The sequence below is a fragment of the Dama dama genome, chromosome 27 (genome assembly GCF_033118175.1).
Source record: "Dama dama isolate Ldn47 chromosome 27, ASM3311817v1, whole genome shotgun sequence".
In the NCBI taxonomy this organism is placed as follows: domain Eukaryota; kingdom Metazoa; phylum Chordata; class Mammalia; order Artiodactyla; family Cervidae; genus Dama; species Dama dama.
This window is the reverse complement of record NC_083707.1, coordinates 50,090,415-50,162,124: the sequence shown is the minus strand read 5'-3', so window position 1 is coordinate 50,162,124 and position 71,710 is coordinate 50,090,415. Positions and strand designations below refer to the sequence as shown.

The window sequence follows — 71,710 nt, the reverse complement described above, 5'->3', positions numbered from 1 at the left end:
AAAACAGGGGCTGACCTGAAACTGACTTGCAATAAGCCAGCTATGACTGCCAGTCCTACTAACTCCAGAAAGAAAAACTGTGGAACCAGATGAAATTAGGAAAGGTTTAGCACTTCCTTCAAAATTAAGTATGCTTATATGGCTTCTTGGTGGATGCTTCTAGATGATCAAATATCTATGTTGCAAGAAATTTTCTTTGATCTAACTACTAATGATCTCAAGGTGGTATAAAACATCAGTTCTTGGGGGAAATAGAGATTTAAGAGAAATTCAAAATCAGATGGATATTAACAAGATAATAATATTTTAGCTTTTTTAAATTAACATTTTAAAGGATTTATAAATCCCTACGACTCAGCTGAGACCTCTCCAATGACTATAAACTCACATTATCATTGATAGTATTATAATAAGGAAAGCAATAATAAGTTTAAGTAGCTTAAAATGCTTTAAATAAATAACCTGAACTTAGGAGTTCAAGCCCCACTCCCCCTGAATTTACATTAAGTATTAGATTTCTACCAAATTCAGTAAGTTATAAAAGCAAATTTTCTTTAATTACACCTTTATGTTTTTGATAGTAAACATTTTAAGAAAATATTATGATTTTAATTGTGTGCCTAAACCTATTATCCATGGCTTTTCATTCATTTTTTTTTTTTATGGCTTTTCATTCTATTTCTCAAAGTTCTGTAAAACTTGGTAAATAATATCATCAAACCATGCAAACATAAATTGAAAAACCTTATCTAGGTTTATGAAGAAGAAAATTATAAAAATTATAATGCTTCCTTTTACTCTTGCCGCTTTCACAACCAAGTTTTCTCAAACTATTAAAAAAAAAAAAACTCTTGTATCACTTATCCCACTGTATTTGAGCGAATCTCAAATTTAACTTAAGAAATGGAAGAATCACTTTATAGAAGTTTCAAAACTAGAAAGATTCAGCTACATAGCTTACAGACTTTTTTGAGAAACTACAATGCTACTCATAAAAATTTGGAAGCACCCCAAATGCCAAACCAAAAGGAACTAATTCTATAAATACATCATATGAAAGAGTATACAGTTACTTCATTGATGCTGTAGGATAGTATTTAATGACACTGGAAAATGTTTATGATCTATTCAATCAAAAGGACCAATAATACTGCACAAGACTTTTATACACCTAACATACAGCTGGAAAGAAAAAAATCTGGAAGAATGTATCCCCACTCTTAACAGTGGTTGTCTTTGGGGAGTGGGTGTATTTCTAATGACTTTTCTTATTTTATGAATTGCTTTGTTAAAGCACCACATTGGAACAATTAAACCATTTCTGAAGTGCATTCCTTAGCTATGGATCATACCTGGACTCTTAGTTAGTAGAGTTTGTGAATAATTTATGATTTATCTTTTTAAAAAGAGCAGATTCTGATTCATCCCCCACAGGGACTTTACTGCTCCCTTGTGGTCTATACACTCTCTAAAACAGGAGAGAAAACGGTGGGTAGAGGATGTAGTTGGTGGCTGGGTCTAACCCTGGATCCTTCCTGGGCGTATGTCCTCCAAGAAGGATGGGCAAGATCCTTCTGCTTGGATCCCCGCTCCTCCTAATCACCCTCGGGCCTTGGCCTGGATATCACTCTTCCCAGAACCCTTCCTTGATCCCTGCACATCTATGTTAGGTGTTTCTGTATGTCACTACAATATCCTGTACACAGACATCAAAGCATTCATGGCACAAATATTTTCCACTTACTTAGCTGTAATCCCTTCTAGAATAGAAGCTTCCAAAACTCGTATCTTTTTTTTTTTTCATTTATCCATGATCCCCAGGCTCTAACACACCTGAGTCAAAGCATATGTTCAGTAACCATTTGTCAAGTGGAGAAACACATCTATCTTGTCTATCAGACTGGAAAAAAAGATGGAGGAGTACTGTGTTAAAGTTTCTCCCAAGAGCTTCTACAGAAGCCATGCTGGGTGAAAGGGGCGTTAAGGAGGCATATCTCAGGAGGCTAAGGGTTCAGATCACACGCAGCCAGAACAGGCTGAAAATCAGATTGGGTTTAGGAATAGATTCAGGGTGAACCAAAGGGTAGATAGAAAAGATGACTGAGAGATGGCCAAACTAGGAGACCCAATCAGATAACAAAGAGAAATCAGTAGCTAAGAAAACTGGGTACAGACTTCCCTGGAGAGCCAGTGGTCAAGAATATACCTTCCAATGCAGGGAACATGGGTTTGATCCCTGGTCGTGGAACTAAGATCCCACATACTGAAGGGCAACTAAGCTGAGGTGCGGCAACCAGAGAAAGCCCTTGCACAGCAACGAAGACCCAGAACAACCAAAATCTTAAAAAATAATTTTAAAAGCTAAGAGTTTTTTTTTTTTTTTTCTTTTTAAAGAAAACTGGGAGTCCCTTTCCATCCTCATAAATAATCCACATAATCCTTTATGGCAGAGGAAACATTTCACCATCTAAGATTACAGCCACCTAGAAGAGGTCCACATAACATGAGATTTAACTTTTTATAAAATTAAACACTATACTCCACCGAAGTTCTTGGGGTTCAACATCTTAATGTTGCAAACAAGTATTTTAACAACACAAAGATTGTTTTTATCATTGTGTCTCTGACCCAGAGGTACAGACAAGCAGAAAATCATATCTGACACATGAATTTCCAACCTGTGATCAGAGTACTGCCGCTTATTCATCTCAAAAAGGTGCTCTGGGCTGGACAACCCACGAAATATGGGGGTTCACGCGGTAGGCTGTCTCTTCGGACTCAGAACAGGTCAAGTAGGCAGAAAGAACAAATGCCCTTCTCACTCTTCCCCCAAGCCAGCAGTCAGCTCACACTCACAAATGGCAACAGTGTTTGTGAATAAACATCTCTGAATCCAACCCCACCTCCGAGGAGAACCTCGGAATAGAAGAGAACCACCCACCTCCATGCCCTGCCGCACGCTACAGCAAAGCTTGGGTGTTCCAGTTTAGGCAAACAAATGATTGTTTGATATATCATGGTCTCCAACCTGGAAAGGATAACCAGGAGTGAATCATTATTTCTAGCTTATTAATACCAAGAGCTGCTTCTGATAACACAAAGAACTAGAAAAGGAAAGAGAGAGCTTCTTCTCAATGATTTGAGTTGATAATAAAAGTATAAACAGAACACTTCTCTCAATATTCTTCCAAGCTGTAGAAACAGGCCAGGATTAAGTCTAGAAATTTAAATATGTCCTGCTGGAAGAAATTCCTTAATCCAAAATACATGTGTCAAAAACAGAAAATGGTGGCTTTACTCGTTACTCTCAGTAGAAAAATATTAATGGACCCTTCAGAGCACACAGCAGGCCCATGACATTTTTTAATCGAGGGAATTTAGGGGTAACGTCTATATCCTAACGGTTACCTTGCTGTTCTCATCAAAACAACAAAGAGATCGCTTCCTAGGTTCTAGATCCGGTGATGGAGGAATAAAATGAACTCACTCTCCCATAGATAACAACAGTCAACACTATTTAAGTTATTTAAAGAAAAACAACTGTTTGAAGGCTCTGGAAAATGAATAAACACAGGCAGAACTGGAAGGAATATGCCCCTTGAATTAAGGGAACTGCGCTAGGTAATTCCCACATTTAGAGAGGTATTCCCCAGCTGTGTGGACGTAAACTAAAATTCAAAAGAAAGCTTCTACCTTACCTTGGTTCAAGGTATCTGAGGAAGGACCTCGGGAATGCCAGAGTGACTGGAGATAGGATGGAATCCCGGAAACGAAGGAGTCACAGAGATCTACTCAAACGTTCCACTCAGACGTTTGCGCTGCGCTGTGCGGAGGGGAGGAGGGGCCTGGAGGAGCACGTGGGCGACAACGGCTGAAAGGTCGAGGAAAGATATCAGCTGCTGCTCATCAAGAGAAGACAGAGTTGGATATCGAATCCTCCTAGGTGAGAGGAATTTGTTAAACATTACTGGCTTTCCATTGAAACGGCAGCAGCGCCTTACAAGCAAGCAACCTATGTCCCAGGACTAATGAGTGAACAACACGATGGGGACCATGTACATTGTGGGAATACCAGAAGGGGAAGAAAGAAAGGAGAAGAAATACTTGAAGTAATAATTCGTGAGGATTTTTCAAAATTAACAACAGAAGAATCTCAGAAACCATCAAGCAGGGATAAATACCCGAATCTACACACACAGGCATATTACATTCAAATGGCAGAAAACCAAAGAAAAAGAAAATCTTGAAAGGAGTCAGGAAAAAATACCTCACTTAAAAGAGGGACAAGGATAAGAAGTATACTGGACTTCTCATAAGAAACCAAGCAAACAAGAAGAGAATGGAGTGAAATATTTAGGGTGATGGGTTTAAAAAAAAAGTCAAAATTATCCTTCAAGAATGCAAGAAAAATAGACTCTTTCAGAGACTTCCCTGATGGCCCCGTGGTTAAGAATCTTCCTTCCAGTGCAGGGGACTTGGGCTCGATCCCTGATCGGGGAACTAAGATCCCGTATCCCATAACAAAGACTCAACACAGCCAAATAAATGAATAAACATTAAAAATAAAAAGACAACAATAAATATTGAAAAAGAAAAGACTCTTTCAAACAAACAGAAGTTGAGGGAATAGAAGGCCAGCAGACCTGCCTTTTGGAGAAGAAAACGGCACCCACTCCAGTGTTCTTGCCTGGAAAATCCCACGGACGGAGGAGCCTGGTGGGCTGCAGGCCATGGGGTCGCCAAGAGTCGGACACGACTGAGCGACTTCACTTTCACTTTTCACTTTCATGCATTGGAGAAGGACATGGCAGCCCACTCCAGTGTTCTTGCCTGGAGAATCCCAGGAATGGGGTCGCACAGAGTCGGACAGGACTGAAGTGACTTAGCAGTAGCAGTAGACCTGCCTTGAGAAGAATGTTAAAAGTTCTTTAGAGACAAAGAGAATTATGCAGGTCAGAAACTCAGATCTACATAAAGTTAGGAAGAACCTTTAGAGAAGAAATACAGGTAAAATCTTCTATGTTTCTTATTTTTTACTGATGTGATAGATAATTGTTGGTTCAAAATAAAAATAGGAACTATTACAGCTTATGGATAAGTGAAATGAATAACACTGAGTTACAAGGGATGGAAGGGAGTAACTGGGAACATTCTTTCATAAAGAACCTGCACTAGCTGTGAATCACTATAGTGTTATTTGCAAGTGGACTTCATTTAGTTGTAAATGTATGTTAACAAGTGTTAGGCCAACCACTGAAAAAAATTTTTAATAAGTATAATTACAAGCTAAGAGAAAAGAGAAAATTGATTCATATAAACACTCAAAACCAGACAAGGCAGGAAAGAAGGTTTTTTAAAAGAATTAAAGGCAAATGTAGCAAGTAGAAAACAGTAAAAAGTATGGCAGATGTTAATCCAAATATATCAATAATCACTTTTTAAATATGAATTGTCTAAATATACCAATTAAAAGACAGGGGCTGACAAAGTGGATTAAAAAAAATCAAGATTCAACTATATGTTTTGTATCTATAGGAAACTAACTTTATCATGAAGACAGATAAAAGTAAGGGAATAGAGAGTGGTATGTCTTGTTAATAATAAAACAAAGGTGGAGTAGCTATCTTAATTTCAGACAAAGCCAACTTCAGAATAAGGAAAATTACTAGAGATAAAGATGGGCATTAATAATTGATTGGATTAATTCTCCAAGAAGATATAACAATCCTAAATAGATGGGGGGAAAATGGAAACAGTGGCAGATTTTATTTTCTTGGGCTCTAAAATCACTGCTGCTGGAGACTACAGCCATGAAATTAAAAGACGCTTGCTCCAATAAATGCTGGAGAGGGTGTGGAGAAAAGGGAACCCTCTTACACTGTTGGTGGGAATGCAAACTAGTACAGCCACTATGGAGAACAATGTGGAGATTCCTTAAAAAACTGGAAATAGAACTGCCATATGACCCAGCAATCCCACTCCTGGGCATACACACCGAGGAAACTAGATCTGAAAGAGACACGTGTACCCCAATGTTCATCACAGCACTGTTTATAATAGCCAGGACATGGAAGCAACCTAGATGCCCATCAGCAGAAGAATGGATAAGGAAGCTATGGTACATATACACTATGGAATATTACTCAGCCATTAAAAAGAATTCATTTGAATCAGTTCTAATGAGATGGATTAAACTGGAGCCCATTATACAGGGTGAAGTAAGCCAGAAAGATAAAGGCCAATACAGTATACTAACGCATATATATGGAATTTAAAAAGATGGTGACGATAACCCTATATGCAAAATAGAAAAAGAGACACAGATGTACAGAACAGACTTTTGGACTCTGTGGGAGAAGGCGAGGGTGGGATGTTCTGAGAGAATAGCATTGAAACAAGTATACTATCAAGGGTGAAACAGATCACCAGCCCAGGTTGGATGCATGAGACAAGTGCTCAGGGCTGGTGCACTGGGAAGACCCAGAGGGATGGGATGGAGAGGGAGGTGGGAGGGGGGATCAGGATGGGGAACACATGTAAATCCATGGCTGATTCATGTCAATGTATGGCAAAAACCACTACAATATTGAAAAGTAATTAGCCTCCAACTAATAAAAATAAATGGAAAAAAAAAAAAAAGACGCTTGCTCCTGAAGAAAAGCTATGACAAGCCTAGATAGTGTACTAAAAAGCAGAGACATCACTTTGCCCACAAAGGTCTGTCTAGCCAAAGCTATTATTTTTCCAGTAGTCATGTACTGATGTGACAGTTGGACCATAAAGAAAGCTGAGCACCGAAGAATTGATGCTTTTGAACTGTGGTGCTGGAGAAGACTTGAGAGTCCCTTGGACAGCAAGATCCAACCAGTCAATCCTAAAGAAAATCAGTCCTGAATATTCGTTGGAAGAACTGATGCTAAAGCTGAAGCTCCAGTACTTGGGCTAACTGATGCAAAGAGCCGATTCACTGGAAAAGAACCTGATGCTAGGAAAGACAGAGCAGGAGGAGAAGGAGGCAACAGAAGACGAGATGGAATCACTGATTCAATGGACATGAGTTTGAGCAAACTCTGGGAGATAGTGGAGGACAGGGAAGCCTGGCCTGCTGCAGACCATGGGGTTGAAAGAGTCAGACACAACTTAGGGACTGAACAACAGCAATGTGTATAGACCCGACAATACAGCAGCAAAATACATGAGGTAAAAAGACAGAACTGCAAGGAGCAATAGACAAAGCCGCTCTCACAGTTGGGAGACTTCAGCACCCCTGTCAGTTATCAACAGAAGCAGCAGGCAGAAAATCAGTAAGGACAGAGTTGAGGTGAACAGCACCATCAATCAACTGGATTTAACTGACATTTATAAAATACTTCATCCAATAGCAGCAGACTACACATTCTTCTCAAGCTCACAAGGACTAGTCACCAGGAGAGACCACATCCCTGGTCATAACACATTTGTAAACTAGAAATAATACGAAGTATGTCCTCAGACTAATACAGAATTAAACTAAAACTCAGTAACAGAAAGATAGTTGGAGAATGGCAAAATATTTGGAGATTAAACAACATACTTCCAAATAACACCTAGGTAAACAAGGAGTCTCAAGAGAAATTTTGATGAATTTTGAAATATTTTGAAGGAAGAAAAATGAAAATACAACTTTCCAATATTTGTGGGATGTAGTGAAAGCAGGACTCAGAGGGAAATTTCATACAGTACAGCCACTTGGGAAACAATTTGTCGGTTAAAAAAAAAAATAAAAAACTAAGCATACAGCTACCACAGGATCTAGCAATTGAACTCCTGGGAGTTGTACTTCCAGATAAATGAAGTTATTTCTCCACAAAAACCTGCGCTCGAATGTTTATAGCAGCTGAATTCATGAGAGCTACAAACTAGAAACAACTCAGCTGTACTTCAACGGGTAGAATGATGAAGCTAACTATGGTACATCCACACACCAGGGAACACTACTCAGTAAGAAAAAGGGACAAACTCTTGCTATGTGCAACCACCTGGATGAATCTCCAGAGAGTTATGCTGAGTGAAAACAGCCAGTCTCAAACGGTTTTATACTGTATCATTCCATTTATATGGCATTCTTGAAATGACAAGAATTTCAAGAATTTGAAAGAATTTCAAGAATCTTGGGCTTCCCTGGTGGCTCAGAGGGTAAAGCGTCTGCCCGCAATGCAGGAGACCCGGGTTTGATCCCTGCGTCAGGAAGATCCCCTGGAGAAGGACATGGCAACCCCACTCCAGTATTCCTGTCTGGAGAATCCCATGGATGGAGGAGCCTGGTGGGCTATATAGGTATAGTCCATGGGGGTCACAGAGAGTCGGACACGACTGAGTGACTTCACTTGAAATGACAAAATTATGGAAATGGAGAACAGATGAGTAGTTGTTGGGGGCTAAGGGGGAGGCGATGGTGGGAGGGGAGTGGGTGTGGCTAGAAAGGGGCTTTATGAGGGATGGGAATGATCTGTCTCCACTGTATCAGTGTCAATATCCAGGTTCTGATAATTGTACAAAAATTGTGGAGGATGGTGCTATTGAGGTGAAAAGTACAGGGTTAAGGGTCTCTGTATTATTTTTTACAAGTGCATATAATTATCTTAAAATAAGTTTAAGAAAAAAAAATGATAGGGATATAAGTTACATGGATAGATGCACTGGTCAATACTCATTGATTTGTATCCTTAAGAACTGTGCATTTCACTGTAGGTAAATTTAATTTACCTACAAGTTTAAATTTCAAGTTTAAAGAAATGATGTAGCCTCCTAGCTACATTTACTACTTTTCAATAACCTGCCTGCCAATGTAAGGGACATAGATCTTTCCAGACCATGCCATGCAGTGACTAAGTCTGCGCGCCACAACTACTGAGACTGTGCTTTAGAGCCTGAAAGCCACAACTGCTGAGCCTGTGTGCTGCAACTTCTGAAGTCCACACGTCCTAGAGCCCATGCTCTGCAACAAGAGAAGTCACTACAGTGAGAAGCCCTCACACTGCAGCTAGAGAGTAGCCCCCACTTGCCACAACTAGAGAAAAGCCTGAGAGCAACAACAAAGACCCAGAACAGACAATAAATAATAAAAAATTTAAAATATATATTCTTAAAAAGGAACAGGGCAAAAGAGTGCTCACAATGAAGAATTTGAGGTGCAACTTACTAATTACCATTTCTGATAAACACTTTTCTTGCATGTTCCTTAGACTTATCTTCTGTCAACCTAACTTGAACAAAGTTCAATTGACATTGTGTTGAATTATATCTACTTTCTAATCATGCATATACTCTTGGCACCAGCTTGAGTAACACTATTGGAAATATATCCAGGAAGAGTCCTCAATATCTTGAGTAACCGTTCCTTTATGCCACTTGTATTAGTAGATATATTTATGGAACAATGACAATGGTTATTAGGAGGTGGAATGTTTCATAAAAGAAATCATTTAATATCATGAAACAGAACTGCATTCTATAACACATAGGTTTATTCAATGCACCACAGCAGTTTCATTTATGATTAAGCGTAACATTTATAAGTTATGAAATCCTAAAACTATTTCTAATAAGCAAGATTAGAAAACTAAATATGCTGGCTGAAAAAAGAAAAAACACTTTTTGTAAGTGTCCTTAGTCAACAGTGAACAGTGTTAGTCTCAGTCGTGTTTGACTCTTTGAGACCCCATAAAAAAAGTGATGTGCTGTTTTGTTTTTGTAAGTACCCATTCCTTGGTCAATGGAGGAGACCCAGGTTCAGTCCCTGGGTTGGGAAGATCCCCTGGAGAAGGGAATGGCTATCCACTCCAGTATTCTTGCCTAGAGAATTCCATGGACAGAGAAGCCTGGCAGGCTATACAGTCTATGGGGTTGCAAAGAGTCAGACACGACTGAGTGACTAACACTTTAGTCAATGAAAGCTTATTTTTATTATTTAACTAGTAATTAGAATTTCAGTATTTCCTGAAGCGTAATACTTTACAGATTCTTTGGTTAAAAGGTGATGTTGTGGAATCCAGAGTCGCAAAACACACCTCGGAAGACACTCATGACAGTGGAGTACAGTTTATTATGCCAGCGGGTGCAAGGGGAATCAGTTCCCAACGAGGACCCTGATGTTTCTGAGAGGCCCAGTTTTATACCCCCCACTATGACAGGTTACAAGTTAGGAACCTCTTTGTTGTATATGTTTGAGTTTTACAAGTAGGTGCTAGAACAAACAGTTAAGGTTAAAGGTGAGGAACAATGATTATATGTCAAGGGGGGATATCTCCACGTTAATCTAACAGGGGCAGCCTAACCTCAACTACAGTCTCCGTTTGTCATGTCAGGAGGGAAGTCTCCAGGAGACCTGGTTTTCACCAGCAAGAGTTTCCTCACTCTGGGGGAAGGGTTCAGGCCCAGTTCACATCAAATCTTTAAGATGGATAACAGGCTTCAAGATGGAGTCTCTCCTGCTTTCCTCACACTGGCCCCAACAGTGAGAGTTCCATGTAATTATAGTAAAATGTGCATGTGCTTAGATGTTCAGTCGTGTCAGACTCTTTGCTACCCCCATGGACTGTGGCCTGCCAGGCTCCTCTGTTCACAGGGATTCTCCAGGCAAGAATACTGGAGTAGGTTGCCATATAGTAAAATAGATTTTTTAAAGACAATTTTTATAATAATGCAGAGAGAATATCCTTTAATCTCAACATTAGTATATTTCCCAGAAGTAACTGGGAATATTAAAATCATAGAATATTAAAACTAGAAGGTCCAGAGAGAAAGTTTTAACCATCTCAATATATACAGGAAATCAAGACCTGGAGAGATGAAGTCACTTGCCCACAGCCACAAACTGTCAGTTAATGTTATGTTCAGTAAATGTTTGTTTAGCGCCCTCTGCTGGAAAGCCCTGTTAAAGTGGGGACACCGCAGAGAAATAAGGGAAGTCGCTCAGTCGTGTCCGACTCTTTGCAACCCTATGGACTGTAGCCCGCCAGGCTCCTGCGTCCATGGGATTTTCCAGGTAAGAATACTGGAGTGGGTTGCCGTTTTCTTCTCCAGAGGATCTTCCCGACCCAGGGATCGAACTCAGGTCTCCCATATTGCAGGCTGACTTTTTACCCTCTGAGCCAGGAATGAGAGGGACAAAAAAAAAACCCTCCTGACCTTAGTAGTTTATATTCTAGTGGGAAGAGGGACAAATAAACAGGTAAAGTATATAAACCATGAGACAGATATATGTGCTCAGAAGGAAAATAAAGCAGCAAAGGAACGTGTGAGAGAGGGAGCTGTAAATATAAAGGTGGACTGAGAAGGCCTGAAGGACCAAATGACACTTGAGCAGATATGAAGCGGTGGGAGGGTCGTGGGTGAAGGATGAGGAAGCTTCCTGGCAGAGGCACCAGCCAGTGCAGCGCTCTGGGGAGACTCCCGCTGGGCCGGCGGCCATAGTGGCTGGAGTAGGAGACGGTACCGCGGAGCTGAGGAGGGACCACGGAGGGCCTCGCAGGCCTTAATGCGGATTCAGCCTTCGCTCTGTAAGAAACGGGGAGCGACTGGAGGGTTCTGAGCAGCGGAGGGAACGAATCACTTTCGTTCATGTGGAGAATAGGCAATAGTAGGGCAAGAATTAACACGGAATCCAGTCAGGAAGCTTTGAGTTAATCCGAGGGAGACGTCTGGAACCAGGGTGGTAGCTTGTGAGAAAGGATCAAATTTTTGAAGGTAGAACCAAGGAAGAGTAAATGGTAGAGGTAGGACTAGAACCATGTTTCTGAAGCTTAAGTTTTCTTTCCTTTTTTTCTTTTAAAGTATTTTTATTTTTGGCTATGCTGGGTCTTCACTGCTGTGCAGAGGCTTCTCCTTGCAGTGGATTCTCTTGTTGCAGCTACCGGGCTCTAAAGCATGCAGGCTTCAGTAGTTGTGGTCTTAGCTGCCCCGTGGCATGTAGGATCTTTCCGGACCAGGGATCGAACCTGTGTCTTGGCAGGTGGATTCTTATCGACTGGACCATAAGGGACATCCCAGAAATGCCTTAGGTTTTCTTTCTGATGCACCCTGTTACTGGATTATTTTTTTAAGTTGAAGAGAATATCCCCAAGAAATAATTTCATTTCTGAGTCACAATTAGGATTAGAGTTGTAATTTTTAGTATGCAATTGAGGCATAGCTGACAATCACTCTACCAAGAAACCTTTTGTCATTAGAATTGCCCACTTTGTCATGTTCACCCATTAGGACAAAGGGAATTTTAATTACTTGAGCTTTGGGAGTTGGTGCATTGATCTTAGATTTAAAATATTAATTTGAAATTGCACTACAGTTGTAAAAAAGGTAGGCAAGTGGGCTCATCATTAAGTTGAACATACCTTTGAAATGAACATCTGTCCACATTCATCACTTGTGGAGTAGATGACCTACATAAGATTATGTGAAAACATGGTTCATTAAAAGTGACATGTTTTCCAGATACCAAGCTTTATACACTGTGCATCATTTCTCCATGCAGAAGTTATTAACAGATGCCCAACACATTGCTTCATGTGTAAACATAATGATGTTTACATTCAGCGTAACTCAAGAAATTTCATCTAATCCATCAAATTCAAACACCCAGTCTAGGCTCAGTGAGCAGTGCTAGGAAGCACGGATACAGGAACCTGAATTTCACAAGGATCACTAACAAGCCTTCCTTCCCAGCTTCAAGTCACCGGCCCACAAGTTCTGTGTTTTCATGAAATGTAAATATCTAATCAGTGTTTGTTTCACAAGTATTCTAAATTTTATTAGGAAAAAAAGGTTGACACATAAAATTAGAAAGAATATTATAGTGGAATGCTATTCTATCAGATTGAACAATTATTAACACTTGGCCGTGTATGCTCTATGTATTGATGTACCCAATTATATTGATTGGCCATTTAAAAACATATTGTATTATCCCAAAATATCTCAGACACACCTGCAGAAAATAGGGATATTCTCCTACATAACCACAAGACTATTCTCATACCTAAGAAAATGGATACTAGTTCTTTCACAGCATCCAATATACAACTTAAGTTTCCATACTGTCCCTATATCTTTTTCTTCAAAAGGAATCAAGGTTCATGGTTTATGTTGACTATAATCTTAGGCTCTTTTAATCTAGAACTGGATCCCTTTTTTTTTTCTATTATTGACTTGTTTTTATGAGACCAGGTTACTTATATCTGGATTTGTCTGATTATTTCTTCATGATGACTTTTAACTTGTTTCTCTATCCCTTGTGCTTCCTATAAAAATGACAGAACTAAAGTCGTCCATGAGATTCGAGTTGAATGTTTTTGACAGTATTTCATAGGCAGTGCTGTCTATTTCATATTGTGTCACATTAGGAGGCAGATAGTGTCAGGATGTCCCATTATTGGTGACGCAAGGTTTAAGGCTGTTTTCATTATCTCTCATTGTATGATAAATTATGCAAAAATGTAGTGTATTTAAACTACTATAATCATTTATTTTTCATGATTTCTGCAGGTCCTGAATTCAGAGCACAACAGGGACAAGCTGTCTCTATTCCTGGATGTCTGGGACTTCAGCAAGAACACTTTAAGGCTGGGGGCTGGAATAATTTGCTCACGTGACTGGTAGTCAGTGGCAGTTAATGTGATCTCTCCATGTAGTCTGGGTTTTCTTGCAACATGGTGACAGGGTTCTCCAAAGGCAAGCATCCCAAGGAAGAGACCAGATGGAATTCATACTCTCTTTAATAGCTACCTTGGAAATCAGGCAGTGGCATTCCTCTCAAATTTTATTGGCTGAAGCAGTTACAAATATATCTCCAGATTCAGAGAGAGGGAACAAAGCTCCTGCCTCCTGCTGGAAGAATGTTGACATCACACTGAAAGAGGGCATGGAATGGAGTATGGAATTCTCCCATCATCCATCCATTCTGGAAAATACAACCTGCCACAAGGAGTGACAGTCAGATCTCTTCATTTAAAGTTACATTTCCCCTTTGTAACTAGAACACAGGACAGACACAAGATCCACATCCAGACATTCAAACTGGATGAGGCCAATTTGAGGGGACACCGACACAGTTAAGAAATGTAAAAGGGGATAAAGTATTCTCAGGAGAGGTGAAAAGGGACAGGGGGTCCTTAGGAGAGGTAAAACAAGACCGAAGTGGTGATCTAGCATGACCACTTTTAGCTAGCCCGTGTTACCTGGGAAAAATGTTTCAATTTACAAATAACCTACTTTTCCAGCACACAGAACCTATGAAGGAACAGATTAAAGATTTCATCACATAAAAATTTGTAAATCACAAAATTTACAAACAGCTCATGACCCTTAATAGCCTCAAAACAACCCAATCAACAAATGGGCAGAAGACCTAAATAGACATTTTTCCAAAGAAGACATACAGATGGCCAAGAGGCACATGAAAAGATGCTCAACATTGCTAATCATTAGAGAAATGCAAATCAAAATAACAAGATTATCACCTTAGACCAACCAGAATGGCCATTATCAAAAATCCACAAACAATAAATACTGCAGAGGGTGTGGAGAGAAGGGAACCCTCTTACAGTGTTGGTGGGAATGTAAATTGGTACAACCACTATGGAGAATAGTACGTGCGTGCATGCTAAGTTGCTCAGTCATGTCCAATTCTTCAGACCCCATGGACTGTAGCCAGCCAGGCTCCTCCGTCCATGGGATTCTCCAGGCAAGAATATTGGAGTGGGTTGCAATTCCCTTCTCCAGGGGATCTTCCTGACCCAGGGATTGAACCTGTGTCTGTAATGTCTCCTGCATTGGCAAGCGGGTTCTTTACCACTAGTACCCCCTGGGAAGCCTGGAGAATAGTATGGAGGTTCCTTTAAAAAACTAAAAATAGAGCTACCATATGACCCTGCAACCCCACTCCTGGACATATATCCAGAGAAAAACATGATGTGAAAGGATTCATGCACCTCAATGTTCATTACTGCACTGCTTACAATGGTGAAGACATGCAAGCAACCTAAATGTCCATGGATGGATGAATGGTAAAGAAGATGTGCTACAAATGCACAATGGAATATTAGCCATTAAAAAAGAATGAAATGCTTTTTTCAGCAACATGAATGGACCTAGAGTTTGTCATACTGAGTGAAGTCAGACACAGAAGGAGAAATATCATACGGCATCCTTTATATGTGGAATTTAAAAAGAAATGATATAAATGAACTTATATAACAGAAAGAGACCCACAAACTTAGAGAATGAACTTATCGTTGCTGGGGGGAAGAATGGAGGGGATAGTTAGGGAGTTTTGGATGGACATGTACACACTGCTATATTTAAAATGGATAGCCAATAAGGACCTACTATATAGCACATGGAACTCTGCTCAATGTTGTGTGGCCTGGATGGGAGGGGAGTTTGGGGGAGAATGGATACCTGTATATGTATGGCTGAGTCCCTTTGCTGCTCACATGAAACTATCACAATACTGTTTGGTAATTGGCTATGTATGTATGTATGAGTCGCTCAGTCATATCTGACTCTTTGTGACCCCCATGGACTGTAGCCTGCCAGGATCCTCTGTCCATGGGATTCTCCAGGCAAGAATACAGGAGTGGGTAGCCATTCCCTTCTCCAGAGGATCTTCCCTACCCAGGGATCAAACCTGGGTCTCCCGCATTGCAGATGGATTCTTTACCATCTGAGCCACCAAGGAAGCCTGTTAATTGGCTATATCCCAAAACAAAATAAAATGTTTTTAAAAATGCATATCTCAACAAAGACAGAGGTCTTGGGCCACTATTGTGAGCCCTTCTCCTACCTAGGACTCACCAGGCTGGTAGAACTAGGAGGTGGTAAACTGGGCATCAGGCTTGTGGAATTCAGCTGGAGACAGTCAGCTGGAATTTGTTCCCCTCCAGGCTGTGGGACCTGCAGCAGAAAGCTATGACATGAGGTTCAGGGCATAAAGTTCTAAGAGGGCCATGCTACAGGGGCACTGGACAGCACGGGTGCTTCTGGACTGTGAGCTACTGATGCTACTGCAGAAGACGGGGGGCAAAGAAAGGGCAAGGAACGGGTCTGAGGGCAAAGAGGCCAGAACCACAAAGTCCTTTCAAAACCGGATTTTAACAAAATGTTATTTTCAAAAGTAAGTAAGTAGAACAAGCCTGTCATTTTGCTTGAAAATGATGTTCTAATCACTCAGTTGTATCCGACTCTTTGTGACCCCATGGACTGCAGCACGCCAGCCTTCCCTGTCCATCACCACCTCCTGGAGCTTGCTCAAACTCCTGTCCATCGAGTCGGTGATGCCATCCAACCATCTCATCCTTTGTCATCCCCTTCTCCTCCTGCCTTTCCCAGCATCAGGGTCTTTTCCAATGAGTCACTTCTTCGCATCAGGTGGCCATATTGGAGCTTCAGCTTCAGTATCAGCCCTTCCAGTGAATATTCAGGACTGATTTCCTTTAGGATGGACTGGTTGGATCTCCTTGCAGTTCAAAGGACTCTCAGGTCTTTTCCAACACCACAGTTCAAAAGCATCAATTTTTCGGCACTCAGCTTTCTTTATAGTCCAACTCTCACATACATACATGACTACTGGAAAAACCATAGCTTTGACTAGATAAGTTTTATGACCAACCTAGACAGAGACATTACTTTCCCAACAAAGGTCCGTCTAGTCAAAATTAAACATACCTGCATTTAAATCAGGGAGAAAAAAAGAATAACAATAAATAAGCAGCGTCCATAACGTATTCTGGGGTCATCACAGTGAGTGTTAACCAGGCCACTTTTTTCTCGGCTGCAAGGATCAGCCTGCCAAGCAGATGGCACAGACATAGGCTGTGAGGATTAACTGGCCACAGGGCACCCATATTAAACATCATTTCTAGGTGTGTCTATAAGCGTGTTTCAAGATGAGATGAGCACTGGATCAGTGGACTCAATGAAACAGACTGCCCTCCCCGTGGGGGTGGGCATCTGCCCATCCATCCAGGAAGGATCTGAGTAGAACAAAAGGTGGAGGAAGGAGGGAAGAATGTGTTCTTTTATTTTCCTGCCTCACTGCTGAGCTGCAATTTCTCATTTCATCTGCTCTGGCCTGGCTTCCCTGATTTTCAGGCTGTCACACTCAGACTGAATCACATCACTGGCTTTCTGGGCCTCCAGCTAGCAGACAGCAGATCTGGGGGCCCCCCAGCCTCCATGATCACATGAGCCAATTCCTCATGATAAATCTCCACTAGAGATAGATGGATAGAGAGATAGATACAGACACAGATAGCTCAGTTGGTAAAGAATCTGCCTGCAATGCAGGCAGGAGACCCCGGTTTGATTCCACGGTTGGGAAGATCCACTGGAGAAGGGATAAGCTACCCACTCCAGTATTAAGGGCTTCCCTGATAGCTCAGTTGGTAAAGAACCCACCTGCAATGCAGGAGACCCTGATTCAGTTCCTGGGTCAGAAAGATCTGCTGGAGAAGGGATAGGCTACCCACACCAGTATTCTTGGGCTTCCCTTGTGGCTCAGCTGGTAAAGAATCCGGCTGCAATGTGGGAGACCTGGGTTCGATTCCTGGGCTGGGAAGATCCCCTGGGGAAGGGAAAGGCTACCCATTCCAGTATTCTGGCCTGGAGAATTCCATGAACTGTATAGTCCATGGGGTCACAAAGAGTCGGAAATGACTGAGCGACTTTCACTTCACTTCACATAGACAGACAGATATCCTGTTGATTCGGTTTCTCTAGAGAACCTTAAGACACAGATTAGACTAACAGTCTCCCCAAGTGTGGAAGTAAAACTCCATTAATTCTTACAATCCAACCACCCATTTTCCGTGACCACTATCAATCTGCTCACACATCTTATCATCTTTTTCATCTCAATATACTTTTTTTTTTTTTTTTTTCTCAATATACTTTTATTACACTTTCATTACAGGTTGATGTTTACAGACTGATTTACACTGAATGCATTTCAAGTAAGCTGTTCCTTAACCACATGTGGGAAGGCAGAAAACCACATGGATGAAAGCAAACAAAGTGAAAGCTGCTCAGCTGTGTCCGACTCGTCGCGACCCCATGGACTATACAGTCCATGGAATTCTCCAGGCCAGAATACTGGAGTGGGTAGCCTTTCCTTTCTCCAGGGGATCTTCCCAACCCAGGGATCAATGGGCTGCCCTCAAATCCAACTTCTGACTATAGTCTGAAATATCATCAATCTATAGGGTGGAATTTAGACACTAATGACCTTTAATTCCAAACAGCCTGCTATCCTTGATCTTCTCTTCTTGAACTTTGGCTTTTATCTGCATCTCTGTTACTGGGACTGGCAGCACTATCACTGAACACGAAAACTAATTACGAACATTTCTTAATTCCATTGGATGCCCAGAACAGAGGCTCACGTGGTAGGTGATTAAGTACTTACTGTAAGGTAGCGGATTTTAAAATATACATGTTTTATTTTTAGAAGAAACAAAAAAAGAAAATGAAAAAGCTAAAAAAATTATATATTAAAAAATTACATGTAAGGAAACTATAGGAACAGCCTCTAAACCCTGTTAGCTGGTTCGAAAGCTCACAAGGACTTTACGTTATAACATATCGGGTAAGCCCTTTCCCTCGGACCTCTGATAGCCTCCGGCAGTGTCGTAAAATATTCAGTATCACATGAAACCTCTTGTCGACTTTCAAAGCTGTGAACTCCTTTATGTCAGCTTCCACTACAAAATAATGACCTGAAAGTAAAGATATTAGTGCTAATTTTTATTAGGACAACTTTCAAGATGAGTCTTTAATACATTACATTATGACTATGAATGGCATTAATGATTTTGACTACCATCATTCAACCAAAATGAGAACTGGTATTCTTGCTAAAATAATCATTATTCTTTCAATGTTTACTGTAGCATTTCAGCAGTGTAGCCTTGCTTATTTTATCACTGGCTATCTGCTGGTATCTTTTGAACAATTCACTTTTCAAGAAGCAATATGGTAGTGGTTAAGAGAATGTAACCCAGAAACCCACAGCTTTATCACTTGATCACTTAACTGATTGACCTGGGGCAAGTAACTGAAGTCCTCCTAGTCCGTAAAACAGGAGTAATAATAGCAGTCGTCCTTATGGGTGAGTGATGCTGTGAGGACTAAAGCCCTTAGCGCACACTCCTCCGCATGGTAAGTGTTATCTAAGCATCACCAGCTCTTATTACTAGTCTAATGCTGAAAACACTGGATATCATTCCATAAGAGACTCCAACGGAGTATTTCTGAGGCTCGGCACTACAGAAATCTTAGACTAGATAATTCTTTTTCTGTCGGAGCTGCCTTGCGCACTATAGGGGGCTTCAGCAGCACCCTTGGTCTCTACTCTCCAGGTACCAGGAGCACACCCCCCAACCCCAGGTGTAACCATCAAAACTGTCTCCAGAGATGGCAGAATATTCTCTGCTGGGAAAACTGCCCCTGGTTGAGAACTACCTCTCTAGAGTTAGAATTTTCTGGAATTAGTTTTGTTTCTCATGATTTAGTTACACTCTAAACAGCTGACACGTACACACACACATATATATACTCTCATTTTACCTTTGGTTTCCTTCGTTTCTTCATCAATAAATCTGTGATAGAGATTTCTGGTCACAGAACTCATAGACTTTTTTGGCTGATGTAGGATCTTATATTTACTAACAACTGCCTTGTTGATTTCTCTAATAACATCATTAATGTGACAATAGGTTAGGCGGGATTTCATGTACCTGTAAAAAAAGAAAATGACTAATTTTTTAAAAGAATCATCATACAAAATTGTTTTCTTTGAAGAAAAATATTTACATATGGTGACTTTATACAGTCAAGCTACTTTATACAAGCTACCAGCACTCTTTGGAAAAAAATTTTATAGCAACTTTCAAATAAACCAGATGTGTCTCAACCACTGAAAAATTTCTGGATGCAGAAATCTCTATCCCTGCTCCTTACAGAATTACTATAACAATTTAACAATTTAAATTAACAATTTAATCCCAAACTCTGATTCCAATGGATTAATTCCAATATACCAGTTTATTTAAATATTTTAAAATGCTTGTAAGCAAGGGGAAGAAAAATTTTAGTATTAATAAATTATTTAACTCATACCACTTCAGTTTTCTGCAGAAACAGATCTGCTCAGAGAAATAAAGGGGAAAAAGAAAAGGGAGGAAGAAGGGAAAATGACAAAGAAGACAACAGAGATGAAGAGCCAACAAAGAAGAATTGATGGTGGAGGGGCTGCAAAGGGATCAGAGGGCCCGGAAGTTAAGCTGCACAGCTGCCTGGCAGAGAAGGATGGACAGCCTCACTCGTTTCATGCTCAAATGGCCTTAAGTACTGTCTGAAAGTGAATGTGAAAGTCACTCAGTCACTTTGTGACCCCACGGACTATAGCCCACCAGGATACTCTGTCCATAGAATTCTCCAGGCAAGAATATTGGAGTGGATAGCCATTCCATTCTCCAGGGCATCCCCCTAACCCAGGGACTGAACCCAGGTCTCCTGCATTGCAGGTGGATTTTTGACCATCTGAGCCACCAGGGAAGCCCGTAAGAATACTGGGGTCCTGCTTCAAAGGATCTTCCCGTCCCAGGGGTTGAACTTGCATCTCCTGTGTCTCCGGCATTGGCAGGTAGCTTAAGCGTTGTCTCTTTGACTCTAAAGCCCATTCTTCCAATTCAGTCTCCCTCCCGCCTGTCCTCCCAGTCACCAGTCTTCTTGTTGTTGTTCAGTCACTGAGTCCTGTCTGACTCTTACGACCCCATGGACTGTGGCATGCCAGTCTCTTGGAGTTTGTTTCATTAACTCTTGGCCTTCATTATCTCTTGGAGTTTGCTCAAACTCAAGTCCATTGAGTCAGTGATGCCAATCACAGTCTTAAAATATAAGAATAGGAGACCTTCGATTTTGAGTGGTCTGTATACACACAAAACAAAGTTTTCATGATCTGCTTCCCTTTTCCCTTCAACAAATCGTGGATTCACTACACTAAACTCTGACCTTCCCCTCTGCTCCAAGGGGCAGTGTTCTAATTGAAAGTTTCTTAATATAAAATAATGTATAAATGTTTAAAGAAAAATATTCATATTGACCAAAACCATTCATTTTCATTATTCTCTTTTCTAAATTCATTTTCTCCACTCATTTTTTTAACCACAATTTCCACAAACAGTTGATGCCACAGCTCAACACAATGAAATTCCTTTAAACTAGCAGTCCCCAATCTTTTTGCCACCAGGGAGCAGTTTCATGAAAGACAATTTTTCCACAGACCGGGTTGGACAGGGTGGGGGGGATGATTTGGGGGTGATTCAAGTGCAATACATTCATTGTGCACTTTATTTCTATTATTATTACGTCAGCTCCACCTCAGATCATCAGGCATTAGATCCCGGAGATTGGGACCCCTGCTTTAAACCATGTGAACTATCCTCTAACTTCCTCAAGACAAGTGCCAGTGTTTTCCACTTTAAATTGCACCTCAGTATCAACTTTTTAAAGATAAATGAATCAAAGTCCCATGCTTGGAACACCTTCTTCTTATCCTAACCTTCCAACTTCTCTCATTCGTTAAATAATCTCTTAGTTTAAAAACGAATACTCTACCGTGACTATTCCAATATCCTCCCTACAAGGAAGCATTTTCTTTTATCTGTGTATTTACTTGGCTGCACCAGCTCTTAGCTGCAGCAGGCGGACCTTCATTGCATCATGTGGGATCTTTTGCTGTGGTACGCAGACTTTGTAGCTGCGGCACGTGGGTTCAGTAGTCGTGGCACACAGGCTTGGTTGCTCTGAGGTGTGTCGGACCGCAGTTCCCCGAGCAGGGGTTGAACCCGCATCCCCTGCACGACAAGGTGGACTCTTAACCACCGAACCACCCGGGAAGTCCCCAAGAAAGCATAAGACCTTTCTGCTGCACTGTTCCTCACGGCCATTTGTTCTTGGCAACAACAGCAATTTAGGAAACCAAATAGCATCAAACAATTTTAATCACATAAAGCTGTCAACAAAGGAAATGACTGAGTGGCCAAAACAAAAAAACTAAAATGTCAGTCTCATTCTGAGTCTCAGATTTGTGAAACTGCCATATATTTTTCAAGGGGCAACTATGTATATGAAAAGATGCTCAACATCATATGTCATCAGGAAACTGAAAATTAAAACAATGAGGTACATTATACTGACGAGAACAGCTAAAATAGAAAACAGTGGACAAAACTAAATGCAGGCAAGGATATGCAGCAACAGAACTCTTGTTCTGCTGGAAATGCAAAATGGTACTGCCACTTAGGGAAGACAGCTTCAGAGTTTCTTACAAAGCTAAACAGTTTTACCATATGGTCCAGCCACCACACTCCTAGGTATTTATTTACCCAAGTGAGCTGAAGACGTGTCCACACAAAAACCTGCACGGGAACATTTACAGCAGCTTTAGTGATAACTGCCCCACACTGGATATAACCAAAATGTTGCTCCACAGATGAATGGATAAACAAAATACTACATCTACACAATGGAATATTAGTCAGCAATAAAAAGAAATGAGCTATCAAGTCACAAAAAGACACTAGGGAAATCTTAAATGTGTATTACTAAGTGAAAGAAGCCAGTCCAAAAAGGCAACAGTGTATGATTCCAACTGTATGACATTCTGGAAAAGGGAAAACTATAGAGACAATAAAAAGATGAGTGGCTGCCAGGGTCTCAGCGGGAGAGATGAAAGCAGGGAGCACAGGGTATTTTTAGGGCAGTGAAACTATTCTGTATGGTATCATAACGGTGGAGACATGACATTACACATCTGACAAAATCCACAGACTACACAACACGAAGAGTGAACCCTACTGCAAACTACAGACTTTAGTTAATCTCTAGTTAATAGTATCTAGACTGGTTTATCAATAGTAACTAATTTACCACACTAATGCAAGATGTCAGTAATAGGGGAAACTGTTCTCAGTTATGAAAACACTGTCCAATCTGCTCAATTTTTCTGTAAACCTAAAAAAATAAAAATCTGGATGGACAATTCTCAGGCAAGTAAGATAACCATGCTCTTTGCCCCGGGGAATCTCCTCCTAGGACTCTATCTCAAGGAAATAATAATAATAAAGGAATTAGAAAATAGACCTGTGTAAAAGAAATTTCACTGTACCATTCTTCATAACAATACAGTCAACCCAAACATCTGATAAAGTCATGCTTAAATAGCTTATAGAGTAGCCACACTATAAAATATTATACAACTATTAACATCTAAGTTTTCGATGATAGTTAATGATGGAAAAATGCGCATGACAAAAAAAAAGTAAATTACATTCATAGCATAACTATACTGCTGTGATAACAATCAGAAACAACTTGTTATGTAGGTGAAATTAAAATACAGAAGGAAATTCTCTATCTTGTCTGAGTGGTGGAATTATAGATGAGTTATCAGTCTCACAACAAACATTATTTGTATAAGAAAATAAAAAGAAATGCAACAATATAAAGCCAAGATGTGAAATTAAGCCCTGGAATTATGAGTTTAAAAACATGGATTTCCATAATTGGTTCCCAATTAACATCTTCTATGAAGAGCAATGGAGTCCTTATTGGGGGGAGGCATCCTGTCCCATTCACCCCTGTATTCTTCTCCTCAGTGACCCAGAGCCCAGAATACAGCAGACTCAAACAAGTGTGTGGCACAAGTTAATGAGCAAATGGAAACCAAACAGAGCTCTCTCTGTGCTAATTTCCAAATCTATACAACACACTCCCCTTCCTTAAAACTGTAGGAAAGCTGAGGATACTTCTAAAATGTAATTGGATAAAAAAATCTGTATCATAAAATGACCCTGAAAGGACTCAGCAACAAACTGATCCATCTCTAGATCTATGACTAGGTTTTACACCTAAATAAAAAACAAAATTTTAAGCATCTTCCACTAAAGATTCCTGCAGTATAATGTAAAACTATTTTAGAGAAGATCAATACTAGAACACAGCATGTTACAAACAATATATTCAAGGTTTATGACAGTCATGTATGCGGATTACTAAAGAGCTGAATGTTAAAATTTATCTCAAATACTTACGCAGGAATGCCATTAAACTCATCAGAAGTTATAAATGGCATTTCTTTAATACTTCTTTGTTCTTTGGGAGGCTTCTTTGCGGGTGCAGGTTCCTCAACTTTGACCGGTTCTTCAGGGTCTAGATCTGAGCCATTAACACTACAGAATAGACGCACAGCATACAAGCAATTGTCAGAATTCTGCAGCATAGTAAGAGGCTTTGCAACTGAAAATGACCAGTATTAAGCACATGATCTTATAATTTTTCCATCTTGTTATAATTTTATAGGCAAGAGTTTTGTTTTCTATCCCTACTGCTAATGCTTATGAAGATTTGAATAGTGAAGGGATTTCTCCAGTGGTCCAGTGGTTAAGACTTCAAAAGCTTCAAATGAAGGGGCACAGGTTCAATCCCTGCTCAGGGAACTAGGATCCCACATGCCCCATGGTGCAGCCAAAAAAAAGTTCTTTCTTGAATAGTGGAGAGAACACTGAAAAATTAAGTTCCAAAATCTTCAGTAACATAATTAAGTTATTTATACACCCAAAACATGGTGCAAATAATACACCAAGTACCAAACATCTTCATCTGTTATCTCACTGGCTCCTCAAAGTCAGTATGTGAAGCTGAATTTAACCTCTAAACAACTTCTCTTTCTGATTTCCCTATTTCTGGATGTGGAAACATCAATCATCTTATACTTCTTTCTAATTTACCCCATTGGTTGCTAATATAAGTCCCACCTGCTACAGACTCATTTCAGTTGCCAGCAATGAACGTGGGTACCCTAGGGTCAGTTCTGCTCCATTTTTTGGTGTGGGTGAGAAGCCTAATACAGCTCCTTCTGCATTAGCAAACAGACTCCAGGATCAGACTATAGCTTCTAGGCTGTTTAACTGCCAGGGAAGAAGAAACCCCCATGCCAGCAGCAAGTGAGGTTGGCTTGACTTCTCCAAACAGAAAAGGGGATACAGGAAAGAAATGATCCAACCCAGGAGTATCCAAAGGGAATCCAAGGACAGGGAGGTGAGACCCCAAGGTGACAGCTGAGTAGTAGACACAGACAGCGAGGCCTGATGGAGGCAGTGTGAGGAGGAGACGGCCGTGTGACAGGCTGAGAAGATGAAGATGCCTGATGCCTGTAACTTCATCCTTACATGAATCCTGACCCGAGGCTCCACGGTGAGCCTGGTTGAGTCTTACCTGTGCTTGCCTGTTCTCAGGCTGCCCTGCTGTGTGTATCAGCTAAAAAGAACCTTTTCTACCTACACAAAGGTTCTGCTGTGACCTGGCCCTGAAAGCTGAGGTTAGGCCTTAGTGAGTTTAGAAGAAAATCCCCCCTCTACTCCTTGGGCCATATTCTTGCTGGGTGTCCAATGTCCAGCCCAATAGACCTGGCAGATATCACAAGATGACCTTTGTTCCTCCATTCATTCATGACCCTGCCCACTAATTTTCTCTTTCTTTTTTTTTTTTTTGCTGCACTGCTCAGCTTGTGGGGTCTTAGTTCCCTGAGCAGGGATTGAACCTGATTCACGGCAGTGAAAGCACTAAGTCCTAACCACTGGACTGCCAAGGAACTCCCTAATTTTCTCTTCTTGGAGGGAAATTCCAAGGTACCCTGGCACGCCAGGGACTCTGTTGAGCTTATTTCCTGGAGACCTTCAAGAATCAGCAGCAACATGGCTCCTTTCCTACACAGCAAGATTTGTGCTTTCCTTTTAGTTTTCAAATTTAAGCAGTATATTGTTTGTGGAAATATACGTAAAACTGTGATTATCACAAATGCCAGGATGATTACGTCTTTGATAGAAAGAGGATCTGCAACAGAAGAAGTGTTGTAGGTACTGGCAGTGTCCTATTTCTTAATCTGACTGGTAGATTCACTGATGTTTATTATTCTCCTTTAATTTGCACTAATAATACTTCAATTACTTTTCTGTATATATGATCCATTTCAAAAGTTAAAATAGTTAAGTTAGTCATGGTGCACAAGGGGAGCCCCTTTTAGAAATACAATTTTGTAAATCAACTATACATCAATAAAATTTAAAAAAGAAATACAATATTGGTGGCAGAGGACTGGAGAGATGGCAGTGGAGAAATACTGGAAAGACGAAACACAAGTAACTCCCAAATCATAAAGACAAAAGATGATGAAAGATCTCATGGAGCCAGACAATGAGAGGGAGGGCAGAGGCAGACAAAACCCCGCAGAGGGCAAGGGGCTACAAAACAGAGAAAGTTGAAGATGCCAGTGTCCTGTCTAGGTGATGGGTAGGTACCAAGGAGATAGCCAGTTAGTCTCACATACGCAAGCAAACCTGTGAGCACAGCTCATCCGTGAGACTCCCAGCAAGCAGTTCAAACAGCTGAACCAGAGGCCATGTCAAGGCTGGAGTTGGACATGAGAGCATTAATAATGGTGTTAAGTAACAGTGTCTTAGGAGACACTTGTAACTTAAAGGAGGGCAGAGAAAAAGGGTGCAGCCTGGTCAAAGATGTAGGATGACAACTAAGAAAGCCCAGTGGTAGTGCAGACAGCATCATTTCAAAAAGATGAGCAGCAAAATAAAATCAGAAAAGAATCAGGGCTGAAGAGGTAATTGTTTGTACCTCTTTGTGACCTTCAAGCAATCATTTCCACAAGTATGGTGGTAATTAACAGCCAAAAGCTAAGTTTTAGGGGCTTCAGGAGAAAGGGCAGGCAGGAACATCTACTAGCAGTGAACAGAGAGGCAGGACAGGAGTTTCCGGGTAAAAAATAGAGCTAAGCCTTTGTTCCTTGAGCTATTTTTAAGATAGAAGGCGCATTAAGTTTATTTTTACCCTAAGGCAGGGTTTCTCAAGGGTCAGGGGAGATTTTCCACCCCCTCAATGTCTGAAGGCATTTTTCATTGTCACCAGAGGGTGGAGGGTGTGGGTGGGAGGAGGGTACAGGAGAGCTCAATTGGAAGAGAGCAGGGATGCTGCTAAATATGCTATTTTTACAAAAAAGAACTATCTGACCTCACATGTCAACAGAGCCAATGTTAACAAACTCTGCTCTGAGGAACTGATCCTTGGGAAAGAGGCAGCACATTTTCCCCAGCGACAGTGGGATAAGAAAACTGGTAAAGATGGGGGAAAGATTTTTCTCATCTAAATCCAAAAAAACAAAACAACACTGGATAATCACTAACAAAACTGCAAGTATATCGAAAAGCAAAAAGATCTAAACTGCTTGTTTTAATAGTTTTATAAATCCAGAGACTAAAAATAATTATAAAGACACTTACAAATTCTGGGTAACTGTTACTTGAGGCAAATGGGGAGGGATGTTTTCTTTGAGATGCTCCACATCTTTATAATCTTCTTCGAGAGCTTCAAAGAGTTCCTTTTAAAAAAGAAAAAGAAAAAAAGGTCACACATAAGCATCTGTCCTGCCTGTGTGTGTTTTAACATGTTAAAAAGAGCAGGAAATGGAGAAGGAAATGGCAACCCACTCCAGTATCCTTCCCTGGGAAATCCCATGGACAGAGGAGCCTGGCCGGCCACAGTCCACCGGGTCGCAAAAAAAAAAAAAAAAAAAAAAGAGCAGGAAAGACTGAGTACAGTTACAATGAGGCTGAGTGTTCAGCGAGCAGAAAAGGTCAAAAAGCACTGAACTCGGCAATATTTAAAAGGAGCCCTTTGGTTCCTAGAGCTGACTTGGGATGGTGATACATTATTTTTCTCTACTGGATTTGTTCAGAGAACAACTGCTAGAATAACATCTCAACAGGCAGGGTTGACATTTATGTCTTTCTAAAATACTTCAACCTTGGGAAGCAACTAAAAAAGCATATGAAAGATTTATGTTTGTCATTCTGGTAAAAGTGCTTTTGTTGACTTAGCAAGCATTCCCCAGCACCAAATGATAATACGTTCCTGGAATGCAAGGACGAGATATTGCTTAGGAAGGCTTTTGTATATTCTAGCTTAATGAAAATTTCTACTTGATCGTAACTGCCTTCATTTTGTGTTGTCTTTATTTAACTTTCCCAAGAATTTGAGGTTATGAACTCATGGAAATTTAATAAGAAAAAACACTCTGTACCTTTGGATCCCTGTCATCTGATGTTCGGTCATCATGTAAACAAAAATTGCAAATAGGCTTTAATCCTGAGTTGGACCTTCTCTAAACCCACACCTAACCCTGGGCATTACTGGGCAAGGTAGAAATGTAACCATTATTGGTTTTTGTTTTGAATTTGTATGACATCTTTCTTTTAAAGACCTGGATGATGTTCAGAGATACTGATCTCAATTCAACCAACAGCAGGATAGGCATAATCATGTCCAGTCCTACAGCTGAAAAATCTTTATAGACACTGAGGATTATAAGGCTTGAGAAGGACTATAGAGGTGACCTTGTTCAATCCCATTGAACATATCAGTGGCTCTAAGAGCATGAGGTAATTATGGTACAGACTCTTTCCCCATCCTATCAGAAGCATTTTTATTAGGTGAAGGCTTATTCAGAACAAAACGTGCGTGTGAATGAGGCTCAAGTGGATTTTTTTTACCTGAGAATCCTTACATTACAATCTGTAGAAATAGAAAAGAAATGCAGAAAAGAAGGGACCCAAGAAATACTTCAGTATGACCCACTACTTTTCAATTAAGGGCACTAAGACTGGAAGAGGAAAAATGACTTTCTTAGGGTGGCAGGACGTGCTGGGAGAACCATGGTGGCAAACCATGTCTCCTCAACCCAGGGCAGGCAATCCTGCACACCACACTCCCAGGAGATCATTTATTTAAATTAAACCTCCCAAGAATTATTTAGGAAATATTCCCTCTTTAGTAAATAAATTGGCTACCAGCATGGAGAAAGAAATACCTCTGGGACTCTGGAGTCCTTTACACTGGGAAAATAAAATGCAAATAGTACTCTTTACTGTTAATAATCACGGTTAACAACATTATAAACATAAAGAATCCTTAAGAATTTTCTGGTGATTAGGTGTTTATATTAACTGCCTTTTTTATTTTGTTTCATCACTAGAAAAACCATTACCTTGAGGGAGCTGTTGGTTTGTTCTTGATACTGAATTTCCAATTCCAATTTATTTAGAAGTTCATTTACTACAATGATCTCATCTCCTATTTTATTTAAAATGGTCTTCAAGGTAGGTTCTTGCCCTATTAATAAACAAAAGATAAAATGGAAACTAAAATGTACAGAAAACCATAAAACCTACATGTAGCCAATGGAACTCTTGGAACAGGGCTTTACCATAAAGGGACACTGAGGGTGAAGAAAGAACTATGTTTCAGCCCCTGGGACTTGTCTCCATGAATAATCTTAAGAACTCGTTACTAAGTCGTTACTAAGTAATATGAAAAAAAAGGAAGGAGGAGGTAAATACAAAGTATCTCCTGAATCTTTTGTTTTTGGAAAATTCTTCCACTATAATAAAGACAGAGGATGAGATGGCTGGATGGCCACACCGACTGGATGGGCATGAGTTTGAGTCAACTCCGGGAGTTGGTGATGGACAGGGAGGCCTGGCATGCTTCGATTCATGGGGTCGCAAAGAGTCGGACACGACTGAGCAACTGAACTGAACTGAATAAGGCACTTAGAAATGCTAGATAAAATAAACACCCTTTTGCATGCATAGTTGAGCTCTTAGGAGAAAAAAGGTAAATCTCCAAGGGTTTCAACTTGAAGAAAGAATCACAGACCAGGCAGGATGTATGAGCTGATGCTGCAGTAGCTCTAATGGGGGGGGGGGGGGGGGGGGGAGCGTGCAGAAGGGGGACTTGAGGTGCAGAGAAATGCTGGAGAGAGGAGGCTGTCAACCTCAGCAACCTAATATATTTGGTTTTAATGGGGATAAGAGTCATGGCTTTGGGACTTCAAAGCACAGGATGCTGAAGTGAGAATCCCAAAGGAGGCCAGGACCCTCTTCATGGGATATATCCTGTGAATGTGTAAACCTGAAAAATTGTCATCAATGGCCAGGAAGATGACCTTACATTCTGGGTTGGCCTGCAAGTGTCTGGGGGAGGCAGGGTAAAGTTGCCTGCTCTCAAGTTCCCAACCCCACCACTGGGCCCCCTCTCCAGCTTCACAGATATAAGGATGGGAAAACCAGAGAACCTTCCTCCCTATAAATAAAAGAAGTTAAAAAAAAAAAAAAGAATTTTTCAGGGCACCTCAAAAGCACAAAAGGGAAAACCATCCTCATAACCAAATATTTTCCATCTTCTCCTCTAACAACCAAATCATGAAATACGCATAAGTGAAAAACAAAATTTGACCACATCTGTAGATTACAGATGCAGAGTGAAATGGCTAGAGGTTCCAGGCCTGCAGTCAGAGACACCAGCACTTGCCCTCAGAGGATGACTGAGAAGCAGCAAAGTACATATAAGAGGGTGAGCACTCTGCTTGCAACCTAGTAAAGCACTCAGTAAAGGCAATCTGTTACGCATCGACATTCTAATAAAGCACTGGGGACTGCATGTGACAGCTAAAAGAAATAAAAAATAAATGAGAGTATTGATGTTTCTGCTGAGACTAATTTCAGGGGGTGAAACAGTTAGTTGGATATACTGGTATCTCAAATAACCTAGTCACCTAAATTTTCGAGCCTTGTTTGCTGATTTGCAGTAAAATAAGTTCACTGAGTAAATTGACTACTTTTGATAGTAGTGATGTAGGAAATTACAGCAGCCAAAGTGGCAAACATATTACTGGGCTTTCCTAAATAGGCTACGGAACCGAACAGACAAATTATTCTCCCCACGTACAAACGACAGTTACCCAGCATACAGTAACCTAACAGGTCAGACTGCTTCTGCCAGGCCTCATGCTTCAGTGGGGCCATTTGAATTCAAGGTTTGATAGTTTTATAATCTCTAAGTTATATTTATCCAAGAGTAATCATGCTCTCAGAAAGAAAATCTAAAGAAGACTACTTATTAAAGATTTAAATGTCCTTTTTAGATTATTCAATAAAAATGGCATAGAAATAGACAAGTAGTATACTAGGAATCAGGACACAAAAGCTGTAGTCCCAACTGACCACTGATAAGCGGGAGGACCTGGGCAAGTCGCCTGACTTCTGAGCCTCGGTTTCCTCATATGAGACCGGAGGCTACAGAAGAACCCACAGTTGCTTCAGCTTTAACTTTCTACAGAATACATAGCCACCAACTGTAAACTGGATGAGTCTCTTTATTAGTGGTTCTCGACAAGGGATGGAGAATATCCAAGTCTCAGAAGGACATGTATAATTTGAAAGGACATTCCAACAGTATAATTTAATTTTAAAAAATTATTCATTCAAAATATAAACTACAATAAAAGTTCAACAGGATCTCCCCTGCAGATGGAATTCTGCCTATCAATAAATCTTGAGTTCTCCTAGATAAGGCTGGAGAGCAAATCATTTCTGTAAACAATATTTTTCCAGGATTCCCTATTTGTCTGCACTTCTACTGCAGCACTTTGAACAAACTATTTGGAAGATGGTCACAACCTCCAAGTTTCTGGATGCTTAAAAAATTGATTTCATTTTCAATTCGTTGTTTCCTAGTGATATATATTGATAATATGGATAAGCTTCCTTATCAAAGCAGTCTGCAAGATGAGTTATGGGCTACTTCTATCTCTGTGAGTGTTTTCCACTTCTGGTTTTTTCCTTATCTTTTATTACCTCTGCTTAGCTCTAGAATCAGAAACTCAACATAACCTTCAAATCTTACTACTCAGCCTTGTGTCTCAGAAAAACATATATAAATAAATAAATATATGTAATTAGTAGCTAGTTCATTGTTCAATGTAATTTACATTTTAGTATCCTCTGCAATATTCAAAATATGGATAGCAGATTGCCTTAAAAAATCACTATTCAAAACTGAAAATTACCTAAGATACATTCACTTATCCAGGCATAAGATATCAAAGTGGAACAATAATCAAAATGTATTTTGAATGTACAAAGTCAGTGGAATCTGTTTTACTTACCACAATTTCTCAATGACAGAGTTTTTTTAATATTGCCAATCTTTTCATTAATATGAGAGCATAACTGTTCCAGATCTGAGGCCATCCTTTAAGCCTCTGAAGAAAAAAAATATAAACACATTTACAAAACAAAAAACAAATTTCTGTTCACTTTCAAAATCCAATGGTAAATATCCAGTAAGTCACGTCTCCTGGAAAACAAAGTACAAAAACTCATGAGCAATATCTTTCAATTCTACAAAATTCAGTTTCTAATCAAGGAGATCAAACCAGTCAATCCTAAATGAAATCAATCCTGAATATTCATTGGAGGGACTGATGCTGAAGTTCCAATACTTTGGCTACCTGATTCGGAGAGTTGACTCACTAGAAAAGACCCTGATGCTGGGAAAGACAGAAGGCAGGAGGAGAAGGAGATGACAGAGGACGGAGATGGTTGGATGGCATCACTGACTCAATGGACATGAGTTTGAGCAGACTCCGGGGGATAGTGAAGGACAGGGAAGCCTGGCATGCTGCTGTCCATGGGGCCCCAAAGAGTCAGACACGACTTAGTGACCGAACCACCACCACCAATGTCCAGTAATGACCTGTCTTAGAGCTTTCTATAGTCAGTGCATCCCAAAGCAAGGTACAGAAGACAAGACTGTCATTTCCTCAGAGATTCAGGGGAACAAATGTTCTATTTATACATAAAGACAACATCAGTATTTGCTTTGAAAACTTAAATACCCGAGAATCTTAAGGAAAAACACAGGAAGTTCAAAGAAACGGGTCCAGGGAAGCATTTCTCCTGCGCTGTGGGGACGGGGGCTTTACTACTGGGGTCGGTAAGGAGGCGGTCCCAGGACGAGGAAATGGCAACCCCCTCCAGGACTCTTGCCGGGAAAATCCCATGGACACGGAAGCCTGGCTCCTCTATGGGGTCGCAAAGAGTCGGCCACGACTGAGCACAGCAAAGCCCACAAGGAGGCGGAAGGTGGGGAAGGAAAAAAAATCACTCCAAGGGAGGTGAAAGAAAGTGAAAAAAGAAAGTGAAGTCGCTCAGTCGTGTCCGACTCTCTGCGACCCCATGGACTATATATATGGCCCACCAGGCTGCCCCGTCCATGGGATTCTCCAGGCAGGAATACTGGAGTAGGGTTGCCATGCCCTTCTCCGGGAGATCTTCCTGACGCAGAGCATCGAACCCGGGTCTCCAACATTGCGGGTAGACGATTTACCCTCTGAGCCAGCAGGGAAGCCCGAGCGTGAGAAGGTCTACATAAAGCCTCCACTCCAGCTAACGCGGCTAAGGCCCGCTCCTCATCCCGGCCCGCGCCGCCCCGGGCCCCCGCCCCGCCTAAACAATGCGGGGATCTTCAACACCAGACTAACCTCGTGCGGGTCCGGGAGGAAAGGGCCTACGCAGTGGGGTCGCGAGGCGCCGAGACGCCGCCCCCTCCCCCACCCAATCTCGGTCGGAAGCGTAGGATCTCGAGACCTGGCTCCGGGAGCGAAATTCAAACTGCCCGCCGGTACTCGGTGCCGCGCAGGCGCACAGCCGCACTCCCGGACCCGGTGCCGCGCAGGCGCACAGCCGCACTCCCGGACCCGGTGCCGCGCAGGCGCACAGCCGCACTCCCGTACTCGGTGCCGCGCAGGCGCACAGCCGCACTCCCGGACCCGGTGCCGCGCAGGCGCACAGCCGCACTCCCGTACTCGGTGCCGCGCAGGCGCACAGCCGCACTCCCGTACTCGGTGCCGCGCAGGCGCACAGCCGCACTCCCGTACTCGGTGCCGCGCAGGCGCACAGCCGCACTCCCGGAAGGCCGCTCTGCGGGCTCATGCTTTTCCGCATTTATCCCGGGACACAGCTGGGCGGGGCCGGGGGCGGGGCCCGGGCCGATCTGGGGAAAAGGTGGGGCTGGATTGGCTCTGGCGCCGAAGACTACCAACACACTTAGCTCTCCGACTCCGCGTCGTAACAAAGTGATCTCAGTCGGTCACCGAATCCTGACCGTCACAAGCCAGGGCCCAGTGCTTGGGATCAAATCGCGAGCTTCTACACTGGGTCACCAAATTAGCCGCACATTAGAATCACCAGGGCAGCTTTTACAAATTCCAGCGCCCAAGCTGTACCCTAAATCAATGAATTCGGACACTGTAAGTGGGGTCCAAATCTTAACATTTTTAAAAGCAAAGCTCACCAGGTACTTCCAAAAAGCAGCCAAGTTTGTGAGCTATAAGACTGAGAGATCCTCTCTTCTTTCGTGGAGTTAACAAACTCTGTAAGGGCAAATGCAAATTAAAAAAAAAAAAAAAAAGAGTTTAATTCTCTGAAAAAAAGAGGAAAAGTTGCCCAGGGCTGGTGTGGCAGCTACACAGTCATCACGGACCCAAGTTCTGTCTATCTTTTCCACGCCACCGTCCCCATGGCATCATGCATTCTGATGTGAAGTTTTCCTGTGATGCAAAATAACTGTCAGTACCTTTCTCAGTTCTTTGAGAAAGAACTAATTGAAGCAGCACCTTTAAAGAGTATTCCTAGAAAACACACCTAATGAGTTCTATCTGCTTTCCATTCATTGGTCACTCACATCTACAAGGGAGACTAGAAAAATAAAAATCATTAAAATTGAAAAAAAAAATCTGGACCGTTACATTGCATCCTCAACAACAGAGGGGTTCTTTTCCTAAGGGAGAAGGAGAAAGATTCTGGGGGCAGTGAACAGCTGCCTTGGCCATTTCTACTTATTACTCTTTAAAAGTCTTTTATTATGGAGAATTTTGAACATATACAATTATGAGAATACAATTAACCCTATGCTCAACCCATGATCGGGTTTTGACCACTATTAATTTATAGTAAATATTGTTTCAGCTATACTTCATCTCCTCCCACCCCTTGCCTCCCAGATTATTCTGAAACATATCTCAAAGGTATCTTTTCACCGAAAAACATTTCCATGTTTATCTCCTAAAGATAGAAATTTTTTAAAAAGTGTTTATTTTTTAAAACTGTTGGTTTTTTTGAATAGAATTCAAACAAGATTTACAAATTGTTATTTGGTTGATACATTTCTTAAATCTCTTTTGATCAGGAAACACCTTCTTATTTAGAGTTAAATTCCTATAGCAGGATCAAAGCCATTCATTGTAGGGCTAAATGTACAGCTTAAAATGTCAATTCTACAAAAAATAACATAATGACAGAAATTCACCCTGCAGCATCAAGGACAAACATTATCAGATTATTTCCCATGAAAAAAATGAACAAGAAGACAGCCTGAAGGCACTGAATACAAGAGAAGGGGAAAATGTGGGGAAAAAATACAAAAATGAGCGATTGGATCATACTGCTTACTTCTGATTTCTCTCTGGGATTTGGCAGGACTCCAGCTGCAATGACAGAAATTCAATCCAAACTGACTTAGGCAAGAAAAAGATTTTATTTGGCTTATAAAATTGTGAAGTAAGTGTGTGTGTGTGTGTGTGTGTGTGTGTGTGTGTTTAGTTACAGCTGAACCCAGGTACTCATACCTTTAGGAAACCACTCCATCTCTCGGTTATGTGTTCCTCCGTGTCGGTTCCATTCTCAGGCGGCCTGTTCCCTATGATGACCACTGGTATCTCCAGATTTATACCCTGTGGGTTAGCAGTTCTCACCTTCCTAAGAGATCTAGCAAAAACCTCAGGACTGAATCTCATCAGCCTGACTTGGGTCATCTACTCACTCCTGAGTCAATCAGTCTATTTGAAATGGTCTGATTCACTAGACAGCCTGGAGTTAGAAGCCAGGACAGCTTTACCGTACAAAGTCTCAGAGTAGGACAGAGGTAATTTCTCAAAGGAAAATCTAGCAACATTTATGAAACAATGGGGACAGGGAGATATAAAACAAAACAAAAACCTGTCTTCTTCAGAGTTATGACCACATATATCCAAGAGGAAAAAAATATGGAAAGAGCAAGATGTAAGAAATTGCTAGACTGTTCCTTGCAAGAAATATGAGCAAAAGTAATGTGAACTCTAGTCTTCAGGGAAAAATAATGACAACAATAACATCAGTTAACATTTATGGGGTACTTATTCTAATTCAGGCACTTTACATATATTATCCTATTTAACCTTTGTAATAAATGTATGAATAGTTAGATTATGATCTGCACTTTACAGATGAGGAAACAGAGACTTATAATTAAATAACTTGCCCAAGTCAATAGATGGCAAAATGGGACCCTGACCTCCGAACTGGTCCTCTTTCCCATGATGCTCTGCTGCTTCCCAGGAGCCAGGGGTCATTTGCTCCTATGTTTTGTGTTTCTGAACCTATAGACTTCCATCATCATTTAATTCCCTCATGACATATCACCCCATGAACAATTTTAGACTATTTATGAATTCCAAGCTTTTCATACCCAATTGACTCTGACAGAAAAGACTTTACTTGTAACTTTTGTACTTCTCCTTGTCTTTCTCTTGCAGTTAAGTGTCAAGCTTAACCTCCAGATGTCTCTAAATCAGAATTGACGAAAGTCTTCACTGTAGAACAGAGATCACAGATTTCTTTAAACAATAGAACTCTGCATTTCTAGGCAGCTTGGGAAATATTTATTCCAATGACTAGTGACAAATTGGTCCAGTAAGTTTGGGGACAAGTTCATAGCTTTCTGCTGATGGGCCTTCCTTTCAGAAGAGGGAAGGCCCACTGTAATATGTGGGATGTGTTCTGAGACGCCTCACTAATCACGCAGGACAGTCTCACCTTTTAAGAAGTTATTACACCCAAGGGAGATTATGTTTTTACATTTCCTACTAAACTACATTCCTTTGACTTCCCTTTGGTATTTATTTCTCTATCTATGGCTGTCCGCCATGGCTTGCAGGATCTTAGTTCCCCAACTAAGGACTGAACCCTGGCCCACAGAAGTGAAAGCATCAAGTCTTAACACTTGGCCACCAGGCAGGGAATTCCCTTTTGGTTTGTTTTTAAAAGCCATTTTCAACTGACAAGATTAAAATCCAAAGCATGTACTTGTCATACAGATCTCACAGGGATTATTCCTCAATTCTCATCATTTGTCATAGCAGCTGAGGTCATCCCCAAAATCAAACTTCTCACTTTTACAATGTTTCAAACCCCAAAATGAGTTATACCTGGGGGGAGGGGGGGCATATTTTTTAAACCAGAGAAGAGAGGAGAAAGAAAAAAGCGTACACTTTCACCCTAGTGTTCTTTCTTTATTGAGTCTTTATCCTATGTATAATTTTTTAATTTTACAGTCAAGACCCAGTTTCTGTGGCTCCAGGCTGCTCTTAACAAAGGCCCAGGGGTATGTGATAGTGATAGCGAAAAACAGGGAAGCCTATCGCGTTGCAGTCTATGGAGTCCCAAAGACTGGGACATGACTTAGCGACTGAACAACAACAGAAAGTATGCAGTATCTTTAGAGGCAGGAAAGGAAAGTCCCCGGCATGAAAACCTCTCATTTTCATGAAAGAGAGAGAGAGGAAAGGAAGGAATTGTATACATATTAATTAATTAAAAATAAGACCTCATGGAAAAGAGAATGAGCATAAACAAAAGAAAAAGATGTAAGGAGAGCATTAGACTTATAAATTGAGGGTCCAAACAACAGCATTAGAGAATTAGTATATTGAAGTATAATACAAATAGCAAGAAATAGAAAAGACATCATTGAAAGTCAAGTTAAAAGAAAAGCTTAAGATGATTACAGTACATGCAGTTGAAAAAGAAAACAATGAAAATAAATACAAAGTCCACAAAATAGAGGATAGAAATGATTTAACATGAGGATAATTGGTGTCCCAAATGTAAAGTGCACAAAAAATGGATCAGAAGACTATAAAAGATGGAATAAACGTGATTACCTATAGGGGAAAAAAGATAAGCCTCTAGATTTCATTTGAGTCAAATTTACTAAGACATACTCCACAACTAGAAATACCCAAATTATTCAACTTTAAATATAAAGAGTTCTTTAAGCATTAAGGTGAAAAGCAAATTGGCTACAAGAAAGGAAAATGTCAGGGTGCATCAAATAAGGCACATAACCTTTTACATTGTATCATTCAATATCCTGGCATGCCAGCCGCCTAAGATTTCAACGAGCAACGCGACATGCGACGCGTTCCTTTAGGCTAAGAAATAAAGACACAGAACAGATGGGGTCGAGAGGATCGCTGCAGTCAGCGATGACTCTTTATTCTTCTAAGCTTCATTTATACTAAACCAAGAAGGAGGCATCCCAAAGAAAATTCTTCCCCATGTACATCATCTTCAAGATAACAATCACCAGAGCTCTCTCATGGCGCCAAGGGATAAGAAAGGCATCCTATTTATCTTAAGGACAGTCGTGCAAAGCCTATCTGCATCATGTGTGCATTCAAGGCTTACTAATGTTCTGTTAAGATTTAACTTGGATAATAAATTCCAGAGGGGTGGCGGGACAGAGAGCTATGTCTGCGAACAGACCCTTGAGGATCAAGGCAGCTCCCAGAGCCAGCCTTTTGGTTCAGGCTGCTCCCCGCAGCGGCAAGAATCAGAAGGAAGAGTAGAATTGGATAATTGGAGGAGATTTAGTAAAAAGAGCTGTCCACAATGTGCAGCCAGAGATTATAGAAGGTAACAAATGATGGTGAGTTTTCCTGGGGTTCACAACCTCAATGACCAGTTAGTACCTCTAAGCACAAAGACTAACGCCCTCTGGTTAGGTTCGGAGCATCCCTGTGCAGCAGCAAAGAAGCTGAGAGAATAAGCACCTGCTTCCCCTCTCCTCCTACCTGTGGATCTTCCCACTGCCGTTGACTACATCCATCCTGAAGTCAGAAGGCAAAGGAAACTCTTGAAGCAGTTCATATAGGTCAGGTCACCTGGCTCCAGGGCTGGATGGAAAACGTGGATACTGAGGGGCAAGCAGAAGGCAGCCAGGACACTGGCACTCACATACTGACATGCTTTGTGAATTTCATAAAATATTTCTTAGAATAGGCATCGATATTTACATATAAATATTTGAAATCAACTACTATAATAAGTTATATAACTGATTATTTTATTTGACAGATGCTTTTCCCAAAGCTTTTAAAACAGTTAATAGATATTATCATATTGATACTTACAAAGTGAGCAGTTGTCCAATTCTTGAACTGGAGAAGAGTAAGGCTTGCCAAATTTTCCAGGATCAATTAATTGTGGAAATTAATAGCTGCCAGTCAGATCTCTCATAATAGATCACATGAAAGCCAAAAAAGACTGTTTGGGTATCATTTATATCAAGGTGTTCATTTTGCTGAATATGTTCTCATTTCCTGGCACTCAAGTGTTTTTCTTGCTTACCTTCTGAAAGTTCTTTTCCTTAAGAAAAACTTAGCAATGAAAAGGAAAACATAATTAGAATTTCATTTTATTAACTGTCATTATGATGTCCAAGTCTATATAATGAAGTAATTTCCATGTTTTGGATAACTTCTGTGTGGATGCAACCAAACATACTGAAGTACATTCAGTATAGCAGGTATGTTTACAAATCTTGTGGAAGCTTTGTGCATTCATGCTAAGTCACTTTAGTCGTATTCGACTCTTCAGGACCCCATGGAGCCTGCCAGGCTCCTCTGTCCGTGGGATTTCTCAGGCAAGAATACTGGAGTGGGTTGCCATGATCCAAGATCCTGGGGATCTTCCCGACCCAGGGATCGAACCCACATCTCTTGTGTCTCCTGCATTGGCAGGTGGGTTCTTTACCACGAGTACCGCCTGGAAGCCCATGTAAGCCTTATTTAAAGCTAAATTAATAATAGTTCATGGCTTCCCTGGAGGCTCAGTGGTAAAGAATCTGCCTGAAATGTGGGAGACCCAGGTTTGATCCCTGGATGGGGAAGATCCCCTGGAGGAGGAAGTGGCAACCCACTCCAGTATTCTTGCCTGGAGAATTCCATGCACAGAGGAGTCTGGCAGGCTACAGTCCATGGGGTCGCAAAGAGTTGGACATGACTGAGCAACTGATACTTTCATGCATTTCAAAGGTGCTTTTAATAAATTGCAAGATTTTCCATCATTGCCTCAAAGATTTATCAGAAATCAGAACACATTTAGGATTTACTATATCCCCCCAAACTTTCAGATAAACTTTCTGGATAGAAAATGGTCATATTGTATCAGAAATATCTCACAAGGCATCGTGATACTGCTGTAGGAGAGGCAACAAACCCAAGCCCAGCACCTTTACCCTCCCAGTTACTACTGATGTTTGAGACCCTGAGGCCTTCAGGAACCTGAGCCGCAGTTGAAGGCTCCCTGCCGCGTTCACAGTGAGCAGCACAACCCCACCAGCCCGCGTGTGCCTGCACCACGCCAGTGCCTGGTGCAAAGCTCAGCCCTCCGCCATCCGCGGCTTAGCCGTCGTGCACATTCTACAATCGAGTGGCTCTGCTCCCCTTCCCCACATACCAGTGAGGCTGCTCCAGGACCTCATTAGCCCAAACTGCCCCCTTGGCCTTTCCCCTCGTATTCAGCATGGGTCCCTCTACCATATCCTTTGCCTCAATGCCCGGGCCCAGCTGTTCACCTCCCCTCCCCACTCCTGAAGTCAGAAGGCAAAGGAAACTCTTGAAGCAGTTCATATAGGTCAGGCCATCTGGCTCCAGGGCTGGATGGAAAACCATGGAGAGTGGGTATTGAGGGGCAGGCAGAAGGCAGCCAGGACATATGGTTATATTAGGGCACTCGCTTATGCATTTCTGCACTATCCACCCCATTGTTTATCTGGCCCAGATCTCCTCACCATGATTATGCTCCATGAGTCTTGCTCCGCTGTTGTCCTGCCCCTTCTATTCTGCCCTGAATCCTGGCCATCCACGGCAGCTTTGGGTTTGGTAAGAGCATTCTCCTTCCTATCATTTGACTCACACTTGTCATTGGTTACAAAAGTAGATTCAGAATCATGATTCAACCGACGGGAGGGCATCCACGTCAGGGAGGCAGGGATGAGGTCAGGAGTGAGCGTGGTGATTGAGGTGGGTCTCCAGGCTGCACTGTTGACATGCTGAAGTTGATGTCCGAGTCCACCCTTGACCTGGGCCCTGCCTGCCCCTCAGCTTCACCTCCCAGCACCTCTTGCTCGTAGGGATGCACCCGGGCCCCGGGGCATGGCCCCTGCCAAGACACGCAGACCCTGCCAGGCCCTCCCTGCAGTTCATCCCCTCTGTGTCTTTGCTCACAGCAGCCTGTCTACATCCCTCTTTGTTTTCCACATCAATCATTTTTATTCATTTTTTAAAAACTCAACCAAATCAAAGTTTTACCTAAAATACGGTATATTTTTTGCCTTCTTCAAAGACAGACTTTCTCTTTATGGAAATGCTGGTTGGAAGGCTCCCATGCCACATGGCCACTAGATGGCAGGGCAGCCCCATTCACAGAAACTCAGGCCCCTGCGGCCACAGATGCGCAGTCCTCCTGCTCTGAAAGTTGATGACATTAAACTTCTATATCTCCTTTGTTAAGCTTCCCTGGTGGCTCAGACGGTAAAAGCGTCTGCTTGCAATGCAGGAGACCCAGGTTAAATCCCTGGGTTTGGAAGAGCCCCTAGAGAAGGAAATGGCAACCCTCTCCAGTACTCTTGCCTGGAAAATTCCATGGACCGGGGAGCTTCGGAGGCTACAGTCCATGGGGTCGCAAAGAGTTGGACACAGCTGAGTAAGGGCTTCCCAGGTGGCCTGACAGTAAAGAATCCGCCTGCCAATGCAGGAGGTGCAGGTTTGATCCCTGAGTTGGGAAGATCCCCTGGAGGAGGAAACGACAATCCATTTCAGTATTCTTTCCGGGGAAATCCCCTTGGATAGAGGAGCCTGGTGGGCTACAGTCCATGGGGTCACAAAGAGTCATACACGACTGAGCATGCACGCATCATCTTCTTTGCTAATACTTGTTTTTTCTGTTATAAAAGAAGCACCTGTTTTTAATTGAAAATTTGAACACAGAAAAGGACAAAGAATAAAATGAAAATGCTCATTATTCCACCTGTCAGAAATAAACACAGGGTCCAGGTGCTGCTCCCAGAATAAAAGGGGTGAATGTGGACCATTTCCAGTATTCTCTGTAAATACCCCCTGCTCAGAGTTTTCTCCTCCCTCACTCACTATGAGTTTCACCCATACCTAACCACAATCCCAACTCCAAACCAACCTTAACCCCCAAAACACAATCTCCCCTTTAAATGTATAATGGCTATTTAAAATGTTAGCACTCTTAGATGAAAAGCTACGTTCACCGTTCACAATGTCCACCGTGGAAATCAAATCTTATGACAACAGCAGCAGCAGGTAACATTCGTTGCAAAATTGATAACCTGTCGTTTTTAAATATAGGTAAAACACTGATGTCTGAAAAGATGTCACAGAGAAATTAGACTTTGGTGAAATGTCTGTTCAAATCTGTTGCCTGTAGGGCTTCCCTGGTGGGCCGGTGGTTAAGACTCCACCTTGTGGTACAGGGGACGCTAGTTCGATCCCTGGTTTGGGAAGACCTCATATGATGCGGGCCAGCTAGGCCCGAGCACCACAACTCCTGAGCCCGAGGGCCTAGAGCCCATGCTCCACACCAAGAGAAGCCTGTGCACCACAGCTAGAGAGCAGACCCTGCTTGCCGCAGCTAGAGAAAGCCCACACACAGCAATGAAAGCCCAACACAGCCAAAAGAAAAAACTCTGTTGCTTGTATTTTAAGATTGGATTGTTTAGTTTTTCTTATTATTGAGTTTTGAAAGTTCCTATACATTTTAGATAGATGTCCTCTGTTGGATATGTGTTTCTCAAATATATATTTTCCCAGCTTTTGTCTTGCCTTTTCATCATTCACAGAGCAAAAGTTTTTAATTTTTATGAATTCCAGCTTATCTATTTTTCATTTAATGGATCACACTTGATGACGTGTCTAGGAACCGTTCGCTTAACTGCAAGTCATGAAGATTTTCCTCCCATGTTTCTCCTATGTTTTCTCTAGAAGCTTTATAGCTCCATGCTTTACATTCAGATATATGGCAAATTTTCAGTATCTTTTTGTATTAAGCGTGAGGTTGGGGTTGGAGTTCTCTCTGTCTCTACAGGTGGGTGTCCGATTGTTCCAACATTATTTGTTGAAAATACTATCTTTTCTCCATCAAATTGTGATCGTAACCTTGCAAAAAGTCAATTGGTCTAATTTGAATGAATCTATTTCTGGACTTTCTATTCTGTTGCATGATGCCTATCCCTTCACTAATACCATACTGCCTTGATCACTGAAGTTTCATATTTTAAAGTGAAGTCGTGTGAACCCACCAAATTTCTTCTTCTTTTACAAATTATTTTAGGTATTCTAGTTCCTAAGTTTCTATAAAAATTTAAAATCAACTTGTGTATATATACACTGAAAATTCTGCTGATATTCTGAATAGAATTGTGTAAAGTCTGTCATTCAACTATGGAATGACTGACATCTTAAATATACTGAATCATCTAATCCATATACCTGACATGCCTCACCATTTAATTATATTTCTTTTATTTTTCCATAAGTGTTCTGTAGATTTCAGCATACAGACACAGCACAATATTTTGTTAGATTTATCGCTACATTTCATTATTTTGAAGTTATTTAAATGGTATTATTTGAATTTTTCTGGTTTCAAATTACTGTGATGTTCATATGGACATATGATTCATTTTGTCTATTGACCCTGTATCTTGCAGCATAACTAAGTATTTACAAGTCCTGGGAGCTTTTTTCTTTTAAGTTTTTCTTTTTTAATTTCTATGTAGAAAATCAAGTTGTTTGAGAAAAGGGGAAGTTTCATTTCTTCTGTTCCAATCTGTATGCCTTTTGCTTCTTTCTCTTGTCTCATTTTACTGAGTAGGTGTAAGTATGATGTGTAACAGGAGAGGAGAGAGCAGATGTCAAACAAGTGACACCCATTGCCTAGCAACAACAATTCCAGGGTGTCAGTCCTGCATGGGGTGCAGGTGTCAGGGTAGCAGAGAAAGACACGCCTCACATAGGTGCTGAATGGAACACCGCTTTCCTCATGTAGAGAAGAGACAGAGCAAGACCAGCTTCAACAGTTGAATGTCATCCCTCATGGTCAGCAGGGTTTTCCCAGCCGCTGATATCGGAAGATGGTCTGCACACCCCCTCTTATGCTGCAGCTGAAGGACCCCCTTACCTCCCCTCCAGGAACAGATACAGCAATGGGGTTAGCCAGGTGCCATAGGACACACACCCATAAACAGAACAGAGAAGTACACGTTAAGTCCGGATCAGGGAAAGATATTCCCGAAGCAATATGCCTAGCTCAGGCTGTGAGGGCTCTTTGTCTCTTTGCTAAGAAATGTTCCAGACCCAAGGTCACTCTTATGCAACTGTGCAAGGGGCAAGAAGCTGCACTTGACTGCCTTTCCCAACAGTAGACAACCTTACATTGCTCCCAGTCGTAAGGAGAAAGCATTCAGTCATTCACTATTTAAGTGTGATGTTTTCGCTATAGGCTTTTTAATAGATGCACTTGATCACATTAAAAAGTTGATCTCGTACCACATCTTGCAACTTTGGTTAAATTGTTTATTAGATCTCGTAGCTTATTTTTGTGAATTCTTTGGGATTTTCTCTTTTTAATTAATTTTTAATGTAGTTAACTTACAATGTTGTGTTAGTTTCCACTGTACAGCAAAGTGAATCAGTAATTTGCTGTTTAGTCGCTAAGTCATATCCAACTGTTTTGTGACTCCATGGACTGTAGTCTGCCAGGATCTCTGTTCGTGGGGGCAAAAATACTGGAATGGGTTACCATTTCCTTCTGCAGGGGACCTTCCTGATCCAGGAATCAAGCCTGTACCTGCACTGGAAGGCATATTTTTTGTCCCTAGCGCCACCTGGGAAGCCCAAAGCTTTGCGTTGCCCCCTCTGAGGTTCAGACTCAGGACCTTCAGATTATGAGACTGATATGCTGCAGGCAACTTAATGGTAGAAAAAAAATCCTCTTCTCCCATATTTGTCAAATCAAAGGAAAACATTCATGAAATCAAAACAATAACCTTTGTATTTGCCATTCTTCTTTGTAGTATTACAAATGAGTTTTCAAAATATCCTTTATATAATGAGCAAATGTAAACATATATTGTAAATTCATAAAGATTACATAATACATTTGAAAGAAAGTGAAAGTCGCTGCCTACTCTTCTCGACCACAGTCCACGGAATTCTCTAGGCCAAGACACTGGAGTGGGTAGCCTTTCCCTTCTCCAGGGGATCTTCCCAACCCAGGAATTGAACCCAGATCTCCCGTATTGCAGGCGGATTCTTTACCAGCTGAGCCACAAGAGAAGCCCAAGAATACTGGAGTGGGTAGCCTATCCCTTCTCCAGCGGATCTTCCAGACCCAGGAATTGAGCTGGGGTCTCCCGCATTGTAGGCAGATTCTTTACCAACTGAGCCTATCAAGGAAGCCCCTATATATTATATATATAATATATAATTTTATATATTATATAAAGGAAAATCCTTTATATAATGAGCAAATATAAACACATATATTATAAATTCATAAAGATTACATAATACATTTAAGAACAAAAAATACAATGTTTTATGGGTACATTTGTTTTTTGAAATGTAAACAAAAACACTGTCCATATTAAGGTAAAACACTAAAAAATTATTTCAAACAATTTCAAAAACATTACACAAGAATTTGGGGGGGGGGGCGTGGTTTCTCTGTTTTGTTTTCACACAGTTCCCACCTATGCTTGAAACCAAAAGAATGTTGGGACAATTACAGTTTCTTTTTTTTTTTATTATTGTAGTGGTTTTTGTTACACATTGACATGAATCAGCCACGGCGATTACAGTTTCTAAAATAGCACAAAACAGAGCCATAACATGGTATTGTAACATGCCTACCATAAGCAGTCTGAAAATTGCAAACATTGGTTTTATCTTCCTAAATCATCAGGAGGAGGAAAGGGTAATTCGGGGACACAGGAAGAAAACAAAGTCATATCACAATACTAGGGGAAAAAAAAAATTTGGCAAGTGGTGGTAACTTCTACTTCAGTTGTGGTGCGAAAGGCCATGCCGGGGAGAGAACAATTGTCACACAGCAGCCTCCAGCAGATCTCCCTATGCTGAAAAGGTTTCTCTATCTATCCCAGTACTCAAGAACCACAGGGGCAATGAGGATACAGGCTGACAGTCAGATACCTGAGGAAGCAGCCTCAGGTCCCCTGGCTGTTAGGGGAAACACGGATTGAAACCGCCCACCCTGGCCAGGCATAACAGTAACCATTTGCATGAGTTATTTTATGACAGAAGATCCTGGTAAGGAACACACAACTAACAAGCCACCACCAACGCGAAGAATTCAGGAAAGGTCAAAAGGAGACAGGAGACACCCGTCCGCCTGTCCTACCAACCTCCCAGAAACCTTCTGGCTAGACTCCATTGTGCCTGAGTGATATGCATGCCACCAGAAAGGACCCTGAGTCAGAATAATTGGCCAGAGACAACCCGAAATTAATCTCATCACCATAAAGCCTGAGACTTCGAACTACAAGGCAGAGCGCTCCTCCGGGGTTCCCTCACCCTCCCGCTTTCCACCCGGGCGCCCCTTCCCAGAAAAATCTCTCGCTTTGTCAGCATGTGTGTCTCCTTGGACAATGCATTTCCAAGTGTTAGACAAGAGCCCAGTTTGGGCCCTGGAGGGCAACCTCCCTTCCTACAACATGTCCAGGTGACCCCTGCTCCTGATGGGCTGCAAACCCCAGCCTGCCAAGGCAGCAGGTTTTCTCAGACTCCTGCTCCTCCTGGTGTCACGGTCCCCAGGGGCCCATGATGCACTTCCTGGCTTACTGAGGGTGACCCAGGTCCCAGGCAGCATGCTCTTCACACCACCCGTACCTGTACACGAACTGGCTGGACCAGGGCTCTGTGATCTGGCTCTTCCTAGGTAGGGGTACAGGGCTGAGTCCTTGAGGAGGATGAGAGTGGTTTGGTCATGGGCTCCTGTCTTATGCCACCAATCTTGTGCCTTTGTTAAATTAACATTTGTTAAGTGGAGTATAGGGCTTCCCAGGTAGCTCAAATGGTAAAGAATGCCCACACTGTGGGAGACCCAGGTTCGATTCCTGAGTTGGGAAGATCCCCTGTAGTTGGGAAGATCCACTGGAGAAGGAAATGGCAACCTACTTCACTGTTCTTGCCTGGAAAATCCCATGGACAGAGGAGCCTGGCGGGCTGCAGTACCTGGGGCCACAAAGAGTCGGACACAATTGAGCAACTAACACACACACACCTGTAGAAGGGCATGGCAATTCACTCCAGTATTCTTGCCTGGAGAATCCCACGGACAGAGGAGCCTGGTGGGCTATAGTCCATGGGGTCGCAAAGAGTCAGACACGACTGAACGACTAACACACACACAAGTGGAGTATAGGAGCAGGATGGTGGTAACAGGACCACAAGAGTAATTAAAATAGATAAGCTTATTACTCACAGGTCCTGGAGGACCTTCGTCTCTCCAGTGGTCTTCAGGTCAAGACAGGGTGCAGAGAGGCAGGATGTGGGGCACATGCCTTTATCATAAGGGTCCCTGGGTGGAGTGCTTTGGGCTTCCTAGGATAGGGTCCCAGTGACCCATTCAGACCAGAGTTTTGGTAAGCCACAGTAGGTCTATCTAAGGGGTGCATAAGGCATCCAGGCGCTGGGATGCGGGAGAGACTGTTGATCACAAGAGCTGTTGGGGAAGGCATTTCAGGAACTTACGTTTGCTTGTGACTCCGTAGCTGCCATAGAGGGTGCGTGCTTGCGTGAGGGGCCTGGTGTCAGTTTAAGGTCTCTGCAAACACGCTTGGCCAAACAAAATGGACGAGGAGGCAGCAATACCTCCTAATGTAGCTTAGTTACATTCTCCATATGTCGACACGGGTTTCCCCGTGGGAGTGAAGGTTGCCCAGCAGCCGTCTTCAGACCCGGCCAGGAAGACGCAGGGGCCCCACCCCGTCCCTGGGGCACGGCTGAGAGTCACCCTGTAGGTGGGTAGCTCACCCTGGCGGTGGGTAGCGTATGGCGAAGTCTCCCCAGGGGAGTGCCGGGCTCTGGGACAGCACCGGCCTCTTGCTGAGCTGAGGCCTTGATCGCCGAGGGATACAGGGTTTCCATTATGAAAACCCACCCTCCCAAGAAGGGCTTCCGAGGTTGGACGACTGCAGAGGGCGGACAGACCTCACGCGGGACTCGACTTTCGGGGCTCCTTGGCGGGATGAGGAGCTCTAGGAGTGCCCGGGGTCTCCGGTTGGGGCCGCTGCCGCCGATGCCAAAGCCGCGGCAGCAGCAGGCAGCAGAAGGGACCCGGCGCGGCCAGGGCCACGGGTGCTGCGGGAGGCGGCGGAAGGGCCATGGCCACTACCATGACCTCGCTCTCCTTCGCCTGATCGGGAGGGGCACTCCTGCCCCCCGCCGCCATTTTAATCCAGTACAATAAATAACAAAAATCACAGACGTCTTCCCGACGTGCTAAGAAAGCCTGAACTGTGCACTCTTAGGATCAGATGGCATGTAACCAACCCTTTATTCCCATTATAAGATACAACTAGCTGTATCAATTAGAGTTGTATTTTGACCTTCAACTTTTCCAAGAGGAATGGCATACTACATAGTTTGCCTTCCTAGCAGAAACTGGAAAATATCCAGAGAGGTGGAGTAGAGAATCTCGACGCCTCAACCGAGAGGAAGTAGCTGGTTTCGGCGTCCTACGTTGCCATGGTCACGTGGCCCACTTCCGGCCAGGTGCAAACCGCGCGCAGTGGGTAGCCCGGGGCAACCAGGACGCCGCTCCAGGAAGCACTCCTCACTCACTGGTCGCTGTGATTTGAGGCATCCTGCCAAGGCGGCGGCGGCTGAAGGTACCCGGAACTCTGAAAATGTAAAGACAACTTTCTGGCTTTCTGGGACACTGGGAGGTGAAAGGCATAACACTCTTCTCTTGGCGACCCGGGCAATTGAGGAGTTGGAGGGCAGGGAGCTAGACATGGGAGGAGGAAGGGGAAAAAGAAGGGAGTTAATGACTTGGGCCCTACCTTCCAGACACTTGTCCAAGCCGCCTCCAGTTCCTATGCCCAGCCTGCCCAGGGGGATCTGCAGTCAGGACTCTTGTTAAGAGGAAAGAATGACATCCTGTGTTTGTAGAGGAAAAACGTTTAAGTCATATCAGACTCTTTCAACCCCATGGACTATAGTCACCAGGCTTCTGTGTCCATGGGATCTACCAGGAAAGAATACTAGAGTGGGTTACCATTTCCTTCTCCAGGGGATCTTTCAGACTCAGAGATGGAACCCGGGTCCCCTGCGCTGAAGGCCATCTGCTTCATTGCAGGCAGATTCTTTACCGACTGAGTCACCAGGGAAGCCCCTGTTAAGCAGGAATTTGTGAGTCAAACAATTTTGTTATTCTTGGAAAATATTGTTTTGGATATTCTGAATTCCTTAAATTTCCATAAGCTTGTTTAATTTTTCAAAGAAGTAAGGTAGGATTTTGACAGGGTTTGATAAGGGTTGTGTTGACCTGCCCAAACTGATCTACCAGTTCAACACAACCCCTATCAAACACATAAAAAGATCATATATAATCTTTTATTCCCCTACTCAACCATGAGGCTGAGGTTTCTATCAGTTGGAGGTATGCTTCTAGAATTCCCACATTACTGCCTATCTTATTGTGTGCTTTGCTGGAAAACTGACTTTTGATTGTTCATTTGCTTAGTTTCTATTTTTAGAGTCCATTATACTCAAATAAACAGCCTAGTTATTTAGCTTAAAATAAATAGGTAAAGGAAAGAAAATTAAGCCCACTGCAATCAGAAGGAACTCTAATAAAGATTAAAGTGCAAATGAATAAAATAAAGATGCAAAAAACAAAGAGTTAGGTCTTCGAAAAGGTATTTTAAATGATGAATTAGCTAGAATGACCAGGAGGAAAAACACAGAAGATTGATTCAAATTACTAAAATCAAAAATGAAATACCATCTTTACTGAAGTAACCGATTATTTTTTAAAATAGTGTAAATCACTGCCAATAAGTTAGATAACTTAGATGAAATGGACAAGTTCCTAGAAAGACACAAACTACAAAATATGACTATAACAGAAATAGAAAATCTGAGTAGACCTATGACAAGCAAAAGGATTAAATTAGTAATTTTAAAACTTCCCACTAAGAAAAGCCCAACACAAATGACTCCATTGGTGAATTCTATCAAATATTTAAAGAATAATTAATATCAAGTCTTCACAAACTCTTCAGAAAAAAGTAGAAGAGGAAGTAACACTTCCAACTCATCAGAAGTAGAGGCTAGCATTACCCTGATACCAAAACCAGACAAAAATATCACAGAAAAATAAAGCTGCAGACCAAGATATCTTATGAGTATAAAACAATATCCTCAATAAATTACTGGCAAATCAAATCCAGCAACATATAAAATGATCATACACAATGATCAGGTGGGGTATATTTCAGGAATGCAAGCACGGCTTAACGTTAAAAAAATCAATCTTTAAAAATCAATATTTATAGAATATTAATCTCATCTACAGACACAGAAAAGCATTTGACAAAATGCAACAGCCTTTCATGATTCAAAAAACAAAACACTTAACACACAAGCAATAGTAGGGAACTTCATCATTCTGATAAAAGGTCCAAAAAAGCCCACAGCTAACATCATACTTAATGATAAAAGACTGAATACTTTCCCTCAGGGCAGGAACAAAACAAGGATGTCTACTTTATGTCACTACAGATTTGCCTATTCTAGACATTTCAGATAAATGGAATCATATAATATGTGACTTTTTGTTTGTTTCCTCTTTTATTTTGCAGTGTTTTCAAGGTTCATGCATGTTATAGCATGGTATATGAGTACTTCATTCTTTTATGTAATGGAATAATACTACATTTTACAAATATTACAAAAGAGTCAACATGACTTAATGACTAAACAAAGAGAGGTCTGCCTTCTGCCCTACTTGGCTTTGGGTGGCAATATCTAAGCCTATCAGTGTTATTCCTCACAGGAATGTCTTTGTTTGCCTGGGGATATTTTAGTCACTATTCAAATAGTCAATATAGGTCCATCTCGTCAAACCTATGGTTTTTCCAGTAGTCGTATATGGATGTGAGAGTTGGACTATAAAGAAAGCTGGGCACCAAAGAATTGATGCTTTTGAACTGTAGTGTTGGAGAAGATTCTTGAGAGTCCCTTGGACTGCAAGGAGATCCAACCAGTCCATCCTAAAGGAAATCAGTCCTGAATATTCGTTGGATGGACTGATGCTGAAGCTGAAACCCCAACACTTTGGCCACCTGATTTGAAGAACTGACTCTCTTGAAAAGACCCTGATTCTGGGAAAGATCGAAGGCAGGAGGAGAAGGGGACAACAGAGGACAAGATGGTTGGATGGCATCACTGACTCAATGGACATGAGTTTGAGTAAACTCTGGGAGTTTGCGATAGACAGGGAGGCCTGGCATGCTCCAGTCCATGGGGTTGCAAAGAGTCGGACACGACTGAGCGACTGAACTGACTGAACTGATAGTCAATATAGTAATTTAGGTTGGGGCTGGCCATGTCACAAAGTCTAGCAATGTCATTTAGGATAAGGACTTTGGGTCACATGGTATTAGCTCAACCTCCTAAGGGGTTAAAAACTGAGATCAGGCACATGGGCAGTCAGCAGTGTCTATGTAATAGAACCACAGTAAAGATTCTGGATGCCAAGGCTCAGGTGAGCGTCTCTGGTTGGCAATTCCATGCATATTGTCATATATCGTCCCTGGGAGCAGCTAAGCCTGTCCGTGATTCTTCAGGGAGAGGATCACTGGAGGCCCTGCATTTGGAACCCTCCTGGACTCTATCCTGTGACTGATTTTAATCTGTATCTTCTTCCTGGATAACTTTGGGTGTAACAACTTTCAGTGAGTTTGGTAAGTCCTTCTTGCAAATTAGTTGGGGATCCCTAGATTTGCATTTGGTGTCAAAAGTAAACATGGTCTTGGGGAACCCTTAAACCCTGCAATGATGTCAGAAATAAAGGTGGTCTCTTGGAGACCATTTCTCAGATTTTGCAGCATTTATGTTCATGGGATATATTTGTCTATTATTTCCCTTTCTTGTAATGTCTTTTTCTAGTTTGGTGTCAGAGAAATGATTCCCAAAAGGAATTGGGAATATTCCTTCTTCTCCTGTTTTCTCAAAAAATTTATTTAGGATTACTGTCTTTCCACCTTCAATATTTGACAGAATTTGCTGGTGAACTAATCTGGACTTGAAGCTTTCTTTGTGGGATGGTCTTTAATCATAAATTCAAATAATTTTATATCAATATGGCTACTCATATTTTCTATTTCTTTGTTAGTTTGGTAAATTGTCTTGCTAAAGATGAGAAAATTGCCCATTTTATCTAAGTTGTCAAATATAAGTTGGTATAGATGTGTGAATAATATTCTCTATTCAATATCTGTAGGATCTGTACTGACGGCTCTTTTTCATTTATCATGGGGGTAATTTCTGTTTTTTCACTTTTTTAAAAATTAAATAAACAAATCATTTAAATAAATAAATATTTAATTTAATAATTAAATCATGTTTTAATAAAAAATATTTCAAAAATATAGAATTGACTATAAATTTAGTCAATGATATTAAATTTTAGTTTAATGAATTAAGGTGAATTTGAATTAAAATTTAAATAAGTAAAATTAAGTTTGGATGAATTAAATTAAACCATATTAAATAAAATGTAATATAATAAATTGAACTAAAATTAAATTGGAATTAAATAATATGTAAGACATTGAATTTCATACATTAAATTAATATTATTTTAAAGCAAATTGCATGCATGAATAAATCCAAATTCAATTATGTTACATTAAATTTAGCTTGAGAAATTAAATTTAGGGCTTCTCAGGTGACTCAGTGGGTAAAGAAACAGCCTGCAATGCAGGAAACACAGGAGACACAGGTTCAGTCCCTGGGTTGGGAAGATCCCCTGGAGGAGGGCATGGCAATCCACTCCAGTATCGTTGCCTAGAGAGTCCTATGAACAGAGGAGTGTGGCACGCTACAGTCCATAGGATCACAAAGAGTTGGATACAACTGAAGTGACTGAAAGTTCAGTCACTCAGTCGTGTCCGACTCTTTGCGACTCCATGAACCACAGCACGCCAGGCTTCCCTGTCCATCACCAATTCCCGGAGTTTACCCAAACTCATGTCCATTGAGTTGGTGATGCCATTCCAACCATTTCATCCTCTGTCGTGCATGCATGCATGCATGCAGTTAAATTTAATTTAAATTTGAATTATATTGCCTTAAACGGACACAACTGAGCGACTGAACTGAACTGAACTCAAACTTATAAGGTTCCCTTAAACCGGAAACGAATAAAGTCATTCTGGCTTTGAATGTGGACATGAGGACGTTTATAATGACCACAACCTCCCCTTTCAGACTGTGTATGTGTTGGGGGGAGGGGTTGTACTGACACTTTGTATCTTATTTGATTTTCATGGTTGCCCACGTTAGTGTATTACCCTAAGGAAACGTCTGCCTCTCCAGTCTGAGGATCTTTGGTTATACATTACATAAATTTTTTTAAAAACTTTAAATTAAATTTATGGGAGAGAAAACTGAATACATATGAAACAAGAGAACCCAAGTGGACATCGCCAGGAAGTGGGCATAATCTACACTCTGGTGGTGGGTGTTAGCTAGGGAGCAGTAGGGATAGGATGGGTTTAAACCAGTGAGTTTTGTTTTGCAGAAAGTTGCAGCCACTAGATGTTCCAAAAAGGTAGCAGTGCATTCCAGTCAAAAGATACTACTGTGAGAGCAAGTAACCAAGTGCCTACTTACTTGCAGTTTTGGGCAAACTAGGGTAACCTTTGCTTCATTATAAGGATCATGCTTAACTTAACTCCATGCTTAACTTAAAAATGCCCCCAGGGACACAGTGCTTTGAGAACTATCTCCTTGTCTCCTTCCTTGTCACAAGTAACAAATAATAAATGCTTCTGCTTTATTATCTGTTTATTACTTGCGACAAGGAAGTTCTTGATGGCTAAATAACCCAAATGACAGACCCATTGTGCCTGGTCAAGGGAAGACTTGATGAAGCTGGTGGTTGCTGATTTAAAAATCTACTTTGGTGTAACTCTATGGCTGATTCATATCAATGTATGACAAAACCCGCTGAAATGTTGTGAAGTAATTAGCCTCCAACTAATAAAAAATAAAAAAAATAATAAATAAATAAAAATCTACTTTGGTCCAGCCATTCTCACCAGAGATGGTCAGGTCACCATCGTATATGGCCTTCAGTTGTTGCCTAATTCTGAGGGATGAGTGCTGTTGTAGAGGCCCAGAGGCTGAATCACCAGGTAGGCCTGGCTAAGGCACTGCTGGGAGGAGTGAGCTGCAAACAGTGGTGGGAGGTATCAACACAGACAATCAATAAACAATCTACATTAAAGAACAGAAGAGACTTTCATCTGAACCAAGCTGAGGACTGGCCCAGGAGCGCAGCAGCCTCCACCAAGGAAGAAAGCACTCTAGAGAAGCATATTTTCAACAGTTTTATACAGCATCAGAAAAAAGAACATATTAATACATCAAACACGGCAGAGGTATGTTCCTTCAAGGTTTCAACAGCGATGTGTAGTTACAAATTAGCAGACACATAGTGAGTGAGCATGACCTTGGCAGGTGGGACAGGAACCTTATCCTCCAAGGAGTGCTGGCATTGGTGTCATAGGAATAATAAGGAACAGAATGAAGGGACAAAAATAGGTGATTAAGTAGTTAATCCCCGCCCCCCCGGGGATTCTAAGTAGAAAAATATGGGAAACTCCTGTAAGTTAATAATTACTGGAGAAAGCAGGTTTGCTTCACCACAAAAGGGAGGCATTTCTCCCTATCGGAAAGTGGGCATTCTGAAGGAGTCTTTTGGGCCTAGAAAAGAAAACAACAGTCTTGTTGAATCATCTAACTTGGGAGAAAACAAAACACAACTTTAGCTCCAACCTGATGCTCCAGGCCTGTTGCATCCATCTGGGACTTAATCGCCCCCTGTCCGGAAACCTTCCACCCCCTACACCTGCCCAGAAGACTTATCACCCCCTGCCCAACTACAAATGTCATCTCAACTAAAGAATACTCAAAATTTCCCGCCTGATTAACGTTTCCCTTATCGCTTCCACAAACCTCCCTATAAATATGGAGCCTCCCTGATCCCTCACAGCGCTCAGCCTGGTCCGACCGTCGCCCCTCCTTGCCTGAATAAAGGTAACCTACTTTTGTTGACGTCCTCTTTCCTTTTCTGACTCGCCGGACCTATACCTTACACATTCTTTAACCGCAGTGGTTAGAACAAGTGTACAACGTGTACTTGACAGATCATAAATCAGGCTGTTCCAGTTTTACATAAAGTTTAGGCCAAATCAGATATAAGCCTGACTGGGCTTCCCCTGCCCCTAATAGGCAAAAATTTCCTTAGTCAGAGGTAATGTGGGAGGCATAACGATGGGACTGCTTTCCTTCCTAGCATAAGGCACACAGTATACAGACGTCCATTAGTAGATGCGGAAAGGAAAAACGACTGAATAGTGGAAAGAGCGACTCAATCCAGGTAGTGTTCCTAAAAGCGGGCCCCCTTCCCTATAGACAGCTAGGCAGTACCAGCTGCTGGCGCCAGAATCCACCGGCAAGATGGCGGCGCCCTCTCGGTGGCCGATTAGGACGCTGCCACTGAACGTAGGATTCCATGATGGCGGCGTCAGCATGGAAGTCGCGCAGTAGGGGCGACCATATTGCCTAAACTTAGCGGCCGTACAGATAGTGACTGTACGGACTAGGCCGGCCGACAAGATGGCGGCTCCCTTGGTAAAGGTGAACTACAGGCGCCGCCATGTTTCCCGAGAACACACGGACTCGGCTGCCGTACGGTCTCAGTAGTCAAGATGGCGGCACCTCGGAGACCGTCAGAGCTCTAGCCGGGCGACAGCAACTTGTGTGTCGCGGAACCGACGCACTGGGCCTGCGCAGTAGGAGTACGGTGCCTGGGAGGCACCAGGAAAAGCGGAAGTGCTTGTGGGCGCCTTTGCAACGGCCGCGGACGCCGCCGAGTGGTCTGTGCAGGTTCGCGGGTCGCTGGCGGGGTTCGCGAACGGGTGCGTCGGGAGCCGAGAGATGGTAAGTGCGCGGTCCCAGGAGGGAGTCGGCGGTTAGAGGTCAGTGAGGTAGGAAATGGTGGAGTCCATTGGTAGGCTCGTGGGGGTCTGTGGTGATCCATAACCAGGGACTGTAGGCAGAATGGGGGAGGGGGGAGGGTCTGTGGTAAGCCTTAACCAGGGTCCCTGGGTAGAATGACGGGGGGTCTGATGGTCCGAATTTTCACTCGTGGGGGAACCATCGGGGAGTTCTCTGATGAGCCATCATGGGGGTCTGTAATGGAAGTTTAGCGGGGATCCCTGATGGTAGTGCCTTGAGGGTCCCGATGGGGGATTCTTTGTGCAGAGTGATGGGGGGAGTTTCGACGAGTTGTGTTGGGGCAGTCTGGAGGGAGCCGTGATGAGTCCGTATCAGGGATCCAGGGGGGCGGGGCCGCCGGTGAGGTTGATCACTCCGGAATCTGAAGGGCACCGTGCTGGGAAGTCTGCCGAATGAATAAAGTGGTGCCTATGAGAGCCTGTGATGGGGGACCCGTGAAGAGCCATGACAGGGGCAAAATGTGGGGAGTGGCAGGGTGTTTGCAGCGAGCCATTATATGAGTGGGTGTCTAGTGATGGGGGTGTCAGTGGGGTAAGTGATTGGAAACTCTGAGACGAGTGAAGAAGCAGAGTAATGAGGTGTCAGGGGTGAGCGATGGGGAGTGGTCTACAGGGACTACGATGGAGAGATTTAATGAGGAGCTGTGTGGGAAGTCTGCACTGGGAGACTTGAGATGTGTGGTGAGCCATGATGGGCCTGTACTAGTCGGATGAGGTGCCATGATGGGGGGGCGGGTCCCACAGGAGGGCGACGCTTCAGATCCAGAGCCTCCAGACGCCGGGGAGGACAGCAAGTCCGAGAATGGGGAGAATGCGCCCATCTACTGCATCTGCCGCAAACCAGACATCAACTGCTTCATGATGTGAGCCCGGGAGAGGCGGGCGGGACGGACACCTGGCCAGGTGGGGTGAGGCCAGTGGGTCCCGCCCCTCACGTCTCCCATCACTCACCCCATCCTCCGCAGCGGGTGTGACAACTGCAATGAATGGTTTCACGGGGACTGCATCCGGATCACTGAGAAGATGGCCAAGGCCATCCGAGAGTGGTACTGTCGGGAGTGCCGAGGTGAGGGGCAGGCAGCTGGGGCTTCGAGGGAGGAAGAGGAGCTTTCATGGGAGGGTGGGTCGTGGGGAGCAGTGGATGGGTGGCTGTGAGCAGAGTGACTGCGGGTCGGTGCCCTGTGAGCTGTGATAAAAGGGGCAGCTCTGCCCTGCAGTAGGGAGACAGAGCCGGTGGGTGGGCCAGAAGAGGAAGGAAGAAAGAGTTCTGGGGCCCCTCGAGGTCCCCCCATGCCAACCCCCACTGGCCCTGCCCTCTGCCCCACAGAGAAGGACCCCAAGCTGGAGATCCGCTACCGGCATAAGAAGTCGCGGGAGCGAGACAGCTCCGAGCGAGACGGCAGTGAGCCCCGGGATGAGGGTGGAGGGCGCAAGAGGCCTGCCCCGGATCCGGACCTGCAGCGCAGGGCAGGGGCAGGGACAGGGGTTGGGGCCATGCTTGCTCGGGGATCCGCTTCGCCCCACAAATCCTCTCCACAGCCCCTGGTGGCCGCGCCCAGCCAGGTGAGTGGCAGCTATGGCTGGGATCGGTGAGGGCCCCCCCCCGGAGGCCCTGCTTGGTTCCTGAGTTCCGGGCCCCTCCGCCAGCATCACCAGCAACAGCAGCAGCAGCAGGTCAAACGATCAGCCCGCATGTGTGGCGAGTGCGAGGCCTGCCGGCGCACGGAGGACTGTGGCCACTGCGACTTCTGCCGAGACATGAAGAAGTTTGGGGGCCCCAACAAGATCCGGCAGAAGTGCCGGCTGCGTCAGTGCCAACTTCGGGCCCGGGTGAGCATGGGCAGAGCTGGGCGGGGTCAGGCGGGGGGGCCAGCGTGTCCAGGAAGAGCCGGCAGGGGCAGGCAGGGTGGGGTCTAACCGCGTTCAGACAGGTGGTGAGCGGCCTGTCCTGTCCAGATGAGCGGGGTGTGACCAGATGTGCCGGGCTGGCAGGGGAGCCCCCAGCCCCAGGTGGACGGGGTAGGGCCAGGCATTTCTAGGTGGTCGGGCCTGGCTGGGGCAGGGTGTTCTGCTGCTGAGCTTCGGGCAGGCTGGTGTGTCTGGGGAGGTGAGGCAGGGCTGGTGGGTGGGGTCAGGCACTTGGCAGGGCGAGGGCAGGGCCCCCCTCCCTCCACCTGGGGCTGACCTGGGCCTTCCTCCTGCCGGCACAGGAATCGTACAAGTACTTCCCTTCCTCGGTGAGTCCAGCCCCCCAGGGCGGGCGGGGCATGCGGGCAGGGCGGTCAGGGCCAGTCCTGAGATTCTGCCCCGCAGCTCTCGCCGGTGACGCCCTCAGAGTCCCTGCCAAGGCCTCGGCGGCCCCTGCCCACCCAGCCGCAGCCGCAGCCGTCGCAGAAGCTGGGGCGCCTCCGAGAGGACGAGGGGGCAGTGGCATCTGCGGCAGTCAAGGAGCCACCGGAGGCCACGGCGACACCCGAGCCGCTCTCGGACGAGGACCTCCCACTGGACTCTGAACTGTACCAGGACTTCTGTGCAGGGGCCTTCGATGACCACAGCCTGGTGAGCAGGCAGAGCGTCCCATGGTGGAAGGGTCAGTCCAGTTGAGTTGAGTTCAGTCGCTCAGTCGTGTCCGACTCTTGGCGACCGCGTGGACTAGAGCATGCCAGGCCTCCCTGTCCGTCACCAACTCCCCGAATTTACTCAAACTCATGTCCATCGAGTCGGTTATGCCATCCAACCATCTCATCCACTGTCGTCCCCTTCTCCTCCTGCCTTCAATCTTTCCCAGCATCAGGGCCTTTTCAAACGAGTCAGTTCTTCGCATCAAGTAGAGGTTACAGAAGCAGAGAGTATCCGTAATGAGGAGAGAGGAGGCAGAGGGTATGGAAGGTTGATGTGGGGACTGAGTAGGTCGTGGGGAGGCCACCAGGAGCGCAGGAGAATCAGCGTTTGCCTCACTGGCAGCCCTGGATGAGCGACACGGAGGAGTCCCCGTTCCTGGACCCGGCGCTGCGGAAGAGGGCGGTGAAAGTGAAGCATGTGAAGCGGCGGGAGAAGAAGTCAGAGAAGAAGGTGACAGGGTGGTGGGTGTGGGGAGGGGACGGGCTGGGGCGCCGGGGGCATCAGGGGTCCGGGGGCGACTTTAGCCCCGCCCTGACCCCACTCGTGTCGTCCCACAGAAGGACGAAAGATACAAGCGCCATCGACAGAAGCAGAAGCACAAGGACAAATGGAAACACCCGGAGCGGGCCGACGCCAAGGACCCCGCGTCGCTGCCACAGTGCCTGGGGCCTGGCTGCGTGCGCGCCGCCCAGCCCGGCTCCAAGTATTGCTCTGATGACTGTGGCATGAAGCTGGCGGCCAAGTGAGTCATTTGGGGGGTCTCGGGGGAGTCGGGAAGGACACGGTAGGGCATGACCGGAGCCCCCAGTCAGTCACGTGGCCACTGTTCAGTCAACCAAGCACCCACCTATCCGTCCACCTGCTCACGCACCCATCCTCCGTCTGCCCGTTCATTTACCTGGTTACGCACCCTTTTACCTTTGAGTCCCCTTCCATCGTGCATTGGAGCGCCCCACTTACCCGCCTCCTTGCTGGCTTCCTCCCCTGCGCACCCAATTCTCTGCGTCCCCGCAGCCGCATCTACGAGATCCTCCCGCAGCGCATCCAGCAGTGGCAGCAAAGCCCGTGCATCGCGGAGGAGCACGGCAAGAAGCTGCTCGAGCGCATCCGCCGGGAGCAGCAGAGCGCGCGCACCCGCCTGCAGGAGATGGAGCGCCGCTTCCACGAGCTCGAGGCCATCATCCTGCGCGCCAAGCAGCAGGCGGTGCGCGAGGATGAGGAGGTGAGGGCCGCGGCCGGGGCAGCCCGGCGCAGGGCCCCGCGCCTGGCCCTTTCCGGCCTCATGGTCCCCTCCGCCCGCGCAGAGCAACGAGGGTGACAGTGACGACACGGACCTGCAGATCTTCTGCGTCTCCTGCGGGCACCCCATCAACCCACGTGTTGCCTTGCGCCACATGGAGCGCTGCTACGCCAAGGTCAGGGTGTTGGCCCGAGGGGGTGGACGGTGTGGGGACATCGCGGGGTCTGTGGGGGGCAGGTGGGCCGTCTGGCGAGGGCCGCAGCGCACGCCCACAGTTCCCTCCTTTTGTGCTCGCCCCTCCAGTACGAGAGCCAGACGTCCTTTGGGTCCATGTACCCCACCCGCATCGAGGGGTGAGTGTGGGCGCGTGAGGGGTGAGCGCGGGGCGAAGGCGGGGTCAGAAGTGGCCGCCGGCTGGTGCGGGCGGGGGCGCTGCCGTGCTCCTCTTCCACGTCCTCCGCTCCACACCCCCAGGGCCACACGGCTCTTCTGCGACGTCTACAACCCTCAGAGCAAGACGTACTGTAAGCGGCTCCAGGTGCTATGCCCCGAGCACTCACGGGACCCCAAAGTAAGGCTTTCCCACCCCCGCTCCCTTCCTCCGCCCATGTTCACCCCTTCTTTTCTGATGCAACCCTTCCTTGCACTCCTCCCTTCTTTCTGCCCCCACCTCCCCTCTCGTTCCTTCCCACTCCTCCGAACTTGCCACTTCCCCCACCCACCCTGGGCTCCCCGCAGGTGCCAGCTGACGAGGTATGCGGGTGCCCCCTCGTAAGGGATGTTTTCGAGCTCACGGGTGACTTCTGCCGTCTGCCCAAGCGCCAGTGCAACCGGCACTACTGCTGGGAGAAGCTGCGGCGTGCCGAGGTGGACCTGGAGCGCGTGCGCGTGGTAGGTCCTGACCGCGCGCCTGGCCCTGACCGCCGGTGTGTGGACGCGGCCGGGGTCGAGTGGAGCGGGGCTCCAGGGCTGCTGCTTGAGGCTTCTGCTCCCCGCGCAGTGGTACAAGCTGGACGAGCTATTCGAGCAGGAGCGCAACGTTCGCACGGCCATGACCAACCGGGCCGGCTTGCTGGCTCTGATGCTGCACCAGACCATCCAGCACGACCCGCTCACCACCGACCTGCGCTCCAGCGCCGAGCGCTGAGCCCCGGCGGCCCAGCGTCCTCTCTCCCTGCGCTGCGGGCGGCCCGGCCCCGGACCCCCGTTTGTCTGGTCTGCCATTCATGTTCCTCCGACGGCCCCTGAGTCCCTGTGCCCATCCGTCCACCGTCTGACTGCCCGTCTGCCCTTAGCAGGGCCTTGGAATTTCACGTCTTTTGTCTCTCCTTTCTCTGTGCCTGGGTGGGACTGTGGAGTCTGCTCACCTGTGCCTCCCCGAACTCTGGTTTTGTTAATAAAATTTTGATGAAACAAAAAAGCTAACTGTTGGTGGCCTCCACACTTTTCAGTTGCAAATATGTTCCCACCGCCCTAGAGTAGAGGGGTGCACCTGTGCCCCGGAGCGGCTGAGCGGCTGCAGCACAGCTGTAGGCTCCACGTGGCTGCAGTATCCAGCTGGCGCCCACTCGGTGCTCTGCAGGCCCCACCTTGGGCGTGGGGAGCTGGCTTGCTGAATGAGAGCCCAGTGACCTCCACTGCCATCCAGTTATTGTGAGACTAGGTGTTTGACTGCACTCATTCCGTGAATGACTGATTCCTGTGTGAACAGGAATGTTCTTACTCTTACACATATTCTCCAGACCAGAGATGTATTAAATGATGAACACAAGGCCTTCCTCTTCTCTACAAACCCCTCTCTCAGGGTGCACAGACACCAGGAGTGCCCCCCACCCCAACCCGACCCAATGTCAGGGCCAGTCAGCCCCAGGCACTGCCTTTCCAGGAAGGATGCACCCTCGTGGGTTGTGCGGACCTGGTCTTTTACCTGCAGAGGAGTACTGCCCTCTCCCCTGGTGGGAGAAAAAGCTGTGGCCATCGCCAGGCGTGGGTTTTCTGGGTATTCCAGTGACTGTTCATCTTGGGAGGTGGGGGGTGGCAGGGAGAGAGGGAGACACAATCGCTGTGGAGCAGATCTTAAGTTTTAAGGGAAGATAAGAAAATTTAAGCACAACAGCTGCCTGCCTGTACTGGGCCCTGCCTACTGAGCAGTGTGCGCCTGCATTATACATTAACCAGGCCTCCCCAAAGGCAGCAAGGGCTGCTCAACCGTAAAGATCAATGTTTTCTTCCCCTTCTTTTGATGCCAGCAATGTAATCCTTAGATTATAACTTTCTTAATGCTTTCCTAATTTTGTAACCTGCGGCTGCTTCCTATGTGTAGATCTGGACTATATATCTTTGGTGAACTTTATGTAAAATGTCAGCGTGTCATTTTGATATATGATCCTCTGTCTCAAATATATATATAACTGTGCCTTCGACTTCTGTGCCTTAGAGCTTTCTGAAATACTATTTCCAGGGTTGTAATTCTCAGGTTGGCTCAAAGAAAACCATCTATTTCTCCTTTAGATCGACTATTGATTAATTTTTCATCAACCTAAGTCTTTCTCTGTTCCATGCCTCTCGTTGAAGTGGATATGGCTGACTGTTAGGCAAAGAGGCTTGGAGTTGTCGGCAATCATTTTAATAGGAGTGGCTGACACAGGTATATGGTGATAGGGAAACATTTTATAGGCTATACATGTTATCAGTCATATTGATTTGTTGCACAAACATTGTACGTGTACTTTTAGAAGTTGAATTGAAGCATGTAGAGATACATGCCATGAGTAGCTTGAAAGCTACTAAAAGGATAATAATACATAAAATGAAAACGACAGTCATCTGTAAAACTGAGTGAAAAAAATACCTAGTCCTGAAGGGAGCCAACTAAATAGATCATTAAAAGGATCTCTTTTTTTCTTTCTTTCTTTTTTTAATCTTATAACCATTTTGTCTTTTGGGAGCGTTATCTAGGATCATCTATACTTGTGCAGAGGTATTGATGTAAGTGCAGCAAGCAGGGTGAGCAATAGCACACCTCGTTATTTAGCCATTAGGAAATGAAAGGTAGGGAGTTCCCTGGTGGTCCAGTGGTTAGGACTCTGAGCTTCCAATACAGGGGCATGGGTTTGATCCCTGATCTGGGAACTAAGATCTTGAAAGCAGCATGGCCAAATAAATAAACAAAGACATCAAAAATGAAAAGAAAATGGTAGGGAATTGTATTATCCAGTACAACTGAGTTAAGGAATTGAAGGATGTTCCATACTGTTTGCAGACTCTGGCTGTTTGGCCAATGGTGGCTGATAGATTTACAGCTGTATCTTTATTTATACTCCTGCCCTAGGGATCAAGAGTCTCAAAAGACTTTGCTACCAGGTATCTTGGTATACTTGTAACATGGGTCTCTTAATTTCTTAATGGAGAGAAAAATGCAGTCCAGCTCTCACTTTTATATAGACATAACATCCCAATAAGCATAGACCTTATAACTGCCAGCCCTTTATGTGTCATTCATGGACAGGCGTGTCAATTCCAATGCCACATGTGAAGACAAAACCTGAGGGAGCTAAAGTCATCCTCCCGAGAGAGCTCTCACTGGTGGACTCATCAATTGGAAAGTTTGCTAACACTGCTTTAAACCATGGGTCACTTCTTTTGCAGGCTTTCCAAGAGCCATCTGTGTGGTATTGGACATAGGGAATTGCTGTCATAAGTTACTTGCTTTTTCTCTTCAAGACATTTGTTAAGTAAGGGATGGAGCAAAAGGGTCCTAGGCTAAGTCATGTTCAATCTCTAAGGGCCAAGGATAGTATCAGATAGGGGATGGACACATTGATAGGCTGGAGAATCTGAACCTGAAAGGTTAAGCCAGAGGGAGATGGATCCAAGTAAGTGATAACATTAGGAATATCTGAAAGTTCAGTGACAGGAATTATGAGGGGCATGTATCAGTCTTGTATTGACTGAGGAATTTGATGACAAATCCAACAATCGGTTAAATGACCCCCCATACTCTGTGACAACTTGACTAAAGAATTTTCTTTCCATCCTAAATGCTGGGGCAAAAGTATAGATAGAGGTAAAACAAAAACACTCAGTGTTGACAGAGAGACAGACAGTTGGTAAACAGTTCAATTGAACTAGTAGGATGAGTCCAACTGGGCTGGTCTGGACTCTTGGGTTAGCTATCTGCTGTTGTTAGTGACTTCTTAATCCAGTTTGTCTTAGTCAAAGACAAGGTGTCAGAAATAGGAGTCACAGTCCATTTAGGAGCAGAAGCCCTTTTAAAAAAATGAGAGATAGGAAACCAGGGTTTACTTCTTTCAGCTTTACAACAGAGATGTTATTTAATAATACCTGATAGGGCCCTTTCCAAAGCAGCAGCAAAGAATCTTGTATTTGATACCTTTTCCAGTAGACAAAATATCCAGGTTACAACCCATGATCCAAAAGGTCTTCATCTTCTAGGAGCTCATTGTGAAGGAATTAGTTACCAGCTTTTCATTTGAGGCTTCCCTGGTGGTTCAGAGGGTAAAACATCTGCCTGCAATGGGGGAGACCAGGGTTTGATCCCTGGATCGGGAAGGTCCCCTGGAGAAGGAAATGGCAATTCACACCTCTACTCTTACCTGGAAAATCCCATAGACAGAGAAGCCTGGTAGGCTACAGTCCATGGTGTCGCAAAGAGTCGGACACTACTGAGCGACTTCACTTTCTTTCACTTTTCATTTTCCTTAAGTACCTTAAGAAGTCCCTGACATTCCTTAAAAAACTGGAAATAGAACTGCCATATGACCCAGAAATCCCACTACTGGGCATACACACCAAGGAAACCAGAATTGAAAAAGACACATGTACCTCAGTGTTCATCGCAGCATTTTTACAATAGCCAGGATATGGAAGCAACCTAGATGTCCATCGGCAGACAAATGGATAAGAAAGTTGTAGTACATATACACAATGGAATATTACTCAGCTATTAAGAAGAATGCATTTGAATCAGTTCTAATGAGGTGGATGAAACTGGAGCCTATTATACAGACTGAAGTAAGTCAGAAAGAAAAACACCAATATAGCATATTAATGCATATATATGGAATTTAGAAAGATGGTAACGACAACCCTGTATGCGAGACAGCAAAAGAGACACAGATATAAAGAATAGACTTTTGGACTCTGTGGGAGAAGGCGAGGATGGGATAATTTGAGAGAATAGCTTTGAAATATGTATATTACCACATGTGAAACAGATGACCAGTTCAAGTTTGATGCATGAAACAGGGAACTCAAAGCTGGTGCAGTGGGACAACTCAGAGGGATGGGCGGCGGGGGAGGTGGGAAGGCGGTTCAGGATGGGGACACATGTACACCCATGGCTGATTCATGTCAATGTACGGCAAAAACCACCACGATATTGTAAAGTAACCAGCTTCCAATTAAACTAAATTAATTAATTTTAAAAATTAAAAAAATAAAAAAGATAATGTTACAGAAAGTAAAACTGAAACATTAAGTCAAGTACCAACAGTTTTTTTAAAAAATCACTGGGCAATACATCTAATGATCCAGGAGCTCATCCAGAAATAAAATCTAAAAGCAATCTTTAATCATTTCAGAGAAGATGGCATCTGTTAGATGTTATTTGTGACTGACACAGGACATGCCCTTTAGAGAAGTAAGAAGCATCATTGTGAGAATTTATAATAATTTTACCATACATCATACTGAAATTCAAAATAGAGAAAAATGTCCTGGGTGCCTGATAGAAGATAATGGAGGTGACTGAACAGAATTCTAGCTTCCACTGATGGAAAATAACAATGCAGGAATGAAAGATGTATGAATCCAATACAATAAAAAGCCACTATAATCGTAAAAAAAAAAAAAAGTCCCTGACAACAGTGCAGCATATCATCACCCTTACATAATATTGATTTGTACAAGCCTTTGTCTGTTGCATAGGACGTCCAGTGGTTATTTCAAAAAGAGACAGTTGATGCTTAGCAAAAGGAGTGGGGGCTTCCCTGGTGTCTTAGTGGTAAAGAACTCACCTGCCAATGCAAGAGACATGGGGTTGATCCCTGGGTCGGGAAGATACCCTGGAGAAGGAAATGGCAATCCAGTCCACTCGTTTTCCCTGGGAAATCCCATGGACAGAGGAGTCTGGTGGGCTACAAAAGAGTCAATCGTGACTTAGCAACTAAACAACGACAACAAAAGGAGTGGACCTAAGACAGAAGCACCAATGGGAGAGCTCTTGGCCATGAAAGGTTAAAAGCCCCTGAGAGTTTTGTCAGTTACATTTTGATGGTGCTGTTGGTTCTTTCTTTCAGCCCTTAAGATCAGGAATGATAAGTGCTTTGAAAATGCTGCACTGTTGGCTAAATGTCACAAATTAATTTAATTATTTGTCCAGTAAAGTGAGCCCCTATATAACTGGATCACTATATAACTTGAAAGTGATTCCCCAAACGGGAATTATTCTTTCCAACAGTGATTTACCTGCTGCTATAGCCCTTGCTGTCCTGCAGGGAAAGCTTCAACCCAGTGTGAAAACATACAGATCAACACCAAGATACCTTTATATCCTTGAGATATAAATTGCCATATTTCAAAGGGCCCCTTAGGAAGGGGAACGTGGCCTTCTGACCCATGTAGTGGTTTTCTGGGATTATATTTAGGGCACAGAGTACAGTGAGTACATACTTTACAAGACTTTATGGCAGAAAGTTTCCAAAACTGTTGTTTTCTCCATGAAACTGCCTTTCAGTTGCCCAATGAATTAAAGAAAATACATGCTGCAGTAATGGCCATTGTACTCTTGGGGTTTTTTAAAAATCAAGTCCAAACCATATTTGTGTGATGGGGTAAAAAATTCCCACTTTTTTGTTGCCACATCTGTTTATCTTCTTTAGTGGTGATTTCTTGAGCCTGTGGAAGAACCTCTCCCTGGGTTAGCAGGGCTCACAGAGGGCAGTGGACATTCTCAAAGCTGAACAGGAGGAATTTTTAAAGTTGTCCGTTTGCAGCGTCAGCAGGCTAATTTCCTTTAGCTTCCCTAGTGTCAGATTTGGGATGTCCTGGTGTTTTAATAATTGCCAACCGCTTTAGTAGTTGTGTAGCATTTAATAACTGCAACCTGTTTTAATAGGTTGTCTTGAAGAGGTTAAAAACCCTCATTTCTACTGCATTCCAATGTTGTGTGCCACTCCAAAGGCATAACAACAGCCAATATATATATATATTTACTATCTGGGTTTTAGTTAGTTGACAATCTTGGGTTAAGGCAATTAATTCCGCTTGCTGTGCTGACTTTGTTGCTGGTAAATAAGAGCTTTCAATTATGTTCACTGTGTATGTCATTGCATATCCAGTTCGCTAATGTCCCTGTTCATCCCTTAAGTAGGGTCCTTCTGTAAACCAAATTAAATCAACATTATCAATAGGAATTTCTTGTAAGTCATACCTGGAACAAGAATTTAGTCTGTTGATAAAATGCAGTCGGGACTTCCCTGGTGGTCTAATAGCTAAGAATCCAACATGCAATGCGGGGGACACGGGTTCCATCCCTGGTCAGGGAGCTAAGATCCCGCATGCCCTGGAGCTATTAAACCCCTGCACCACAACTATTGAAGCCCAAATGCTCTGGAGCCCCTGCGTTGCAACTGGAGAGAGTCCATGCACTGCAGGGGAAGAGCCACATATCACAACAAAGATTCTGTGTGCTGCAACTAAGACCCGATGCAGCCAAATAAATAAATAAAATATTTAAAATAAATAGATAAATAAAATGCAGTCTTGGTTGTTTTCTTCCTTTGGTGCTGAAAGCAAGGTTGCAAGATTAAGACTATTACATTGTGGTTCATGCTCATCCAGGGACACTTTAAAGAAAAGAGATTGTTACATTGAATGAAGGTAATATTAGGTACAGAAAGCAACAATAGTTCATAAGAAGCTAGTCAGCTTACAGAACAGTGCTGAGTGTGGTGAGAGCTTAGAGATTGAATGTGGGACACAAACAAAGGAGACCTCATTATTATTTCTTCAATAATCTTACATGACAAAGCCTTTGCTGAAATAACCTTCAAGTTATGCAAAGTAGAAGTCCTTTTCCTACCGAGTCTGATTGCTGACTCTAATATCCTATGGGTCAATGTTGATCAACATGTTTTTGAGTAACACACCTAAAACAGTTCCTTTTCTTCAAGTACAAAGAGAACAAGGCAAGTTATAATTAGTGCAACCCAAAGCCTGTGCCTGAGTTAAGATGGATTTTAAAGTGTTCATGGTCTCTTTTCCTTTCAGCACCCATTCAATCAGATCAGGCTGGTTGGGATTAAGTAATGCATACAAAGGTTGGGAAGCAAGTGGAAAATTAGGTACCTAATTGCTACAATATTCAATCACACTCAGAAAGCCCCTCAATTATTTCTTTGGGAATTAAGCAAGCTAAAATCCTGTTAGTTATTTTGGAGTTGATTAATAGTCTTTCCTTAGATATTAAGTGACCCAAAGTTTTACAATAGGTGGACACACTGGAGTTTATTTTTGGACAACTTTTGTTCCTTAGAAGCTAGTTGTGGTAACAGATAGATGGTGTGTTTTTGAGGATACAATTCAGTTTTAGAACATTAAAACAAATCATCTACACATTGAATTCAAGTGGAGCCACCAGGAAAGCCTACATCAGCTTTAAGCATTTGAGAAAAGAAAGTGGGGCTCTCAATATAGCCCTGTGGCGTGACTGTCCAGGTATATTGATGATCGCCCCATGTGAAGGCAAAAAGGTATTGACTATTCTCCACTGCTCAAAATTCTCCAAGCCAGGCTTCAGCAATACGTGGACCGTGAACTTCCAGATGTTCAAACTGGTTTAAGAAAAGGCAGAGGAACCAGAGATCAAATTGCCAACATCCACTGGATCATTGAAAAAGCAAGAGAATTCCAGAAAAACATCTACTTCTGCTTTCTTGACTATGCCACAGCCTTTGACTGTGTGCATCACCACAAACTGTGGGAAATTCTGAAAGATATGAGAATATCAGACCACCTGACCTGCCCCTTGAGAAATCTGTATGCAGGTCAGGAAGCAACTGTTAGAACTGAACATGGAACAACACACTGGTTCCAAATAGGAAAAGGAGTACGTCAAGGCTGTATATTGTCACCCTGTTTATTTAACTTATATGCAGAGTACCATGAGTAATGCTGGGCTGGATGAAGCTCAAGCTGGAATCAAGATTGCCAGGAGAAATATCAATAGCCTCAGATATGCAGATGACACCACCCTTATGGCAGAAAGTAAAGAAGAACTAAAGAGCCTCTTGATGAAAGTGAAAGAAGAGAGTGAAAAAGTTGGCTTAAAGCTCAACATTCAGAAAACTAAGATCATGGCATCTGGTCCCATCACTTCATGGCAAATAGATGGGGAAACAGTGGAAATAGTGACAGACTATTTTTTGGGGCCCCCAAATCACTGCAGATAGTGACTGCAGCCATGAAATTAAACTTTCCTTGGCAGGAAAGTTATGACCAACCTAGACAGCATATTGAAAAGCAGAGACATTATTTTGCCAACAAAGGTCTGTCTAGTCAACGCTATGGTTTTTCCAGTGGTCATGTATGGATGTGAGAGTTGGACTATAAAGAAAGCTGAGTGCCGAAGCATTGATGCTTTTGAAGTGTGGTGTTGGAGAAGACTCTTGAGAGTCCCTTGGACTTCAAGGAGATCCAACAAGTCCATCCTAAAGGAAATCAGTCCTGAATGTTCATTGGAAGGACTGATGTTGAAGCTGAAACTCCAATACTTTAGCTACCTGATGCAAAGAGCTGAGTCATTTGAAAAGACCCTGATGCTGGGAAAGATTGAAGGTGGGAGAAGAAGGGGACCACAGAGGATGAGATAGTTGGTTGGATGGCATCACCGACTCAATGGACATGAGTTTGGGTAAACCCCAAGAGTTGGTGATGGACAGGGAGGCCTGGTGTGCTGCAGTCCACGGGGTCGCAAAAGAGTTGGACATGGCTGAGTGACTGAACTGAACTGAACTGAATTATTCTCCATACTAGTGGAGAAGACACTGCATAAATCAATTATGAAGAATAGCCGCTATCAGCTTGAATGGCTGAGAAGAATGTATGTGGATTTGGGACCACAGGATGTGCAGGAATCACAGTATTATTTATAGCTTTCATTTCTTGAACTAACCTCCAATTTTTCCCATTTTCCTTTTTCACTGGTTCTGCCTGCATGCTTAGTCGTGTCCGACTCTTGGACCCTTCAGACTGAAGCCTGCCAGGCTCCTATGTCCATTGGTTTTTCCAGGCAAGAATACCAGAGTGGGTTGCCATTTTCTTCTCCAGGGGATCTTCCCAATCCAGGAATCGAAACTGTGTCTCCCGTGTCTCCTGTATTGCAAGCTGATTCTTTACGGCTAACCCATCGGGGAAGCTGTTATATGCAAATAAATAATACAAATATTTATCAGAGAATTTGCTAGCTTACTTTCAATATACTAACATTAAAAGAAAAGAGAAATAGAGCAGAGTATACATCATCAAACTGGGTTTTGACCAACAACCAGACTTAAACAGTGCTGGGAAGTCCCGTGTAACAGCACATCTGGAGTTCCAATTGGGAAAAAGTCCCGCGCAGCGTGTTGGCTCCGTGGGTGAGACTTTGTTTCATTGGTAAGAGGGGTATGTTACAAGGTCTCTTACGGGGAATTGTAAGTCCCTCCTTAAGAAATTCCTGAATAATAGGTTGTCCCATTTAATGCCTCTGATTTAAGTGATATTGCCAAATATCAGCTAGAGGCTTGGAGTTGTCAACAGTCCCCTTGATAGGAGTGGCCATTTTAAATATTTTAATATCTAAGGAAGAAGGTGGCCATAATTCTTTAGGTACTGGCAATAACAGGTCATTAATTTTTCTTGGTCTGTTTGAGTCACTGATTTTATAACCATCTATCTCTCAGTAACTAGATTTTGTTCAACATTAAATTTTCTAAATCTAGAAGCATTTCCCCTTTTTGTGGAAAGGCAGTATGAATATTGTTGGCTTCTAAAAGTTCTCTTCCTATCAAATAGATTTGGGCACATTTTACTAGGAGAAACACAAGTTTCACTCTGATAATTCCTAAATGAATGCTTATCAATTCTGATTTTAAAATTTGGATAGGTATATCGGAAACCCCTATTATTAATATTTGAATTGACTGTCTATTCCGAGGGAGAGGGCAATGGATAGGGCAGGGTGAAGAACAGGGACTGCAGCCCCAGTATCTACAAGGGCCTTTAAGTTTCTCCCCAACTGGTGTTTCCACTTCCTCTAAGGTATTGGTAAGGAGCCATGTGGCTCAGCTGGTAAAGAATCCGCATATAATGTGGGAG

General features: G+C 43.5%; 2 protein-coding genes and 1 long non-coding RNA gene across 5 annotated transcripts; 2 read left to right on the top strand and 1 right to left on the bottom strand.

The window, feature by feature from the left end:
• Positions 1-16,109: 16,109 nt before the first annotated feature.
• Positions 16,110-33,711, bottom strand: SKA1 (spindle and kinetochore associated complex subunit 1). 2 transcript variants are annotated; one of them, XM_061130699.1, is made up of 7 exons: positions 33,488-33,711; positions 32,111-32,206; positions 29,150-29,274; positions 27,387-27,484; positions 24,129-24,266; positions 19,600-19,769; positions 16,110-18,749 (listed from the first exon to the last, which is right to left on the bottom strand). In XM_061130699.1, the coding sequence occupies exons 2-7, from the start codon at positions 32,193-32,195 to the stop codon at positions 18,601-18,603; spliced, it is 765 nt and encodes a 254-aa protein (XP_060986682.1). In that variant the 5' UTR covers positions 32,196-32,206; positions 33,488-33,711; the 3' UTR covers positions 16,110-18,600. The 2 variants fall into 2 exon arrangements, with proteins under 2 accessions (XP_060986682.1, XP_060986681.1); XM_061130698.1 differs by having other exon boundaries at positions 32,111-32,301; positions 33,488-33,710.
• Positions 33,712-48,934: 15,223 nt separating this feature from the next.
• LOC133047493 (uncharacterized) lies at positions 48,935-52,758 on the top strand. The gene is made up of 3 exons (XR_009690765.1): positions 48,935-49,064; positions 49,449-49,567; positions 51,022-52,758. It is a non-coding gene; the product is annotated as an uncharacterized LOC133047493 (long non-coding RNA).
• Positions 52,759-56,162: 3,404 nt separating this feature from the next.
• On the top strand, positions 56,163-61,756 carry CXXC1 (CXXC finger protein 1). Of its 2 annotated transcripts, XM_061130761.1 has the most exons (15): positions 56,165-56,392; positions 57,214-57,332; positions 57,435-57,535; positions 57,797-58,032; positions 58,117-58,299; positions 58,680-58,706; positions 58,783-59,028; positions 59,434-59,541; positions 59,649-59,833; positions 60,106-60,313; positions 60,396-60,506; positions 60,635-60,684; positions 60,806-60,902; positions 61,070-61,222; positions 61,332-61,756. In XM_061130761.1, the coding sequence occupies exons 1-15, from the start codon at positions 56,390-56,392 to the stop codon at positions 61,476-61,478; spliced, it is 1,974 nt and encodes a 657-aa protein (XP_060986744.1). In that variant the 5' UTR covers positions 56,165-56,389; the 3' UTR covers positions 61,479-61,756. The 2 variants fall into 2 exon arrangements, with proteins under 2 accessions (XP_060986745.1, XP_060986744.1); XM_061130762.1 differs by lacking the exon at positions 58,680-58,706 and having other exon boundaries at positions 56,163-56,392.
• The last annotated feature ends 9,954 nt before the right edge of the window (positions 61,757-71,710 follow it).

What these genes read in the sequence shown, in the direction of transcription:
- SKA1 (XM_061130699.1), bottom strand. Translation starts at nt 32,195, where the DNA reads ATGGCCTCAGATCTGGAACAGTTATGCTCTCATATTAATGAAAAGATT. An exon ending in GAGTTTAATGGCATTCCTGC is followed by an intron (nt 19,770 to 24,128) that starts GTAAGTATTTGA and finishes CTTTTTTTACAG; the next exon opens with GTACATGAAATCCCGCCTAA. An exon ending in AGAAACGAAGGAAACCAAAG is followed by an intron (nt 18,750 to 19,599) that starts GTAAAATGAGAG and finishes CTTTACTTTCAG; the next exon opens with GTCATTATTTTGTAGTGGAA.
- CXXC1 (XM_061130761.1), top strand. An exon ending in GGCATGAAGCTGGCGGCCAA is followed by an intron (nt 59,834 to 60,105) that starts GTGAGTCATTTG and finishes GCGTCCCCGCAG; the next exon opens with CCGCATCTACGAGATCCTCC. An exon ending in ACCTGGAGCGCGTGCGCGTG is followed by an intron (nt 61,223 to 61,331) that starts GTAGGTCCTGAC and finishes CTCCCCGCGCAG; the next exon opens with TGGTACAAGCTGGACGAGCT.